The sequence below is a fragment of the Eptesicus fuscus genome, chromosome 3 (genome assembly GCF_027574615.1).
Source record: "Eptesicus fuscus isolate TK198812 chromosome 3, DD_ASM_mEF_20220401, whole genome shotgun sequence".
Lineage (NCBI taxonomy): Eukaryota > Metazoa > Chordata > Mammalia > Chiroptera > Vespertilionidae > Eptesicus > Eptesicus fuscus.
Genome location: NC_072475.1, coordinates 9,441,547 through 9,512,358, shown reverse-complemented (window position 1 = coordinate 9,512,358; position 70,812 = coordinate 9,441,547). Strand labels below are relative to the sequence as shown.

Here is a 70,812-nt window from a genome sequence, read left to right as displayed (position 1 = left end):
AGGACGGGGGAAGGGAGGGCAGACCTTTCCCGTTGCAGACAGCTCGGCTCAGCAAATCCTGGATGCAAGCCGGCTAGGGGGTGGGAGACAAGTGCGGGGGTGGGCAGGCTGACTCCTGGGGACCCTCCGTTCTCTGACCTGCAGGGAGGGCTGGGGACGTGGGGACCCTGACACACAGCTGCAGGAACACAGAGCAGCTGGTGGGCGCAGGAGCCCGTCCAGCCGCCACGCCTCCCACGCCTCCCCTCCGAGGCCCCATTTCCTTCTGATTCAGACGAAATCCTCGTCCAGATGTGTTCTACTCCGCGTGTTTGTTTAATGTCAAGTGACAGTTTGACAGTTGCTGGGAAGGGCGGTGACTCCCACGATGAGCTCCCGAGCAGAGAGGCCTGGTGCTGGGGGAGAGCGACGTCCAGGCCCAGGGCTTATCCCAAGCTGGGCAGTGGGGGAATCACAGAGGGGCAGGGACCATCTCGCAGCAGGGACACCCCCCCCCTTCCCCCGCCACCACACACACACCCGGCTGGCCCAGTGCCTGGACCACGGTCACTTCTGGACCCAGCGGCAGTTGGCAGCTCCCACAGCGGACAAGCCCCGCACCTGTGCTGCCAGGATGTTTTAGCTGCTGTCCCCGCCGCTGTCCCCACGTGAGCCCTAAACCAGGTCCAATCATTAGCTGTCTCGCTCTGCTAGGGTGTCTGGCAGACGTGAGAGCCCCAGTGTCTTCGTGAGCCTGACTTGGCACGGGCCCTGAGGTGCAGAATGAGAACGTAAGAAACAAAAACTCATCGAGCCATTTTCAGCCTCTGCTATTTATGAGATGTTTGTTTCCCAGCCTCTCTGGCCCATGCAGGCCCCAAATCCCCAGCCAGAGAGGATGGCGGCACCTCCACGTTACCAACAGTTGTCGAATAAGGAGCCAGGATAGGGCTTTGCTTGGGGTTTGTAGACATTCCACTCTGTTTTCTGTTTCATGGGGTCTTGCTTCTCCACCAGGCAGAAAGCCCCCCCCCCTAAACCAAGACCCCCCACAGTGGGAGCCCTAGGGAGAATGGACACAGGTGGCTACCTCTTCACAACAACAGCTGGTGTCTGGCCAGGGTGACCCTTGCCCTATCCTCACCTGGGGACGTGAGCCGACTTTCCACCCCGGCTACTCTGGTTTTCCCTGCAGAGAGCAGAGCAGGCCACACCAAAACTCAGAAGAGGGGGCTGGATGACCCCACTCCTTGGACTGGCCCCTCAGGTGCTCACAGGCCCCAATCTTTTACCTGCTCAGGTGATGCAGCCACGAGTTCCCAGACTGCCACCCCACAGGGCCCTCCACCCCATGTGCTTAGGGTAAAGCTCAGGGCTGAGCCATCTAGCCTGGGCAGAGGCTGGAGCCACGCTCTCCTATAAAAGGACATGGAACTTTGTACTTTTGGGGCAAATCTCTGCTCTGGGAGGGGCACCTGGGGCAGCTCTGGAGCCCGAGTAGAGCCCTCTGTGCTTTAGAGAGGAGGGTTTCTCCATCCAGGGAGGACCACATCTTTTGTTCTCGGAGGTGGTGCTACAGCCATCTCTGGTCCCAGCCAGATATTTGGAAATAGTTCTGCGCAGGAGCTGAGAGAATGCATGGTTCCCAAAGCTCCAGGTTAAAGGGAGTGGACTACAAATTCCCTTCTGGACGGAAGAAGCTGGGAGACAAGGATTGGATCTTCTACAACCCCCTCTTCTTGTCCTCCTTTCTCTGGAGGACCTGGAAGCTTTGGCTGCGGAGGCCTCGGGCCACGGGTCAATCCCCTCCTGGGCCAATGGCCTCCAGCCTGCTTGCTTTTCCCGTAAAGCTGCCCCTACCTGTGTGCTTTCTGTGAGGAGGCGGGATTTCTCCTCCTCCATTTAAATATGCTCCTTTTCTTGGGGTCACCGTCTTTCCTGGACTGTGTGCAGAGTCAGATTTCAACTCTCCAACATCCCCACTGGGGTCTCTAAAAGATGGGTGCCAAGGCAACTTGTATGAGTCACCAGATGTAACAGGAAGCAGACCTGGTCACCACAGAGGGGGTACACAGCTCTAAAACCGAGGATTGCAACACAGTGGCTGCTTCTTTCTTGGGGTGAACTGTGCACTACTCCACGAATAGATTCCAAAGGCTGTGGGGAAACACCCAAAGAGAACTGAGAGGGCAAAGAAAGTGACCCACAGATACTTGAAATCACCTGAAAGCTTTTTCACTCACATGTCTGGTATCTGGGCTGGGGTGACTCCAAGGATGGGCTCAGCTGGAAATGTTGACTGGGGCACCTGCACATGCCTCTCTGTGTGGTTTGGGCTTCCTCACAAGATGGCAGCTTCAAGATGTAATTCCTGCATCAGAGTCCCCAGGGCCAGCATTTAGCTCAGATGCTGTGCAGCCTTTTATAAAGGTCCAGCCTTGGAGGTCAAATGGTGTCATTCCCGTTGTCCTCTATCCATAGAAGGAGTCACAGGCCCACTCAGATGTGGGAGAAAGGGTCATAGACTGCCACTTCTGCTTGAAGAAGTGTCAAAGAATTTGCATTCATGTTTTAAAACTGCTGTAGTCTCTCTAAACGAAAGTTATATTATATCCCTCCCCTAAGCAAAACATAGTCATTTCCTCCCAAGTCTTTCCCAAATAGCTTCATATTATTATGGTTTCAGGCTCATGCTCAAAGTCAGGGATCTTTTTCACTAATCAAGTCCAGGTGTGAATAAAACTCCTCAGGTTTGACTCCTTGGAAAAAGTTTTTCTTGTTCTGAAGACGTAAGGAATAAAGAGACACATTGCCTTCGCCCTGCACACTCAGCATGCACTGGTGCACAAAGACAGGATTTATCACGGTGAACCCTCCTATTCAAACAGGAACAAAATGGGAGGCACACAGCAATCACTGGTTCATAGAAAGTCTGAAGTGGGACGGGCATCTGCTGCCAGTCCCCTGGCCAGGGCTCTGCCCATTTCTTATAAAAGACTGCTCTCTAAGCTCTGTTCTCTTGTTGGCTCTGAGTCGACTTTCATCTTCCATAAGAAATGACCAATGTTTGTGGCTGACTATTCTTGGCTTGCTTCCTTTCTGTAGAAGTTCAGGAGCCCAATACCTCTTCTACCTTTGTACTACTCTGTTCCTTTAAAGCCAAGATGAGACATTCCCTTAAAAGCACTGTGGGATTCCATTTGTATAAACTGAATCAGAAGAAAGGCCACACCTAAAAACAGGTCCACCTGTACCTCAGGCCCCTGCCCGCTCCCCCCGCCCCCCCCCCCCACATGAAGCTGCTGTGGGACAAGTGACCTTACAATTCTTAGGATCCCTACTGGTAACATAGAAGGTCTGAGAGGCACATCTGTAAGGTCCTCAGAAAGCTGTTTGTTTGCTTGAAATGCTCTTTGAGACACGGCTTTAAATATTTCTGAGGCCTTAGCCAGGCATTTTACAGTCACACCCTTGGTTTTATCTTTCATCTTTACTCTGAGGCCATAGTTTCTGAACCGTGACCTGGATTTGATCTTTATTCTTAAGATCTGTATTGCTTTGAGTCATGTTCTTGCAGGAAAGACTGTCCTTCTATAATTTCTCTAAATTTTATATGAAAAATAAAACATTTTTTTCAGGCCATTTCTTTCCTGTTGCATTTTATTATAGGAAGCTAGAAGAACCCAGGTAGAACCTTCAACAGTCCCCTGTCCAGAAACCTCCTTAGCTAGCCATCAAGTTTATTAGGCACTTTTCCTATTTTCCAGGTTACTACAGGATAGTGTTGCCAAACTTTCCATGCTGTACAACAGCAGTTCCCTTTCTTTACGCCCTAACCAATAGTCTTCTCAGTGCCCATCAGGTTTCTATCTGCTATCTATTCCCCAAGTTAACAAACTCTTAGTTTTTGTTATAGCAACACTCAACTTCCAGCCACCAAAATCCTGAGTAGGCATTTTGTAGCCACGCCCTTTGTTCCATCCTTCCCCAGAGGCCCTGGGTTTTATCTTTGCTTCCAAGACCCTTTCTTGCTTTGAGAACTCTTTGCTATCTGGAAAGATTATCCTAAACCCTCTATATATTCTCTAAATTCTACTTGAAAACTGTTAATACTTTTAGTTTATGTCTCTACACTCAATTGTTTTTATTATACCCTTACTCTTAAATAAAAACTTAGCTGGGTATAAAATTCTAGATTGTTAGTTTGAGCTGTTTATCCATTATTTTCTTGATTCTATTAATCTTGATGAGAAGTCTGCTGTTAGTCTGTTCCTTTGTAGTTATTCTGTCTTTATCCCTGAGATACTGTAATTATATTATGTGTCTGGGTGTTAGACATTATTTTCTCTGCTTGAAATTTGGGCTCTGCTTTCTATCTGAGGCAAGGAAAGAAGTAAGTCCCTTGAGACCTCACAGAAGGTTGGCAACAGAGCCAAAATGGGAACTCAGGCCTCGGTGGATTCCCCAGTAAGTGCTTTTCCACACTCCTGCCTTCTTACCACGTGAGTGTGTTCTTCTCTCTGCTTCTGTGTCTCTCTTAGGTGGTGTGGAAGGGAAAGCAACCAGGGAGCTCACTTATGTGATAATGTCCTTTCTTTAATTGGATGTACGTTCATTGAGGGCAGGGATTCCGTCTTCCTTTTTCTTAACTTTATTGACAATGCAGTGTCACGGAGCATGTATGCCAGCTCATTTGAGAGAGAACAGACTCTGAAGCTGGGCAGACTTGGGAATCTAAATTGCCACTGATGGTTGTGTGGTCTTAAAAAAATTGTTTTTATCTCAGAAGCTCACTCTTCTCATTTGTAAATTGAAGGTATCACCATCTTCCTTATAGGACATATGGAGATGTTTGGCAAGTGCTCAGTACAAGCCTGCTGGACAGGTGTTTGAGGCGGGTGATGGGGGACTGTAAACAACTAACTGTAGAGTCCCCTGGGCACCATATGGTGTGAGGGCGGGAAGGGACTACAGATAGGACGAGAGAAATTTGTTCTTCCCTTGTCCCTATGAACATTTGCAGACTTGAGGGCACCTCTGGGTAGGCAATGTGTCAGGCTTCTGTTTGCAGCACCGGGTGGATGGTGCTGTTTTTGGCTACCACATCTTTATTTTTCTGAGAGTGGAGGAGATTTATGAAGGAAGAAAGCCAGATCCCCAGGCTCTGGCTTACTCTGTGAGTTCATTCCAAAGCCTCCCAGTAATGTTCCTCAGAAGTCTCTGAGCAAGGGCTGAAGAAGGGGGTGAGGTTTTAGTATTTGGTTGGAGATTGTGCGTTTGTTGGAGGTTGACTATTCTCCTCCAACACTAGGATGAATGTTAGTCTCCAACTGGATTTAGGTCGCTGCTATGAATAATGCTTGTTTGCTTCATAATTACTTAACAACAGGGTGATACCCAAGTGGATTTAAAAAAACAACATTTTGAATCTATTTTCTTCAGGACAAAGTCTGTACATTAAAGGGCTATGAAAAGACAAATTAATTCACTTAAAATACAATGACTTAACCCTTTTGATGTATGTACTTCATATACCCTGTTGGTCTATCCAGTTCTTTGTAACGCTGGTGCTGTGACCCACCTGAGGTTAGTGCCAGCACAGTTGAAGAAAGCATGTGGCTCAAGCCAAGGAAGAAATCAAATCTCTTCTTATGAAAAACTTGGCAGGTCAGATAGTCCTCCAACCAGCAGATTCCCCTAAAATGAAAGCTGTTTTAGAGGAGATGCCAGATCCTGGGTCATGCGTTGAGAATGTTCTCTGAGCTCTATGATAACCTCCCTGGGGTCACATCTGGCCAGGAGGCCATATGCCAAACACTTCATATTTAGGGCTCAATTTGAAAATTTACAACAGGAGGGAAAAATACAACAATAGCATGTGCCAGAAATACATTATTTGGAGGGAACCTAAGGACACAGAATTTGTTGATCATAAGCCTTGTTTATTTAATGGTATCATGGTTGGTTCATGCATGACCAACTCCTCTTGTCCTCACCAGTATTAGGTGTTGTCAGCCTTCTGAATTTTAGCCTTATAGTTAGTATGAAGTGGTGTCAGATTGTGGTTTTAATTGGCATATCTCCAATGACTAATGATGTTGATTACCTATTCGTGTGATTATTGGATATCTTTGTACTGTCTACCTTCTCTTTTCAGAAACAATTCTCCAAAGCTCTTTGTCTACTTTTAATCAGGTTGCCTTTTTATTATTATGGTTGAGGTTCTTTAGATGTTATAAATACAAGTATCCATTCTGTGGCTTGCCTATTTATTTTTTGATTATGGGTTTTGATAAGCAAAAGTTTTCAGTCTTCATAAAGTTAAATTGATCAATTCTTTTCTTTCATGGTTAGTACTTTCCGTGTACCTTGTCAGTCCAAAGGTTTCAAAGATATTCTCCATCTTTTATTTTAGAAGCTTCACAGTTTTAGCTTTTATAATTAGGCTTGTGATACATCATTAATTAACTTGTAAGCATGGTGTGAGATAGGAATCAAGATTAATATTTGTGTTTTATGTTCAAGCACAATTTGTTGAAAATATTCTTTCCCCATTGAGTTACTTAAGTGGCTTGGTTGAAAATAAATTGATTATATAAACTGCTGGTCTATTTTTGGACTATTCTACCTTTATATCAATACCACACTCTTATAATTACTAGACTTTACCAAGTCTTGAAATATGGTAGGAGGTATAAGGGCTATATTTTGCTGTTCTTTTCCCAAAAATGTTGGTCTTTTGGTATTTCTGTCTAAACTGTAGAATGAGCTTGTTTTTATTTTTTAAAAGTCTGCTGACATATTTGAGATTTATTGACTCTATATATCAACTGGCATCTTAACAATATTGACCTGTGCAATCCATGAGCATGGTAAGGATTTTCATTTACTTACGTTTTCTTGAAATTTTTCAACAATGTTTTGTAGTTTTCTGTGACTAGGTCTTGCACATCTTTCATTACATTTAATCTTAAGTATTTTTAATTTTGGTATTATTAATGGTATTTTTTATTAAAGCTTTCATTTTCCTATTGTTTGTTGCTAGAGTATAAAAATTCGATTATTACATATTGACTTTGTATTTCATGACTTTACTTAATTTGCCTATTAATTCTTATAAATTTTTATTGTTGATCTTAGGATTTTCTAGACCCACAATCAATTCCTCTACCAACAAAGACAGTTTTATATATTCCCTTCCTATGTTTATAATTTTATTTCTTTATTTTTGTCTTACTGAACTTAACTAAGAACTCCAGTACAATGTTGAACAGAAGTGGTAAAAATGGGCATTCTTACCTTGTTCTCACCCTGATTCAAGAATAAATAGAACATATTTTCTCTTAAGTACAGGTCACATTTTTCTGCTTATTTGCATGTTTTATCATTTTTTTTATTGTACTCAGCCCATTGTGTATAAAAGAATAATAAAGATGGATGAACTTTTGTCCTGTTTCTTCTTCTTAGAGATTACAGTCCCTTTCCTGTGAATGCAGTAAAAGTAAGGAGCTAATCCCTCAGCTTTCTCCTAGTGTCTAGTTGAGCCAGAGAAGTTGCCGTGTTCCTCCGCTGAGTGATCCCATGATTAGCCAACCTCAGATCCTGAGCTATAGCCTTTTGGATCTTGTTTGTGCTCGGCCTGGGGACAGGTTGATTGCCATTTCAACTCAGGCAGAGGATAGAATCTATTAACCAAAGGAGAGCATGAGACTTTGTGATTTTTCTGCTTTAGCAACCCCTCCTCCATTGCCATTTTCATGGCAAAACTTGGAGTGGGGGAGGAGGAAAATTGTTCCAGTCAATTGTTCTTGCCTTTGTGGCTCTTCTAGACTCTAATTTGTCCCATCAGCCCATACTACCATCCAAAGTCCAGCTGACAGCCCTTTGTCCCCACAAAGTTTTTCATCCACAGCAGGCCAACTCTACTCAGACTTCAGTATGGAAACAGGAGGCTGCCATGGCTCTGCTCACCCATGCTTGTTTTTTTCTGAAATTCAGTTCTCAAGGCTTCCTTCTGGCCTCTCCCCCTCTTACTCTTATAGAAAAGTCCAATTTTTCTTTTGTCTTGATTTTTCTTGTTCTTCCCATGGGAAGGTCTTTCTCATTTACTGAATCAGAAATTTCATGTACTTGGCATTTTGCTACATGTTTTTCCCAGTCAACAAAATGCCATGTGTATCTTTCCTTGTTTGTGAAGACAAACAGGTTTGCCTCATACTTTTAGAGCTTTAAGCACTTTTATTTCCCCCCACAAAAGTAACAACTTCCATTTATATGCTTGGTAAGGTATTGAAAGCACACACAAAATATAAACCATCTCTAAGTTAAATGTTGTTAACTTCTCTTGCCTTCCTTTTTATTGAGGAATAATTTGCATGCAGCGGAGTGCCTAAATCTTAAGTGTACAACCCAGTGAATTTTACATATATTTACACTTTGTGACCAACACTCAGATCAAGACATAGGACATTTCCAACATGACTCTTCCCACCCAGTAAATACTCCCTTACAGAGATAACCATTGTTTTGATTACTAGCGCAATGGATTGGTTTTGCCCCTTTTGCTCAAATAATGACTGTGAGAATCATCATAGTCTCATGTGTCTCTGTTGTTTTTTTAGTGCTGTGTAATATTCCACTCATGAATTTTACCACAATTTATTTATTCATTATTCAGTTGATAGACTACTGAGTTGCTTCTAGCTTTTGGTTTGTTATGAACAAAGCCAACATGATTGTTCTTATACATGTCTTTCATAGCATATACTGTAATATTTCTAATTTAACCTAGGGTGGAATTGTTGTATCATAGGGAGGTGTGTATATAGCTTTAGTAAAAACTGCCAGTTTTCCCAAGTAATGGAACCACTTTACATTCCAGCAACATTTGGTATTATTGGTCTTTTTGGATTTCTGCCATTCTCTTGGGTGTATAGTAGAGCCTCATCAAAATTTCACTTGTCCTTCTCCAATGCCCTCCCATCCTTTATTATTATTATTTTTTTAATCCTCACCCAAGGACACGCTTTTATTGATTTGAGACACACACACACACACACACACACACACACACACACACACACACACATCGATGTGAGAGTAAAACATCGATATGTTGCCTTCTGCACGCGCCCCAGGGCCAGGTGGGCAGAAGTGCAGCCTCAGGCTCTGGGCAGGTGGAGCACCATCAGCAACCGCAGGCAGACCTTCCTCCAGGAGCCCTGTTTAGGTTTCTGTGCTCCCATGTAAAGCGCCTCCTGCCCTGGGTGACAAACAAGAACATCCACCTCCAGGAATACCGACTGGGAGGCAGAGGTCACATTGCAAGTATTAGTATGTCCACTCCCCGGCCCACCACGAAGTAATCTTGGGCGCAGCCGGAGCGAGCAGCTCTCATCTTCCTCCAAGTTGCGTTTGGACAAAGTGTTTTGTTTGGTTCCGAAGCTCCCTGAGCACGTAAGGAATGCGGGGCCTTTTCTCCTCCAAGCAGTGGCTGCTCATTAAAATCACCTGGCTCCAATCCAGAGGCTGGGGGTCACTTAGGCCGGGCTGGGCCTGGTGTCGGAGAGTGTAAGGGCCCCCTCCCACCCCTGCCATCGTGTGAATGTGAAGCCAGCCGAGAACCTCTGCTCTGAATGGGTCAGGCTGGGACTGAGGGCCACCTGAGGGCCCATGGTGCCCACGTTCTGACTCCAGTTCCCTTCCCAACTTGTCTGCCTGACCCTCTGCTTCCCCAGTTAGTGGGTGTGGCCTGACACATGGAGAGTCCATTGTGTGTCTAGAACCTCTTGCTTAAATTGTGTCCTCTGGCCCAGCCGGCGTGGCTCAGTGGTTGAGTGTCGACCTACGAAGGAGGTTATGGTTGGATTCCCGGTCAGGGCACATGCCCAAGTTGTGGGCATGGTCCCCCAGTGTGGGGGATACAGGAGACAGCCGATCAATGATTATCTCTCATCATTGATGTTTCTGCCTCTCTTCCTCTCCCTTCCTCTCTGAAATCAATATATATATTTAAAAATTGTGTCCTCTGTCTCCTGGAGCAGCTCATACCTCACCATCCTCAGCCCAGCCATCTCTCTGCCATGGTGGGGAGTCCGAACAGCACCACTGCAGCTGCCCCGATAGCCGCTCCGGCCACATTTGGGGACCATCTGGGAGAAGTGGAGATCAAATGCAAGCCTGAGAGGAAACCTCATTAAATCCAACTGGCAAAAGATGAACAAACATGCAGAACACAGGGACAGAACCCACAGAAAAGCAGCATGCAGGCAAAGTAGTGGGAAAGCTAACCGAGGAGCCCTGTCCTGCAAAAGGCCAGGTGGTGGATGGCGGGGGCTCACTGCATCGAGCACTTTGGGAGTGCAAGCTGCAGCTATAATTCCCTTGTCCCTTCGTCTTACAGCCACGGGAGAGGCACTGTTATTGGCCTTTCAGATTTTATTTAAACACCTGGTGGGGAGCAGTTTGGCAACGTGTATAATTTCTTTCCCAGGAGGACCACAGTCCTCAGCTTGTGTGAGGATGGCTCTGTGGATTCCTCCTTCACTTGGGACATTTTAGGTGGCTCGGAGCATTCAGAAAACAATAGAAATGGAACTGCTATAAAAATACACACTGAAATGTGTTAGTTATATGTTTGTCAGAATTTCCCTTTACATGCCCCATTTTTCTTGCTCAGTGAAGCAGAATTAGTAAATTTATTCCAAATGGAAACTTCGCTGAAAGCATTTTAATTGTGTGGCCATTAGTATATTTGCAAAAGTTTGCTTATTAAAACTTCTAAACAAAAGCTAATTTCATCACTGAGTTTAATTGGTATTATTTTTATCCCTAAATACTTCAGTGTGTATTTCCTAAGACCAAGAGCATTGTCTTGCATAACCACAGTGCAATGATCACAGTTAGGAAATTTCACATTGATACGATGCCATCATCTAATCACAGACCATATTCAAATTTTGATGACTGTCCCAATAATGTCCCTTATTGCTCCTCTCATCCCTCTGGTTCATGATCCAATCCTGAATCACCTGTTGCATTTAGTTGTCATGACTTTAGTTAGTCTCTAATTTGAAGCAGTTTCTTAGGAAGAACATTATAAAACTAGAAATCAAAACAAAAATCTTTAATGTCCTTTTGCCTGTATATTTTAAAATTTTGTTTAAAAACTTGTGTCAAGCCTTGAAAAAAATGGCAGCGGAATAGACAGACGTGTCCTGAGCCTTGTCCCGGAGCAGATAGAAAGAACAGCTGAGGGTTACACGGGAAGTGTTTGTTGGTGAGTTGAGGGACAGCTATACTCCAGGAGACTGTGGGGGACTGCTGGACGGGGCTCCCCTGACCCGGCAGCCACCACTGTTGCTGGGTTCCCTCTGGGAGCAACTGGCTCAGATGAGAAGACCGCGCCATCTTGAAGGAGAAAGTGGTTGTTATCGGGAGCCTGAAAATCTACAACTGTGACACCCACCGAACAGCTGCGAACCCCAGAACCCCAGTCCCCAATTGGCACAAACACGCGGATTCAGAGGAGCTCTACACTCCACCATGGAAATGTCAGATTTCGCCTGGGATAAGCTTCTGATTACTAAGCCCAATACACAGGATCACCCAATTGGCGGCACCCTAAGAGACTGCAGGGGAAAGTTGTTTTTCTGGAACCTGGGGATCAGAGCGGGGAATAACCACCAGAGAACAAGCTGGGGCAACCCACTCCCACAAACCAGTATTGAATGCCACAGGGAAAGCAGGATCTTAACACTGACTAGAAAGGACCTGTAGACCCGAAGGTCAATCCAGAAACACTGCCACCCAGGGGTTGAATCACAAATTGACTCTTGTATAAACACAAATAAAGGAATACAAGAAAGTAAGACACACTGCCTGCTTAAAAATCAGGACTGGCTTACAACACTGAGGAGCAGTGGAATGCAGGGAACTGCAATACTGTCCTGACTAGGAAACAGGCGTGCCAAACAGAACAGTAGAGGAAGTGAGTGATCTTCACTACTGCACATTTTTTTTTTTTTTTCATCTTTTACCTAAGAAACTAATTTTTTTCTTTTTTCCTCACTTGATTTTACCTTTTTAATTATTATATTTTTATTTTCAATCAGTATTATTACTACTACTATTTTACTTTTTTTTAAGTATCATTTTATTTTATCTTTACTTTGGGATTCGTGTTCTACATTCTATTTTCATTTTCCTTTAGCATCATTTTACTCTATCTCAACTTTACCTTTATGCCATCACTCACTTCCTAACTTTTCCCCTTTTGTTGTCCTGTTTCTTTTACCCTTTCCCTGCTTTAGATTTTCCCTATTCTTTCTTTTTACCCCATTAAAATTTCACCCTACTTATATATCTAATTTCCAATCCCCTGCTCCAAGTCCATACACACCTCTCTCTTCTTTGTCTTCACTATCCAAAAAATTGTTTTTCTCTGTCCTTTTGTTGTTGTTTGCTTGATTGTTGATTATATTGATTTTTTATGCTTGTTTGTGAGATTGTTTTACTTATTCTTTTTTTGTTTGTTTGTTTTGTGTTTGTTTTTTTCCTTCTATTTTCCCTCACCTTGCTTGATATTAGTTGTTGTTTGTAGTTTGTATTCATCTCCAGGTACTTGTTGCTGGCATTTGTTGGGATTAGTGGCTGTTCTATTGGAGTTTTCTCCCCATATATATAGTTTGTTCCCCTCTTCTTTCGTATTCTCTTTCTTTTCTCTCTTACTTTTTTTTCCTCTTCCCAATTTCATTTTTGCACTCTTTTTTTTTCTCTCTTCTTCTTTCTCTCCTATCCTCTAATTTGCCTTTCTCTGGTGGTCACCTTTATTTGGGGTTATTAATATTGTGAATACATTTCTGTTCAGTGCCTTGTGTGTTGTACCTGGTTGTGTTGTATTTTGTGCCTTTAAATCAACGCAGGAGAGAGAGAACTACATAACCAGACACCCAGAGAAGAGAGACCATGGGGAGACAAAGAAACAGCCTGCATATGAAAGAAAAGCAGGCATCACCAGAAAAGGAAGTAAACGAAATGGAGGAAAGCAACCTGCCAGAGAAAGAATTCAGAGAAATGGTCATAAGATGGCTGAAAAGAATGGAAGACAAATTCGACAATATGTGTAAGAACCAAGAGGAAATGAAGAAGAACCAAAAAGAAATTAAAAATGACATCGCTGCTGTAAAGAACTCAATAGAAAGCATCAAGAGTAGACTAGAAGAAGCAGAGGACCGTATCAGTGAGCTAGAAGACAAGGTAGAAAAAAATACCCAAGTAGAGCAACTTCTAGAAAAAAAAAATTAAAAAGCAGGAGGAGAGCCTAAGGGAACTTTGGGACAACATGAAACAAAACAACATCCGCATAATAGGGGTTCCAGAAGGAGAGGAAACTGAGCAAGGAATAGAAAACCTGTTTGAAGAAATAATGACAGAAAACTTCCCTGATATAGGAAGAAAAAACCCACACAAATCCAAGAAGCTCACAGAGTCCCAAGCAAAATGAACCCCAAAAGACTGATGCCAAGGCACATTATAATTAAATTGGCAAACACCAATGACAAAGTAAGAATATTAAAAGTGGCCAGAGAGAGACAGAAAGTTACCTACAAAGGAACCTCCATCAGACTAGCGACTGATTTCTCAACAGAAACTCATCAGGCCAGAAGGGAATGGAATAAAATATACAAAGTCGTACAAAGGAAGGGTCTGGATCCAAGAATACTGTACCAAGCAAGCTATCAATCAAAATTGAAGGTGAAATCAGGAGCTTCACAGATAAAAAAGGACTGACTAAGGGAATTTATTACCACCAAAACAGCAATGCAAGACATGCTAAAGGGTCTGCTGTAAAAAAAAAAAAAAGAAACAGGAAGCAAAGAAGGAACACAGGGGTAAAGAATAAAAATGGCGACAAATAAGCACCAATCAATAATAACTTTAAATGTAAATGGATTAAATGCACCAATCAAAAGACATAGGGTAACAGAAAACACGACCCATATATCTGCTGTCTACAAGAAACCCACCTCAGAAAAAAAGACGCACACAGACCGAGGGTGAAGGGATGGAAAAAGGTTTTCCAGGTGAATGGAAATGAAAAAAAAAAAAAAAAAAGCTGGGGTAGCAATACTTATATCTGACAAATTAGATCTCAAAGTGAAGGACATAACAAGAGATAAGGAAGGCCACTTCATAATACTAAAGGGAGCAATCCAACAAGAAGAAGTAACTCTGGTAAACATATATGCACCCAATATAGGAGCACCCAAATACATAAAAAACTCCTTGAGGATATCAAGGGAGAGATTGACAGCAATACAATCATAGTAGGAGACTTTAATACCCCACTATCACCATTGGACAAATCCTCTAAACAGAAAATCAGCAAAGAAACATCAATCCTAAATGACTCACTAGACCAGATGGAATTAATTGACATCTTCAGAATATTTCACCCCAAAGCCACAGAAATTCTTCTCAAGTGCACATGGGTCATTTTGAAAGATAGATCATATGTTGGGACATAGGCAAAGTCTCTTCAAATTCAAGAAGATAGAAATCATATCAAGCATCTTCTCAGATCACAGTGGCATAAAACTGGAAATCAACTACAATAAAAACAATCCAAAAAATTCAAACACATGGAGACTAAACAGCATGCTGTTAAATAATGACTGGGTTACCAGAGAGATCAAAGAAGAAATAAAAAACATCATGGCAACAAATGACAATGAAAACACAACAATCCAAAATCTATGGGACACAGCGAAAGCAGTCTTGAGAGGGAAGTTCATAGCTCTACAAGCCTACTGCAAAAAACAAGAAACAGTGGTAATAAATTATCTAACCCTACAACTCAAAGAGCTAGAAAGAAACAATGGTAATAAATTACCTAACCCTACAACTCAAAGAGTTAGAAAAAGAGCAACAAGAAAAGCCCAGTGTAAGCAGAAGGAAGGAAATAATAAAGATCAGAGCAGAGGTAAACAGCATAGAGACCAAAAAAAAAAAAATACAAAAGATCAACAAAACCAAGAGCTGGTTCTTTGAAAAGATAAACAAGATTGATGAACCTCTAGCCAGGCTCACCAAGAAGCAAAGAGAGAGGATCCAAATAAACAAAATCAGAAATGAAAGAGGAGAAATAAGAACAGACCCCACCGAAATACAAAGGATTGTTACAAAATACTATGAACAACTCTATTCCAACAAACTGGACAACCTGGAGGAAATGGACATATTCCTAGAAAAATATAACCTTCCGAAACTCAATCAGGAAGAATCTAAACATCTCAATAGGCCAATAATTATGGAAGAAATTGAAGCAGTCATCAAAAAGCTTCCAGCAAACAAAAGCCTGGAGCCAGACGGCTTCACAGGGGAGTTTTACCAAACATTCAAGGAAGAACTAAAACACAGACTCCTCAGACTATTTCAAAAAATTCAAGAGGAAGGAACACTTCCAAGCTCCTTCTATGAAGCCAGCATCACCCTAATACCAAAACCAGATAAAGACAACACAATGGAAGAGAATTACAGGCCAATATTCCTCATGAACATAGATGCCAAAATCCTCAACAAAATTCTAGCAAATCGGCTCCAGCAGTACATCAGAAAGATCATACACCATGACCAAGTAGGATTTATCCCAGGAATGCAAGGATGGTACAATATCTGCAAATCAATAAACGTGATACATCACATAAACAAATTGAGAGAGAGAAATCACATAGTCATATCAATTGATGCAGAAAAAGCATTTGACAAAATCCAACACCCTTTCTTGATAAAAACTCTCAACAAGGTGGGAATAGAAGGATCATACCTCAACATAATAAAAGCTATATATGATAAACCCACAGCTAACATCATACTCAATGGGCAAAAACTAAAACCATTTCCCCTAAGAACAGGAACAAGACAGGGATGCCCACTCTCAACACTCCTGTTCGACATAGTATTGGAAGTATTAGCCATTGCAATTAGACAAAAAGAAGAAATAAAAGGCATCTAAATTGGAAAAGAAGAAGTAAAGCTGTCCTTATTTGCAGATGACATGATACTGTACATAAAAAACCCAAAAGACTCCATCAAAAAACTAATAGACTTAATAAATGAATTCAGCAATGTAGCAGGATACAAAATTAACTCCAAGAAATCTATGGCCTTTCTATACACAATAGTGAACTTACAGAAAGAGAGACTAAAAAAGTAATCCCATTTACCATCACACCAAAAAAATTAAGATACTTAGGAATAAACTTAACTAAGGAGGTAAAAGACCTATATGCAGAAAACTACAGGACACTGAAAAAAGAGATAGAGGAAGACGTAAACAGATGGAAGAACATACCATGTTCATGGATTGGTAGAATCAACATCATTAAAATGTCCGTACTACCCAAAGCAATCTATAGATTCAATGCACTCCCCATTAAAATACCAACGGCATATTTCACAGACCTAGAACGAACTGTCCAAAAATTCATCTGGAATAAAAGAAGACCCCAAATAGCCACAGCAATCCTGAGAAAGAAGAACAAAGTAGGTGGGATCTCAATACCAGATTTCAAGCTGTACTACAAAGCCACTGTTCTCAAAACAGCCTGGTACTGGCACAAGAATACACATATAGACCAATGGAATAGAATTGAGAACCCAGATATCGATCCAAACCACTTTGCTCAATTAATATTTGACAAAGGAGGCATGAACATACAATGGAGTCAAGACAGTCTCTTCAATAAATGGTGTTGGGAAAATTGGACAGATACATGCAAAAAAAAAAAATGAAACTAGACCACCAAATTACACCATAAACAAAAATAAACTCAAAATGGATAAAGGACTTAAACATATGATGGGAAACCATAAAAATACTAGAGGAATCCATAGGCAGAAAAATCTCTGACATATGCCAAAGCAATTTCTTCACTGATATGCTCCTAGGGTAATGGAAACTAAAGAAAAAATAAACAAATGAGACTACATCAAAATAAAAAGCTTTTGCACAGCAAAGGAAACCATCAGTAAAACAACAAGAAAGTCCACTGCATGGGAGAACATATTTGTGAATGATATCAACGATAAGGGTTTAATCTCCAATATTTACAGGGAACTTATGCAGCTTAACAAAAAGAAGATAAACAACCCAATCAAAAAATGGGCATCTGATCTAAATAGACACTTTTTGAAAGAAGACAGAAGGAAAGCCAAGAGACATATGAAAACCTGCTCAAAGTCACTAATCATCAGAGAGATGCAAATCAAAACAACAATGTGGTACCATCTCACACCTGTCAGAATGGCTACTATCAACAAATGACAAGTGCTGGCGAGGATGCAGAGAAAAAGGAACCCTTGTGCACTGCTGGTGGGAATGCAGACTGGTGCAGCCACTGTAGAGAACAGTATGGAGTTTCCTCAAAAAACTGAAAATGGAACTCCCATTGACCCAGTGATCCCACTTCTAGGAATATATCCCAAGAAATCAGAAACAGCAATCAGAAAGGATATATGCACCCCTATGTTCATAGCAGCACAATTCACCATAGCTAAGATTTGGAAACAGCCTAAGTGCCCATCAGCAGATGAGTGGATTAAAAAACTGTGGTACATCTACACAATGGAATACTACGCTGCGGTAAAAAAGGAGTTCTTACCATTTGCAACAACATGGATGGAGATGGAGAGCATTATGCTAAGTGAAATAAGCCAGGCAGAGAAAGATAAATATCACATGATCTCACTCATTTGTGGAATATAATGAACAACATAAACTGATGAACAAAAATAGATCCAGAGACAGAGAAACAATCAGAATGTCAAACCTCAGGGAAGGTAGGGGACAGTGGGGGTAAAGGGGAGAGATCAACCAAAGGACTTATATGCATGCATATAAGCCTAATCAATGGACACAGACAACTGGGGGGTGGGGGCATGAATGGGAGGTGGGGGGTAATGGGGGAATAAGGACACATATGTAATACCTTAATCAATAAAGAAATTTAAAAAAATCTTGTGTCAAAGGATAAATGCAAGCCATTTTCAGAATTGCTAGGAAGTAATGAAAAACATATCGGAATCTGCATGCATATCGGAATCTGGGGCGTGTAGCTCAGGCAGTGCTCAGGGACAATCTTATAGCTTATATTTATACCAAGAAAAATAAAAGAGAAACAGTAAGAAAACTTGAATAAACTGAAAGCCATTAATAAGGCAAAGTCAGAAAATAACTTGGAAAACAGGAAAAATGACAAATAAATTTTTTTAAATGACAAATAAAGTAGAATTGACAAATAAAAACCTGGCTCTTTGAAAACAGCTGACAAAATAGATAAATCCGTAGATAACTCATCCAGAAAAAAGTAAAAAATAAATACACATAACAAAAATCCTAAACAGAGGAGGAAATGGCCATTAGATAGAGAAAATTAAACAAATCCTAAGTGATTACTTATAACGAGGCCAAAACACTTGAAAGCCTGGATGAAAAGATAACTTTCCATAAGTTACCAAAATCGAGTACATAAATATAAAATGACTAAGCAGACATCTTCACATGCTCCTCGCCGCCTCCCTTCTTCAAATCACCAGACTTCAAAGGGAGCGAAAAAGAAAAGTATATGATCATCCCCATGTATGCAAAAGAAGATTTATTCCCTCATCTTTTATGGCTACATGTTAAAACTGTGTCTTAATGGAGGGCAATGAGGCATTCCTCTCAAGGTCAGGACCATGACCAGAATTCCTACTATCATCACGCCTATATTTGATATCCTATTAGAAACATCATCATATGCAGTTACACACACACACACACACACACACACACACACACACACACGCACCCGCACAGGCACAGGAATTGGCAAGGAAGAGCTAAAAGGATCCCTTGCAGATTGTAGTATTGTTATTTTGGTAACATCAAGGTAATCAACTGAGAAACTACTGAAATGATAGAATTCACTAATGTAGCAGGATATAAAGTTAATGCAGAAAATAAGTAGTCCTCATAGAAACAATGTCCAAACAACAGTAAAAATAGATAAAATGGGAATCACAAATGAATATGCAACACGTACATGAAGAAAGCTTTAATATGAAAGACACTAAAGTAGACGAGCAAATGAAAGTGCAAGGCGTGTTCTTGGACAAGAAGACTCAGTATCATGAAAAGGTCAAATTCCTTCATTTATAACTAAAAATACCAAAGGGTTCTCCCTCTCCTTCAGGGCCTAGAAAACTTGATTCTAAATTGCATATGAAAAAATAAAAAGGAAGAGTCAGGAAAATGCTGGAAAATATTAGCAATGGCAGGGGGATGAGGCTATCCCTAGCAGATGTTAAAAGCACTAGAAAGTGTCTATAATTAAAAGTGCGGCTTTGGTCTATAAATAGACTGATCTGTGGAACAGACTAGAAGATCCCAAAAGAGACCCACATACAGATGTGGAGTTGAAGTAAGATAAAGACAGCACCTCAAGTTGGGGGGACAATGGAATTTTTAATAAATGGTAGTGGGTGATTTGGATAGCCATTTGGAAAAATAAAATTGGGTCCATATGTTACACTATATGCTATAGGATAAACTTTAAATGGATCAGAGATCTAAATATAAAACATGAAATCATATAAGTACTAGAAGAAAACATGTGAATTGCTTTGTAATTGGGAATAGGGGAATATTTTCTAAATATTGTTTAAAATTCAGTATCCATAGGGGAAACAATCAATAAATTCAACTATATTAAAATATAAAGCATCCCTGATCAAAACAAAACAAAACAAAACAAAAAGCAAAAGACAACGAGTAAGTTGAGAACAAACACTTGCAAGTTGTCACTAAAGGCTAGTGTACTTAATGTGAAAAGAGTTCCCAGAAATGGAGACCAGAAGAACAATGGGCAAGAGCCACGGATACGCCTTTTCTCAGGAAAAATGGGTGCCAATGGCCCTCAACACATAAATAAGTGCTCAGCTTCATCTGCAGTGAGAGAAAGGCAGACCCGTGCTCTGAAATCCCGGTTCCCAGCCATCAGGCTGCCTAAACCCCAGAGGTCTGACAGCTTGTTTCATTGGCAAGGCTGTGCGGAGAGGCTGTTTACGTTGCTGGCCACAGTGCAAAACGGCACAGCCTATGGAGGGAATTGGCCGGATCTAACCAAGTTACAGATGTGTTTCCCTTGATCTGTCCTGGGATGCACACATGTGCAACAGCAGGAAATGACACATGCATGGGGGTTTTCTTTGCAGCCTTAGGATTGGAAGCCACCCAAATGTCTTACTCTTGAGATGCTGCTTGAAAGCATGGCGGATCCACAAGATGGAAAACCCAATTGCTGCAAGGAATGAAGAGGGAGCTGGAGCAATCTCCAGCTTATGCTGCTAAATGAAAATGTAGAGTGAGGATCTGAGAGCACAGTGCTCTCTCCTTTGTACAGGAATGACGTTGACAAGAGAAACACTGGAAAAACGAACCAGAAACCAGTGGAAATGGGTGCCTGTGGGGAGCTGACCGGAGTGGGGTGGAGGGACAGGCCGGAGAGCATAGCCTCTCTAGGCTACCCTTTAACCTTTGACTTTTGAATCAGGCCAATATTTTACATATTTGAACAATTAAATTACTAAGAAAGAATTCCCGACATTGAAAACAAACTGAGAAAAGGTAAACCCAACTGTGAATCTTATCTATAATAATAAAAGTGTAATATGCTAATTAGACCGGATGTCCTTCCAGATCGTTCCGGATGACCTTCTGGACGAAGCCGGGGCTGCCTGGGTCCCGGGTGCTTGCCGGTGGCCAGAGGAAAGCCCGTGTCCCAGGTGCCAGAGGGAAGCTGGTGCCGGCAGCCGGGGGAAGGAAAGCCTACTCTTTCTTGCACGAATTTCATGCATTGGGCCTCTAGTTGATAATACAACCTCCAAAGGAAAAAATCTTTTCAAGTACTTTCAGAACATCCTTAGTGTGATATAGGAGAGAAAGATACTATAAAGAAGCCTTAAACTTCAGTGTTTTTTGGAAAAAACAGCTTCTAAAAGGTAACTTTGGAGAATTGTGGAAAAATATGGCCAGGATGTTTAGGAGATATTTTTAGCTTGGTATATTACATTTTGAACTTGATTTAGTAGTGGTATTATGCTATGTAGAAAGCAGTCTTTTTTTTAGAGATGAATACAGAAGTATTTATGTGTGAAATGTCACAATGCCTGTAATATATTCTAAAATATTTCCACCATAAAGTCGTGAAAGCAAGTATGGCAAATGGTTAACGGGGGTCACCTAGGAAGTGGGTGCAGGGATGGTCCCTGCACTACTCGCTCCTCTTTTGTATGTTCGAAATGGTCCATGAATGAAAATCAAAATGATGTTTATAAAACGAACAGGAAGGATGTAATTTAGACAAGGGGATCGTGTGTGTTCGAGGCCATTTAATGTGATCCTTGAGAATGAAGAAGTGAGCGTGGAGAGAGTAGGGGGCTGGGTCTCAGCAGGAGCAGGGGTTTGGGGTCACAGGCAGTTGACAGAGTCACCCTACCCCTTATTTTGACTGTCTTTTCTTATCCTGAAAAAGCATTCCCTCAATAAACTAACCCATTATTCGGAGGCCTGTTTTCATAAGAAGCCATTCTTCTTTACAATCCAAGTTGAGCTCAGCCTTCTACATAAACCAGATGCTCTCAGCGTCAGCCAGCGGCTTCTCTGGAAACCGTGACGGGCGCCTGGGGGATGGTGCAGCTGCTCCTCTGGGCCCCCAGGAGGAAAGGGAACCTGTGTTTGCCTCTCTGACCCAGCGGAGCACCCATCTGTGGGGTTGCGAGCAGGGGGAGGGTGTAGGGGGCAGAGCAAGGGGAGAGAGATGTGAAGTCTCAGACGCAGACTGTGATGCTTCAGAAACCAGTCACTGGTGTATCGGTGGTCAAGTGGAGACCTCCTCCTCCCTTAGTGGGACATGACCTGCAGGCACCACACCGATGGGTCTCACACCCATGAAGCACCTGTCCGAGGGGACTGGCCCTGGATGATGGAGACTTTCCTCAGTTAGTCGTCCTGTCACGGAGCTGAGGCTGGGCTGGAGGCACAGAGCCTCCTCTCCGCTCACCCGTGGGGCCGAGGACACGCAATTCGTGTTCTTTCGGCCGAGTGTTTTCTGAAGAATCCAGAGTGTTTGGGGCCAAAGTGATATCATCCACGTTCAGGATTTGAGGAACAAAATCAATGAATAAGCTCATCAATTTATTATTTATTGGCCAAGCACAATTTTGCCCTCTGGGAGATTTTTAACAGGAAAAGAGTTTCGAGAGTGTCCAACTCCTGGCTTCATGGTGGGGGCAGGGCTGAAAGGACGCCGTACTTCAGTGAGAAAGTGTGTGGCCTACTGATGCTATCACAAAACACCACCAACGGGGTGGCCTGGAACAACGCACATTTATTTGTTCAGAATCATAAATTTTAGCTCTGGAAGTCAGAAGTCCAAAGCGGGTCAGCGGGGCTGGTTCCTGAATGGCCTCCAGGGAAGACTTGGTTTCCTGCCTTTTACAGCTTCTAGAAACTCCCGCATTCCTTGGCTCGTGGGCCCTTCCTGCATCTTTAACGCCAGCAGCCTCCCATCTTCCAGGCTCTCTGACTCTCTCCCCTTCTCCCATGATCACTCCTCCTGCCTCTGATAAGGACCCTGGTGATGACACTACCTGCCCCGCAGATAGTCCAGAGGATCCGAACTGCAAAGGGAGGGTGGGAACCAGCAGGAGGGCACTGCAGCCCAAGATGGAAGTGGCCCCTGCTCAGGGAACCTGGCCGCAGGGCGGCGCCCAGAGGGGGTAGTCTCAGGGCTGTGACCTGAGACCTTTGGAAGGAGGACGGCCCAATGCGCAACCCCAGGGGGAAGAAGCTGCCCACTCCCCTGGGAGGAAGGAAGAGTGTAGCCAGCAGGGGCTGGAGGGCCTGAATCCAGGAGTGTGGACAGGGGGAGGTCTCAAAATATGACAAGAGCTTACAGGATTGGGGATAAGAAGTAAAGACCGTTTTCTAACTAACACAACTGTGTAACAAGTGATCAGCATTTTGACAGCTTAAAACAATGCAAACGGACCATCTCCTGGTTCCTGTGGGTCAGAGGTCTGGGCACAGCCCAGCTGGGTCCTGCTCAGGGTCTCCCAGCCTGGAACCAAGCTACTCCCCATCTCATCTGGGGGTCAGGCCCCTTCTGGACTCACTGGTTGTTGGCGGGATTGTTTCTCAGGGTTGTGGGACTGGGATCCCGTTTTGCTGCTGGCCACCCTCAGGTTCTGGCTGCCTGGCCCCCTCCACGGGCACTTCATAGGAAGGCTAGCAGGAGAAAGCCCTTGGACGTCTTCTGACCCACCCAGGAGAATCATCCCAAAGTCAACTGATTAGGGACCTTAGTTACTCTGCAAACTCCCTGTGTCACGCAATGTAACATCCCATCCTGGTCACACTCATGGGAGGTGTGGGCAGTATGTGTACACTGGGGGAAGGGTCAAGGTAAACAACTAAATACCATGTTCCACCCACGAAAAGGCTGCATTCATAGAAGCCCAGAGGGAGGGGTGCTCACAGGATTCCCAACCCTGGGAGGTTGGACATGCTCTGGGGTGAGCGGACACATGGCCACAGGGAGCAAGAAGGAGAGTTCAAGCGCCTGCGGAGCTGATGCAGACGGGAGAACCAGTGGCAGCAATTTTGCCCCCATGCCTTTTTTTTTTAGAGTGGAGTGTCTGTACAAGGAGATGAGCAGATCTTCTAGGTACAGTCCTAAGAATTTTGACAAAATGCACACCCAAGTGACCTGCACACCATCAAGGTAGACAAGGTGCTCAGTTAGTTAGAGTGTCATCCCAACACACCAAGGTTTCAGGTTCGATCCCAGGGTAGGGCCCATACAAAAACCAGTCGATGAATGCATAATGAAGTGTAACAGCAAATCGATGTTATTCTCCCCTCTCTCTCTCATCAATAATTTAAAAATATTTATTTAAATTATTTTATTTAAATTATTATTTTAATTATTTATTTAAATTATTATTTAAATTATTATTTTTATATATATATATATATATATATATATATATATATATATATATATATTAGAGACCCAGTGCACGACATTCATGCACTTGTGGGGGGTGTCCCTCAGCCTGGCCTGTGCCCTCTTGCAGTCTGGGAGCCCTCAGGGGTTGTCCGACTGCGGCTTAGGCCTGCTCCCTGTGGAGTGGGCCTAAGCTGTCAGTCAGACATCCTTAGCGCTGCTGTGGAGGCAGGCCACTGCACTTGCCAGCTGTCAGCCATTAGCTGTCAGCCTGGCTTGTGGCTGAGTGGCGCTCCCTCTGTGGGAGTGCACTGACCACCAAGGGACGGCTCCTGCATTGAATGTCTGGCCCCTGGTGGTCAGGGCGTGTCATAGCGACTGGTTGTTCTGCCATTCGGTCAATTTGCATATTACCCTTTTATTATATAGGATTTTATTGTTGATGATATTACAGATGTCTCCCATTTCTCCTCCCCTCCTCCCAGCTCCTATCTACCCTGCTCTTCCCCCACCCCCACCCCATCTTCTAAATTAAGGTTGGGTCTTGGGCCAGGTGGCTCAGTTGGGTGGTGTCATTTCATACACACATACACACACACAAGGTTGTGGGTTCAATTCCCAGTTGGGGCACATACCTAGGTTTTGGGTTCAATCTCCCACTGGGGCATGTGCAGAAGGCCACTGATTGATGTTCCTCTCTCACATCGATATTTCTCTCTCTCTCTCCCCCCTTCCTCTCTCCCTAGACATCAATAACATATCCTCGGGTGAGGATTTAAAAACAAAAAAGGTTGCTATGAACTTCCACCTACAAGTCTTTGTTTGGACATAAGAGTTTGTTTTTTTTGTCGCTCTTGTCCAACACTCGGGAGGAGGTGGGGGAGTTGTAGGGTAGGTGCGTGTGTGGTTTAGGAACTGTTGAAGGTGCTGAAGTGGTTGTCCCGTTTCACAGAGCCACGGCAGCATGTGAGGCTCACAGCCTCCCGACCATCGCTGGTGTTGGTATAATTTCAGCCGTTCTGGTAGCCTCGTAGTGTTCACCTTGCATTGCCCCGAGGAGGCGTCCGGTCTTACCGGGGGAGGTGGACCTGTCCCTAGGGACTCTAAGTGTCCCCATCTCACAGCTAAGAGACAGAGGAGCCCCTGCGTGTAAGATCCTGCCCTGGGGAGGACGTCACTTCTAGAGCAACCACACCCTTAATGTCACCAGCTGTTTCTCTGGAAAGTAGCTGCAGACAGGGACTCTGGGCTGGGGACCCCTCCCGGCAGGACTGGCTGCCCCCTCACACGTGGAGAGATTACGGGGTGGGCTGCCTGTCCCCAGCACTGGCAGATGGATCCTGGGAGCTTCCAGGGTCAGCCTGTGGGGCTGACCTGATGGGGGAGAAGGTGGGGGCAGGGGGTCCTTCCCCATGGGTCCCCGTTTCCTCTGAAGAGCGACCTTCCAGGGAGAAGGAGGGAACTGCAGCCCCTGGGCCCTAAGTGGGGTGGCAGGGCCCGGGAGAGAGGCCTGGGCACTGCCCCTGCAATTCTGGGCTGGGAAAAAGTGGGCGCCATGATCTAAAATACAACCTAGGTATGTGCCCCAATTGGAAAGGACTTGGGCGTGATGGACCTGAGTTTTCCTTCATAACCTATTTTAAAAAGCCGACTTTAAAAAGCCGACTTCCGTAGAAGGCAGGGACCCTTATCTTTCCCTGTGGGGGCGGGAGCGAGGGGCTGGGAAGGAAGCGTGCAGGCGTGTTGCTGGTCTTGGACTTGTGTTCTCAGCCAGCTGGTTCCAGTTAGAGAGAGGATTCCGGTTAGAGATGAGTCACGGATGGATTACAGGAGCGCTTCCTTCTTAAAGGGGGAATGCCTATTTCTGAGTCTCACTTTCCTGCAGGAAGAGGTCCCTGGGTGGCCACCCCCACGCGGGCAGAAGAAACCCCAGACCCACCTGAAGGAGACTGTGCACTGCAGGCTGGGGAGAGGCAGGCGTCCCCCTCACCGTCCAGGCCCAGCCACCCTCCCCTACGCCACCCCCTCCAGGCTGCCCTCTGGCCTCCCTGCCCCTGGCACATCCAGGAGGCCCCAGCTGCCCTGGCTTGAAGCAGGGAGGTGCGTGATGCCTGCTCCGATGAGGGCGCAGGGCCCACCACAGCCCTCTCAGGCAGGCGCTAAGGTGTTATGAACCCATTTTGCAGTTGAGAAAACTGAGATGAAGGGCACAAGGTTACACAGCTGTGAGCAGTGGGGAAGTAACCAGCCCAGGGCAACCAATCCACACTGCGGGGACCCCCTCCAGCTGGGGGCTCACAGGGCTGGCTGGGCCCCATGAATGATGACCTAGCAGCTGTCTGGCTCCTAGCAGGTCTGCATGTGACGTGAATTCGGCTGCTGAGGTGAGGTGAACCCCTCAGGTGACTGGGCCTGACACCGGCTAATTCCATGTGGGGTGCTGCTCTTTGCAGGAATCAGAGCGCATTTGGGGCGTCGTCCCCTGCATCACCGATGGCTTTCCTGCAGCTCAGCTCTCAGGGCCACGTTTGTGAGGCATCTGATCGAGGGGCGTCCCCTCAGTCCCCTCAGACACCGGTGCCCCGCCACCCCCGAGGGACACTCATCAGGTTCCCTCCTGGTGAGGAGTGAGTGGAGGCCTTGCCGCCGTGGGCATCCTGTCCTGCACGCCTGCCCTCCTTTACCTGCTGGCCGAGCTTAGCCGGGACCCACATCCTCCCCGTGGCCCCTGCCAGCCCTGCCAGGGAGAGATGGGCATGGCATTCTAATGGCTGTGATTTCCTCCCGTGAGTGTGCACGGGCTCAGCTCCCCTACACTTCACCCTTCCTGAGGCAGAGGCCACTCCCCTGATGGGGGCAGGCGCATCCCATTGCTGTCTCCCTGGAATCCAGGGCCCAGTCTCCCAGGGTCTGCCTTCCCATGGGGCCTCCTGGGTCCCTACCACCCTCCTGAACTCCTGGGTGGTTTTGGTGTCAGCATGTGGCCCTTTGGGGGTTTTATCTTCTGGGTGGCCAGCTCTCTCAGCCCCCTGAGGCCGAAGCAACTTGTGATTCTGCAGCCCAGGGTGTCGGGGTCCCTCCCAGCTGCTCCCCTACTATAGATGGTCTTCATGCCACTGGGGTCGTGCCCTGGGCCCAGAAGAGGGGTGGATGGATGGTGTCTGGCCAAGGCAGCCACTCTCCTGGCTGGCACTGAGTCGGAGGTGGGCATCCCACCAGATGCCCTAACCTCCACGTCCCCCTGTTGGCACCACGTGCACACACGGTGGGGATTTTAACTCCTCGGAAGGACAACCACAAAGAGAAGAGTGAAACTTTTATTTGGAAACTTTGCTGAGAGGAACACAGTTGAGAAAAACACAGGAAGGAGTAAAAAATAAAACGAACCAATAAAGAGGGTCTTCAGTAAGATGCAGAACCACTCACTCCCCTGAGGAGAGAGCTTGGGCACATCACCGGGTGGCCCGGCTGCCAGGCCTCGCCGTACATGGGTGTGGCGGGGGGGGGTCGATGGGATAGCACCTTTGTTCTTGGGGTTTGCCAGGACACGGGGTCAAGGAGACACTACTGAATGCTGCTCCCTGGAGATGCTGGGCAGCGTTGGCGCGCTGCCCCGAGCCCTCGGGCTGAGACTCGGGAGCCGAGGCCCAGGCGACGAGTGACGCGACCCTCCGAGGACGGGTTTAAGAAGTCCTCTCAACCCTGGCTGCCCAGGCGAAACGCAGTCCGTCATCTCCCGAGAACTGAGTAGTGGCTTTGACTTTAGTGTAAATGAGATGTTACGTGGAGGGATGTGTAGGGTTACTGAAGGGATTGGGGGCAGCGGGCAACTGACACCCCAGAGAAGTGAGGTCTCGGGGTCCTGACGGGCTGGGGCGGGAGCCTGCGGGAGGTCTGGGATGTTAACTCGGGTTCAGGTGCGGGGGGGAGGTGGCAGGACCCCGCTCGCATGGCAGCTTTTCAAGCTTTTCCTTTAAAAAGACCTAGCTAATCGGGTCGGTCAGGAAGATCTACGTCACATTTCACTTTGTTTCAGTTTGGGGGGGCCGGCTAGCCCTGGGCCACCTTCCTGGACACCGTCTGGTAGAAGACGCCCCGCAGCAGGGCCTGGTAGCTGGGCACGCGGAACAGGTGGCGCTCGCCGAAGGCCACGTCGTACTCGGCCGTCTTGCCGGTGACCAGGACGCGGACGTGCGGCTCGTTCACCTGCTGGCCCACCACCACCACGAAGACCTCGATGCCCGCCCGCTGGGCCTCCTGCACGGCCTTCTCGATGGCGGCCGCCGTGGCCCCCTGCGAGTTGCCGTCGGAGAAGAGCAGCAGCCTCTTCTTGGCGGCGCCCGGCGAGGCCTCGCGGTAGAAGCGGGTCACGTAGCGGAGGGCGTCGTTGACGTCGGTGGCGTCGTTGAAGAAGTCCATGGCGTCCACGGTGCTGGCCAGCACGGTGTAGTTCTGCAGGAACTGCAGGGCGGCGCGCTCCGGCTGCTGCTGCCCGGTGCCGCTGTACTGCACCACGGCCACGCGCACGTCGTGGGCCGCGGCCGCCTGGCCCGCCGTCAGGAAGCGCTCGGCCAGCCGCTTGGCGAAGCGCTTGGTGGTCTCGAAGTTGTGGCTGCCCACGCTGGCCGAGCCGTCCAGCAGGATGGTGATGTCGGCGGGGGAGGAGAACGTGACTGCGGGCGGGTAGGGGATGGGCGGGTCGTTAGCACATGGCAGGGCCTCAACATGGCCAGGGGTGGGGGGACCGGCCAGAGGCACCGAGCCTGGGAGAGCCAGAGCCCAGCAGACTGTTGTTATTTCCAGACCCTCCCCACCGGGCACCCCCTCCCCTACAACGCCCTGCCCACACCCAGGTACTCACTCGGGCAGGTGTAGTCTGGGCATTTCTTGTCTGTAAGAGAAAAACCCCACGCGGCATGAACCCAGCGATCACAGGGACCACTGGTCGGTCTGTACCCCCCTCCCCCAGATGACACCAGCGCATCTCCGTGGACGGCACGGTGTGGCCATGCAAACAGGAGGCGCCCCTGAATGCCTCGCCAGCACCCCACCTGGCCCCTCCACCCCACCAGGAAGGGGTGTCCCCTTATTCAAGGGCGGATCTTTGAGGGGATGGAGTGGCCCCCAGGCATTATTTCATGATCCTCACACCAAGCCAGTGAGGGGTGAGGCAGAGTCTTGACCCTCTGAGAATGGGGAAACCGAGGCTCAGAGAGGGTTGCAGGGCAGATGCCCCGTGATGGGCTGCCCCTGTGCCACACTAGCCCCAGGCATACGGATCACAAGCCCAAGTCTGACCCCGACAGCTCTGGCTGCGGCCAGCACTGTGATGCCCTTCCAGCCCAGCTGGGTGGGGCCCCGTGCCCGCTGGCCCCGCCCGCGCCCACCTATGCAGATCTGGGTGGTGATGTTCTTCAGGAAGGCGTCCTCCAGCAGCTCGGCGTAGTTCTCTTTGACCAGCGAGAGCCCCGGCCGGCCCTGGGAGACCAGGCCTTGGCAGGAAATCACGTTGAGCTGGTCAGAGCCCGCGACGAAGCCGAACACGTCCTTGATGCCCACGGAGACCACCTGTGGGGAGGGACCGCATCAGCCAGCCCCAGGGGGGAGAGTGCCCACACTGCAGGGAGCAAAGGTGGCCGTGTGCGGCGTGGCCGTGGCCCCACCTGAATGTCAGGGCCGCAGAGCACGCTGAGGGGTGTGGTGTCCCTCTGGGTGTCCGAGCGGCCGTCTGTGATGACCAGGGCGATCCGGTTGTTCTGAGTGGGTGGCAGGAGTCGATCCCGGGTGTACTGCAGGGCCTCGCCAGTGAACGTGCCGCCCGCCATCCACTTCAGCTTCTTGATGGCTCTGTGGGGCCACAGCAGGGTCAGCACCGGGGCCATGGCTGGGCCAGGGCCCGGGCCAGGTACAGGGTCAGAACTGGGGTCGGGGGTGAGCCTGGGCCTGCTGCAGGGGCTGGGTCAGCACCGGGGTCAGGGGTGAGCCTGGGCCTGCTGCAGGGGCTGGATCAGCACTGGGGTCGGGGGTGAGCCTGGGCCTACTGCAGGGGCTGGGTCAGCACCGGGGTCAGGGGTGAGCCTGGGCCTGCTGCAGGGGCTGGGTCAGCACCGGGGTCGGGGGTGAGCCTGAGCTTACTGCAGGGGCTGGGTCAGCACCAGGGCCAGGGTGAGCAGGGGCTGGGTGGGCTCTTGGAACTGCACATATGGCTGCATTGCACTCACTCCTTGAGCTCCTGGGCGTTCCTGATGTTGGGGTTCCTCAGGTCCACGTGCTCCTGCATCTGGTTGTGGCTGTACTGCACCACGCCCGCATGCGACTGTCCGGGCTCGAACTGCACAGGGACAGGCACCGAGGTCAGGTGTGCCCCGGCTGCCCCTCACCCTCCGTCCACCCCAGGCCAGGCCTGGCAGTGGCTCTCACATGCTGGTGGTTGGGGTTTTGGCTTTGAGAAACACAATGCCCTGTCTCCCAGAGCCCCCGGGACCTGGCCCCTCTCCAGCTCGGTGTCAGGGAAGATTTCTGCCTCCTGGGAACCACCTTCCCCAGTGCGTGGAGTCCAGGGAGGGACACACCTTGACCAGCTCGTCCCGGCTCAGCCGGTCGATGACCTTGATGATGAAGTCCTTGGCGATCTCGAAGTTCTGCAGCCCGATGCTCTCGGAGCTGTCCAGCACGAACAGGATGTCGATGGGGCCGCACTTGCACTCTGCAGGGGGCGGGGGCAGGGACAGCTGCTGCACTATGCCATGCAGAGGAGGTATGGGGGCGCCCCACCACCCACAGGGCCGTCTACCCCAGAGCTAAGACCACACGAGTTAGAGAGTGACACTCACCACAGCAAGCTGGGGAAGAGGAGAAAGAGGAGATTAGGTGACGTAAGACCCCGAGTCTTATGTGAACCCCCCACTCGCTCCCCACCTCCTGGGCCTCCCTCACCAGGGTTCCTGGTGCCTCTCAGTGGGAGGGGAAGGGAGGCCAGCAGTGGGGTTGAGAGTGGCCCAGCCCCCAGGGACATTCTCGCAGGTGGGACACACACCTACCCCCCCCCCCCCCATGCTCTTTCTAATAGTTATTCAAAGTGGAGATACTCACAGCACATTTTCATGATGATGTCCAAAATCTCGCATTCCTGGGGAGGAGAAGACACTTGCATGATGGGCCGACTGGCCATCCAGCCAGCCAGGGCTGCCCGGGCGCTGGGTGAGGTTTACCCTCTGGGTCACCTTCCCAGGGACCTCAGCGAGGCTGGGGGTGGGCAGGGGCTCTCAATGTCCAGGGTGTGCCCTGCTCTGACCTAGGCCCCTGCTTCCAGGGCACGGGCACCTGAGGGGGTCACTGACATGTGGCCATCATGTGCCCCCCGTGGCCGTGTTCCCCTGTGCCCGTCATGTCCCCGGTGGCTGTCACATGTCCCTCCAGTGGCCGTCGCATGTCCCCCTGTTGCTGCCAAGGGTTTCCACCCCCATGGGATCCTGAGTGGTTGGCCCCTGAGGATGTTCACAGACACCCACTTACATCCGGTCCCGGCGGTCCCGTGTGTCCCGGGGGTCCCTGTCAGGGAGAAGATGGGAGGAGGGCTGCAGGGTCTGCCCTGGGGCCCCGCTCGCCAGGTTCCTGAACTGTGGGTCTGACAGGAGCTCTTGGCCAGCCACCCTGGCCCTCGGGACCCCCCCTCCCAGCAGGAGCCCCCTGAATGCCAGGGACAGCGGCGGCTTCCGCACATGGAGGGCTGGGGAGAACCGGTAACTGCCGTCTATTATGCGACCACGTCAGCACAGTCTCTTCTTGGTGCCAGCGGGTGTGCTGGCCGTGACCCTGCGTGCAGCCCGCTCACGCTCACGGCCCATCCAGTGCAATGGCACCTCCTCCGTGGGCAGGGGCCCCAGGCCTGGGTGCCAGACCTCACCTGGGCCCTGCCTGGGCTTTGCTGTGCTTCTGTCTCTGTCACCTGGTGACTGGCCCCCTTCTCTCTCCCCATTCAGCACCCCCAATGTGCCCCTCAGAACTGTCCCCTCTGATGCCACCTGTCAAAGTCCCAACTTCCCCAGAGACCTGCTCCCCAAATTCCCACCTCCTCTCCCCAGACCCCTCTCTACCCATTGTAGCCTCAGAGTCACAGGTGCGTCCGCCCCCCACCAGCCCCCCCTGGGCCAGCCACGCCTCCACTCACCTGGGGGCCTTCGGGGCCCCGGTACCCCTTTGCGCCTTTGACACCTCGGGGTGAAACGTCGTTGTTCTGGAAGAAAAGAGCTTGTGTCACAGACACAGCCACCGTCCCCCCAGAGTCCTCCCTCGGGATTTCACAATGTGTGGGGGCGGGGGAGGTGGCTGCACTCACGTCCTCTCCGGGGTCTCCAGCTTCTCCCTCGTCCCCCTTGAGGCCAGGGTAGCCTTTAGTGCCCTGCAAGGGGACAAGGAACCACACAGTTATTGGGATGCAGAGTCCCTGAGCAGGCATATGTGCTGGGCTGGGGTCCAGCCCACGGTTAGGGGGTGCAGAGTCCCTGAGCAGGCATATGTGCTGGGCTGGGGTCCGGCCCAGGGTTAGGGGGTGCAGAGTCCCTGAGCAGGCATATGTGCTGGGCTGGGGTCCGGCCCAGGGTTAGTGGGGTGCAGAGTCCCTGAGCAGGCATATGTGCTGGGCTGGGGTCCGGCCCAGGGTTAGGGGGTGCAGAGTCCCTGAGCAGGCATATGTGCTGGGCTGGGACACAGCCCAGGGTCTCCAGGAGGCAGCAGCTGGCCCATGTCTCCCGTGGGCGCTTAGCCGAGCTCCTTGGATGGCAAGGCAACTCGTCCACCAGAGGCGTCCTGGCTGTTCCTTTTCTTCACCAACTTTTCTATTTTAAATCAGCTTCACGAAGGCACAGTTTATATTTGCTTCATTTCATTTTTAAGAATAAGTTTCAAAAGGAAAAAGACAAAGGAGATATTGTCTGCCCCACATGTGTGTTTGTCCATGTGAGAGTGTCTGTCCGTGTGTACAGGTTTGTCTGTATGCATGCATGTGTGTGTACATGTGTGTGCACATACCAGTAGCCTGGGGATGGGCATGTACTTACGTTTATCCCGGGAGGGCCCCTGCTGCCCGGATAGCCCTGCAGGGGAAGGCAGGACAGTCACACCGGCTCTGACACGGGCCCCATGGACAATCCCAGCTACCAATCCCTGGTACAACCCACAGGCCCAAGTTGTCCAGCTGGCCAAGGGGTGGGGGTGGGGCACTTACAGGGAAGCCGGGGAAGCCTTCAGTGCCATTTCCGGGGGGGCCATCTTCACCCTGGGGGAGAGACCAGTCCTGTCACTGTGGGAACCACGTAGGCCTGGACATCTCCAGACAGCGTGGGCACAGGGGTGGCGCTTTTGAGTCCCTCGTCAGCCTGGAAGGCCTCTCCCTGCCCGGACTGCCCTGGGGGTCCCAGGCCCACCGCTCCCCGGCCCAGGAGCAGGCGGCAGGCAAAGCGTTCAGCAGAAATCACAGTGACTGTGATCTCATCCACCTGCGGAGGATGCCCCCATCCAGTTACCAGACCAGGACCTTCATTTAGACCTTATGAGCCTGGGGCTCGAACCCAGGGCTTCCCAGGGTCTCAGGCAACCAACCAGGTGTCAGCCCCTCCAGGACTCTGTGCCCCTCGGGCCCATCACTCACCCTTTCACCCATCAGTCCGGGGTCTCCGGGGGGTCCTGCAGGCCCTGGGGCACCTCTGGGACCCTAAGGAGGAGGGGAGGAGGTTTGGCAAGAGTAAGTGGCACCTGAGGAGGAGCGAGGCAGGTCTGGGGCACGAGGTCTTGCAGAGGAAAACCAGAGGGAGAATGAAATAAAACAGCAGACAGATGCATAGCCCATGGACGCAGACAACAGGGTGGGGAAGACCCGGGGGTGGGTGGGTAGGGGCTGGGTGGAGGCGGGGAAAGAAGGTGAAAATGGGAGATATCTATAATACTGTCAGCAATAAATAATATGTTAAAAATAGATAAAATAGCAGCTGGGCAGTGATTAAAAGAAGGATTCTAAACCTATGGTCCTGGGGCTCAGAGTCCAACCTCCCGCCTGTGACCCACCCAGGGGCACCTGGGACATGACAGGAAATGGACAGGGGCCCACGGGGAATCCGGAGCAGCCCATCAGCCCAACAAGGGCGTTCGGAGAAACCAAAGGACCCAAACATGGCTCCAAGCATGTGTCAACAGTTAGGGTTTTAGGGAAATGCTGACAATAAAAATTAATAAAAACAGACCTGGTGAAGTCTGTAAGGCATAACATGCAAAGAAAGAAAAAGGACTTGGAAAGAGATAAGCCAAAATGCTCATGTTACTCATCTCTGGGTGGCTCTATTGTATTTATTTAGTGTTGTTGGTCTATCATGGTTGGTAAAATTTACTATTTTAAATTTCAATTCTCTTTTTTATTTTTTACGCGTTTTCCAAATATTCTAAAAGTACTAAAGTGAAATGAAACATTCATATGTGCTAATGGCTCAGGGGGCTCTCCCAGGGAAGTGCTGGTGGAGGGGAGGGGGTCTGGGGTCAGGGTCGGCCCCTCCTGGGGCCAAGGCTACTCACCTCAAGCCCCGGGGGCCCCTCGTCTCCTCGGTACCCTTTAGGTCCAACAGGGCCTGCGTCACCCTGCAGAGAGATGGACATGCCCGCTGGACCCTCTCTCTGCCCACACCAGCCCTCCTGGCTTCACCGGCTGGCCTGCTCCACATGCCCTCCCTGGAGCGGAGGCACATCACCTGCCCTTCTGGGCCCAAGGTTGGGGTCCCCTGAGCACTTCACAGACATCCTGGCCAGGCCGGAGGAAGGAGGACAAGCGCACATTCAGAGCTGCTGGCCCCCATGCGCCCCGCTGAGACCCTGCACTGAGGCCCTGTTGTCAGGTGGGTGTGTCCAGAAGAGGTCCTTCTCGGACAAGGTCCTTGCACAACTGTGTGCAGCCCCCCATTACCCAGCCTGTTCCCTGAACCATGGGCAGCCAGGAGGCAGCGGGCATACTGCTGCCCTTGCCACAGCTACGCACGCGTCCAGCTGCGGCCCGAGGTCCTGGCCTCGGCGCATGGAGGCACGTTGGGCTGTGTCAGCAGAAATAGGAAGACCAGGGGCATGATACAGCAGTTCCAGAAGGACACATGGACAAGGGATGGAAATAGAGGAAGGAAGTGCATTGTAATGCGAAAAACTGTGTTGTAACAACGGGCTTGCTTCTAACCATACAATATCCAGGGGTGGGCAAAAGTAGGTTCTCTTTTTCATTAGTTGTGATACAAATAATGCAATGATAATTAATAGTGCAAGAATAAATTCTGTGTTTCGTGTCCTCACAGTTGTAAACCTACTTTTGCTAACTCCTCTATGCTCCAAAGGAATCAAAGATATACGCAAAAAATACAGTAAGAGGAGTGGGCGTATTTGGAATCCTGTAAATGGGCAGGACGTCCTGAACAACACCACACCACGGATCTGAAAAGTGCCTGCAGGCTCGTCACAGCAACCTGCGACACAGGCTCCAGCGGGGAAGGAACAACCTTGTGAACCGCCAGGTGCGGCGACACCCGGGACCAGGCTCAGCTTTCCCATGAAGAGAGGACACGGTTTTCACCTGAGGAGCTAAAACGCACACTCAGAGTCTGAGATCCCATGGCAAAGGTGTAGGTACAGTCTCCACTGTACACTCCCGAGGGGAATGTAAGCTGGGGCTAGACTGACAGACAGGTAGAAGTATTTGGCAACTCTCTCTCTCTCTCTCTCTCTCTCTCTCTCTCTCTCACACACACACACACACACACACACACATTATATGGCCAAGAAATTCTCCAGAGAGTTGACATTCTGGGTATAGTCTTGCATGTATTTCAAGATGGATGAAAGATGGATGGATGGATGGATGAATGAGTGGATGGAGAGATGGATGGATGGATGGATAAATTATAGGCATAGATAGATGATAAATTAATGATGAATAGGTGATAGATAATAGATAATGGACAGAGATGGGCAAACAGATAACTGATGGATAGGTAGATGGGTGGCTGGCTGGGTGAATGGATAGATAGGTAATAGATAATGGATGGATGATATATCTTAGATAAATGTCAAAGTAGATAGATCATGGATGGATGGATGGATGGATGGATGGGCAAACAGACAGATGGAGAGACAGAGGAGCTGACAGTGCGAAGACGGGTGTGGATATTTATGACAGTATCCTATCTAATAAAGAGGGAATATGCTAATTAACCATCACTCCGTCACAAAGATGGCTGCACCCATAGCTGAGGCCAAGTTCCCATAAGGAGCCACTAGTTTTCCTATAAAGCCAAATACTGGGGAAAACCCGTGTGTTCACTGAAGGAGAGACGGGCCACTCAGTGAGTTTACACGTGGGCAAGTGAGAGGTGCAGGGCAGGTCTGCACCCCTTCCCGACTCCTCTCCGGCCCAGCACAAGGGCAGGCCAGACCTCCGCTTCCTCAGGTCCCACTCTCCTCCCCTTCCCCAGCATGGCCATGGAAGGCTGCACCCAGGAATTCTGGAACCTTCTATGCCCTACACGCCCAAATTGATGCTTAGCTTTTGGATCTCACACCTGGGCTCCAAAAGCTGAGTGAGTCTCCCCCTCCCCCGCCGCCTGTGTGTCCTGGGGCTCTAATGTGGGGCACCTCCATCCAGGGCTCCGTCCCCAGTGACCCAGCCTTGCCAGGCAAGGGCGGGGGTTGTGCCCAGGGCCCTGGGCTCCCTCTGCTGCCAGCCCTGCCACCCCCTTCCATGTAATTACTGGCATCCACCCCCCACGTCCCTCCTCTAGCACCATCCAAGCCAGGGTGCCCCTCCCCACGCATTCTGAGGGCAGAGCTTGGGGGCGAAGTGGGAGTCTGCTCACTCGGCTCTGTGTCCTGCCAAATGCCCACCAAATGGCAAAGGGGTCCCTCTGTGAGTACTGGGCATCTGGGGCCACAGGGGCTGGGCCCGCCCTCATCAGTCCCCATTCTGCTGCTCCAGCTGCCCCAGCCTCCTGCAGCTGGCTCCAGACCCCCATATCCCGAGGTCTCCCAGGTCATCCTCCCTGGGAGAGAGACCTCCCCACAGATTCCTCACACATGGACACCCCCTCACATCGCCGGGTTTCCTACCGGGTCTCCGGAGACACCGACAGGGCCTTCTCGTCCCTGGTCACCTGGGGGTCCAGCTTCACCCTGGGGAGGAATAAGGCAGTGAGGCGGAGGTCGGGAAGTGCGAGGCCTGGGGGGCTGGAGCTGTCCACGTGCGCCCGGGCTGCAACCTTCTCACCCTTCCCACGTTTTTACCACGCTGTGGCCACGTGCTCAGCTGGGCAGTGACGTGTTGGTTTCGGGAGGCCCAGCAAGGGGGCCTGCAGCTCCTCCTGGGGCCCAAGGCCGTCCCTACGCTGCTCACTAGTGGGGTCCTGGGAGTGGGGCCCCATCCCAGGTGCTCTGACCCTGTCTGCCAGGGGTGCTTCCTGGGAATGGAGGCCAGGCCTGGATTCGGTCCCATTTCCTGATCTCAAGGGGATGGGTTTGGAAGGGGGTCAAAGCCAAGTTACCCCTGCTTTGATGTCCCCCCCGAGCCCTGCCTGGGGCCTCACAGTGAACTCACTCTCCCCACTGGGCACCCGAACACACACCTGCCCCTCAGCCTCACACGGGGAGGAGGGGGAGGACGGCCCAGCCCACATCTGAGGCTGGGAGCTCAGCACCCTTTCCCCTAACTCCGGATGTGGGGTGGGGCCTGTCCCCCACAAATCAGGCAGAGTCTGCCTGGTGCCCGCCCTCTAGGTCTAGCAAAGCCATGCCACTCAACCACGGGGCCACCAGCAGCCTCGGCCACAGGCTTGTACAGTACCGCTTCCCACGGTTCCTGCTCTTGAAGGTTTAACAAAGAAAAGTTGTTCCTAAGAAGAACGCAAGCTCTGTCTGCAGAAATGTTCAGGGGGTTGTTGTGGGAGGCTGCAGGGATTTAGAAAAGCCCTGGCGAGTGGGGCAGGGCTCGGGGCTAAGGGAACCATGTCCCATGGAAGATAAGTGACAGCTAGGTGAGTGACAGACAGGTAGCCTGAGGGGAAGACACGGAGCTGGAAACGCAGAACGTGCTGCTGTGGAACATTCCAGACCCCACAGTCAGCGTCCTGAAGCAAACGCCTGTGCACCCGACAAAACCTCAGGGAGCGAACCACTGTGTCTCCCTGTGATTTTAGGTGGCCGTCTCCGTAGGAGCTGGTCCTGGGTGATGAGGGCGAGACCCTGCCCTTTGCCCTGCTTGCCTCCTCCCAGGCCTGGCTCCCTGAGGTCTGGGTGGGGCCGAGGGCAGGAGCTGAAACAGAAATCTAGGGGCCAAGGGGATGTGTCCTGCGATTCTGACAGCCTGTCCTCAGTCTGTCCCCTCAGCGGAGTGGGGTCCCAGCTTAATGCACGGTGACTCACTGGGTCTCCTCGCGGGCCGCGCACGCCTGGGGTCCCCCGTGGTCCTCTCTCCCCAGGGCCGCCCTGTGTGGAGAGAAGCAGAAGGGGGTGAGGTTGCAGCTCCAGACTCCTCAATGTGGGAGGGACCCAAAGGCTGGGCACGGGACCGATCCCCATGCCCCAGCGGGCCCCCAGCTGGCCATGTGGCCACGTCTGGCACAAAGCACTGAGGCCCAGAGCCCAGAGCCCACCCCGCTGGACTCACCCTATCTCCGGGGGGGCCGTCTGGGCCTGCGTTGCCCTGGGACGAAGAGGAATGAACAGAAGAGTTAGTTTGAGATGGGAACTCAGCCTGAGTCTCAGGAACAGGGAGCAGAGGCCAAACGTGGGTGCTCACCTCGTCGCCGGCCTCGCCCTTCTCTCCTGGGGGACCAGGCTCTCCGGGGTTTCCCTGGGGAGAACAATGCACACTCGTCCATCTCTGGCCTGGCCAGTGCCCGGACTGCGGCTGGTCCGGTCCTGGCGGCCCCTCCCAGGGCCTGGGCCCCACCCTGGCTGTGGTGGGGTGGGTGCCCCGTGAATGCTCACCTCATCTCCGGGGCTCCCTGTGCTCCCTGGCCTCCCAGGCTCCCCATCGGCTCCAGGCTCACCCTGGAAAGATCAGAAGGGTCAGCCCCGCCTGTCCTTGCTGGGGGGACCAGAGACCCCATGCCAGCCCTGCTCTCCCAGACGTCAGGCTGCTGCCCGGCCAGCCCCACGGTCCTCCCGTGCCTCTGCACAACTCCGCCCGGTCGCTTCCCCTGCTGCCCACTCCTCGAAGGGACAACCCAGGTTCTCATTAGTGAGGCCCAGTTTCCGGGAACTCGGCTGGGGGCCCTGTCGGTAATCCGTGAGCTGGAAGGTGATACCCGAAAATGCATTCCCAGAAACCCATGCGGTTAGAGGGCAGGTGCGTGGCGGCGGAGGGTCCGAGGCTCAGTGATGCGTGGCAGGGAGCCGCCCTTTGGGCAAACTCACCTGCCCATCAGTTGAGTTGTGATGTTTAACCCATAACCTTTGTTTTCTGCCATTCCCAGCCCCAGCCTCCCCGCCTGCCCACTGAGCAGAGCAGCCAATGAAGCCGAGACCCAGCCCCCAGGGGGCTCACGGCACCCACCTTTTCTCCCTTCAGTCCGAATGCGCCCGCGTCACCCTTGGGCCCCGGGGGTCCTTGGACACCCTGGTGAGAAGATGGCAGAGGTCAGTCCAGGGTCTTAACCAAGCCCGCTGGTGACTTCTTAAGAGACAGAAGGGTATGAGCCAGTGCTCACACCCGAGAACTTAGAGTCTTAAAGCATCGGCGAGAGAAAGTGACTTACATCGAATCCAGGCGAGCCCTTGCAGCCTGGCAGGCCAGGGTACCCCATCTCCCCCTGGAAGGAGGAAGGCAGGTTTGGTGGTCCAGTCTTTTGATTCTGGCTCACCCACCCCCTCCCAGGAAAGCCCCACTCCAGAGGACACCCTGAGCTTGGCCAGGTGGCTTGGGGTCCACTGGGACCGTGGGCTCGGCAGGAAACATCTCCTACCTTCCCCACTACCTCCAGATTGCCCGGAAGTGCCCACATGGGGTCCCTACCTGCCGATGTCTGGAGAGATACCTGGCTTTGCCCACCGTCCCTTGTCTGACCTGTGGCCCTGGCCACCAGCCCTTTCCCCTGCCTGGGGGTTACCTTCATGCCGTCCACACCGTCGATGCCGCGCTTGCCCTTCTCGCCCTGTGAGGTGCAAAGGCCAAAGGGTCAGATGAAGGTCAGACAGCACCCACCCACGCGCAGAACACACGTCCCCACCGCCGAACTCACCTTGTAACCTTTGGGTCCCCTGGAGCCCTGTAGAGACAGGAAGGAAGGGTGAGGGCCGTGGTCCCCCTTGTCATGGGGAAAGTTCCCCAGAAATTGGCCAGAGAGGCGGAGGAGGACAGCAAGGAGGGGGTGGGCCTCCCAGATCCCCGGGGAGGGCAGCACCAGCCAACCCCCCACCAGCCACACTGGGGACGGGCAATGTCGTCCTTGTCCAGGTGAGGGGGGCTGCACAACCCAAGTTGTGCCTCACTCACCTTCTCCCCTCGGCTTCCCTTTTCTCCCTACACAGCAAACAGAGGAGGAGAGGGGGCTGTTACTGGGTGCCACGCCCGATGCCCTGGGGGAGCTCGGATGCCCTTTGGCTCAGCCCCAGAAGAGGCCGCTGGGGAGGGAGGGGAGACATACCTTCATCCCCTGGTAGCCAACGGGCCCCAGGTCGCCGGGCCTTCCCTGAAACACAAAGGAGGGTGCACGTTAGACACCCCGGGGGGCAGGGCAGCCCCCACCCAGCCTCCTGTAGCCCACTCCACGCAGGCCCCGTCCGTCATAGAGACTGGGCTGTCGGACTGCCGGCCCGCTGGCCCCTGGCCCCCTGCTGGCTGGCACCTGAGGGAGCAGCCCTGCTGTGAAGGCCCCACCTCCACTCCTGGGGGCTCCTCAGGGAGTTCCAGGGAGGGGAGGGGGAGGTCACGGGCCCCCAGGAGGAGCTAGGGGTGGGCTGTGGGGAGACTGGCCATGGCTGAGGCAGAGGGCAAGGGACATTGCTGTCCCCCCCGCCCCCCACGGAGCACAGGCTGGGCCTGTGGGGAGGCCTGAGGGCATGGGGCCCCGCCCGGGGGATATGCTGGACGGGGTGTCCGTGCAGTGCACCCTCCGGCCCTGGCTGCCCGTGTGGCCATGTCCTCTGAGGACCGTGACCATGACACTCAGACACCAGCCATCCTTCTGGAAGTTTCCGCAGCCTGGTCCCCCAGCCTCAGGCTCCCAGCGCTCCCACCCCAGGGTCAGGCGTTTGGCACTCACGGGGTCTCCGGCTTCTCCTTTCTCTCCTGGGAGACCTGGCTTCCCTCGTTCTCCCTGGAACACAAAGCAGATCAAGGTTAGGGGCAGTTTCCCGTGTGTTTCTGCAAAGCTGCGGAAAGGGCCCTGCTTGCTTGCATGGTCTTCAGGCACCTTCCCCACCGCCCGTGGCCCGTCTTGGGACATGCGAGGTCAGTTCCACGTGTCCCCTCCCTCACACCCCACCAGGCTGTGGGGCTGCCCTGCTGGCTGGACAGAGGCCCCCGAATCTTTCCTCCCTACCATCCTATGCCCCGTTCCTGCTGCTGTGCTGGCCTCCCAGGCGGGCCGCCGCATGGGCACAAAGGACCCCCCCCTCGTCCCCCGCTCCGGGAGCCTGGCTGGTGTGGCTCAGTGGTTGAGCGTCAACTCATGAACCAGGAGGTCACAGTTCGATTCCAGGTCAGAGCACATGCCTGGGTGTCGGGCTTGATCCCCAGTAGGGGGCGTGCAGGAGGCAGCTGACCAATGATTCTCTCTCATCATTGATGCTTCTCTCTCTCTCTCTCTCTCTTCCTCTCTCTGAAGTCAATAAAAACATATTTTTAAAAAAGACCCCCCTGGGAGAGGCTGACTCAGCTCCCGTGGCCAGTGGCCACATGGCTCCATGCCACGGAAGCTGACATTTTTTAGGAGACACCAGAAATCTGGACTTTCCTGAGCAACGTCCCAATTTGTAAATACCAGCAACGCATCTTGATTTTCCAAACCTCCCTGCGTAAGCCACCCTGGCGGGGGCCCAAGGGCATGCCCATCCCCCATCGAGGCCCATCTCCAGGAGCCAAGCACTCAGGCGACACTCAGAAAGGGCCAGCTCCTCCACCACAGGAGGGGGCAGGGGTGCTGTCAACCCCCCGCCCCCCACGCCAGCCCTGGGCCACCCCTTCGGCCTGGGGGTCCCTGTGCCTGGACTCTCTCCCCATGGCTGGGGCACCGCTCTGGTAGGGATACTTTCACCATCCCCACACCCAGCCCAGTGGCAGGTGCATGGTGGGTGCTCAGGACGGCTGCCTGGGGACCACCGTGTCCTTCACACCTGGGCACCAGGCTGCAGGGACACGTCTCCCACGCTTACTCAACACCTCCCTCCTGGACGTAAGTAAGGGTGGGGCGCAGACACTCACCTCGTACCCTGGGTCACCCCGTGGTCCGGGAGGTCCTCTGGCGGGCTGCACGGCAGAGAGAACTGTCAGCCCAAGACAGACCCTCCCAGGAGGCCCCAGGGCTGGGCGGGGGGCCCACACTCACCTGGCACTCGAAGGAGCAGCACTGCCGGAGAAGGGACAGAGTGACACATCAGAAAGCCGAGGCGCAGCTGCCGCGCCCCCGATGCCTGCGGGTGCTCAGAGGGCTCGGCTTGGGCGCCCAGCTGGGAGGGAGGGACCAGTGGTGACCCCCTGGGCAGTGGGGGAGGGTAGGAATGGGGGGAGGGGCTCTTACCACTTGTTCCACATTATTTTTCTGAAAATGAAATGAAAAAGTCAAATTAATTTACATTTGCGGCCACAGGATTTCCCGGCACCCGGACACGGGAGGTGACAGTGCGGGGCCACTCACAATCATGTCGGTGATGGTGTCGATGGTCTGGCTGATGACCTCCTCCGCGTCGCGGCTCTGCCCCCAGTCCGCCGCCGTGAAGTTGCGCCGGTACGTGTGGTCTGTGGCGATGATGCTCAGCCGTGGCTCCTGGGGTGGGCACAGCAAGCACAAGGGGGATGGCAGGAACCAGGGTGACGATGGTGGCTGGGAGTGCAGACCCCTCCCCATCTCTGCTCCTCCCCACGCCCTGGCTGCAGCTTAGTGCCTGGTCTCTGCACCCACAGGCTGTGTCCTATGCCCCCTCCCAGGCCATAGGCCCAGGACGGGGCTCCTACCAGGTGGTCGGGCGTGATGGCCACTGAGAAGACTTTGATGCCCAGGTGCTTGGCCTCGTTCACAGCATCCTCCAGGCCCCCGCATGGCTCCTTGTAGCCCTCCAGGGGGTGCCCATCGGTCACCACAATCAGGTACTTGTTCTCCTTCAGGTGGGAGCCCCTGCAGGGGGGGCGGGGCAGCGTGAGACTCAGCCTGGCTCCCTCCGGCCACCTCTCACCCTGACAGCACAGGGCCCCTTTGGAGAGCTGAGACCTGGTGCTGGGAAGTGATGGGGGGGGGGGGGGCAGACACCCTGAGGGAGACCCAGACCCAGCTCTGCAAAGCCGTGTTATCTGTTACACTGAATAATGTTTTTCTTTGTTGATCCTGCTATAAAGTAGGATCATAAAAACAGACATTAAGCAGAAAACAGAGTTTTGTGGGGTCACATTTCCCTCGAAGACTATTTTGGCAAATGCACATACAGCCAGGGGAGAGCCACGGGTCCTCACGCACCCTGAGGCGTCCTGACCTGGAGCCTCAATCACAGGCAGTGGGGGGTGGGGGTCGGCTCCAGGTATGCCCTCTGTGAGTGGGGGCACCGGGGGCTGTGGCTGGGCTGAGCCGCAGCCAGGAACCAGCCCTCTCTCTGGACATGGTGGCTGCTGCCTGCTCACCGCTGCCAAGATTCCACGTAGTGTGCACAGCCAGCGAAGGGATGCTCTTACAGGGACCCCTCCCCTCTGTGTCGCCCTCTCTGTCCCTGTCTTTTGTTGTTGTTGTTAAATATATTTTTTTATTGATTCAGAGAGGAAGGGAGAGGGAGAGAGAGATAGAAACATCGATGATGAGAGAGAATCATTGATTGGCTGCCTCCTGCACACCCCATCCTGGGGATTGAGCCTGCAACCCTGGGCATGTGCCCTGACCGGGAATTGAACCGTGACCTCCTAGTTCAGGTCGATGCTCAGCCACTGAGCCTCACCGCTGGGCTCTCTGTCCCTGTCTTCTAACGTCTCTCTGTTTCTCTGTCTCCGTGTCCCTGACTGCAGACAGCACCTCTGCTTGGCCCAAGGGTGGCAGTGATGGGGCATTCCAGGCCCTTCTGCTTTCACTGGCTGAGAGAGAGGACAGCTCCGGGGGGGATGAATGGACTCAGTGACCCTTGGTGGCCATGACGGCAGGCTGGGCAGCGGTCATTGGCACGATCCCTTTGGCCACTGGGACTGGTCCTGGGGGATCTTGGGCACCAGAGCTTGGTTTGCCAGTGGGCAGCCCAGGCACCCGCCGAGTTTGGGTGCAGTGACCATACGTGGGTCAGGGAGATGGAACCCTCCAGGGACAGGGGCCTGGGCGGCTCCCAGAGGCAGGAGCCATGCCTGGGATGAGGCCCACATGTGCACGGGCCCGGGGGTGTGTGTGGTCCTCACCCCACCAGCAGCTCCTCCAGCCCCTTCTTGATGGCGCAGTCCGTGTAGGTGCCCTTGCCGAAGTACTTGACCGCATCCACGCTGGCCTTGAGCGCGTCGCGGCCGCTGGGCATGCGCGTGAGCCCGCGGATGATCTCCACCTCGTCGCTGTAGTGCAGCGCACCTGCGTTCCACACCAGGTTGCGGTCGCAGCGGTAGTACCTGCGGGCGCGAGGGGTGAGCATGAGCCTCCGGCCACGCCCGTGTTCACCGGCACCCGGGCGGCCTCCCGCTCCCGGGCTGTCCATCCAGCGCAAGGTGACCGCCTTTCACAGGTGGAGCAGCACCCCGGCCCATTCCGCCCCAGAGGACGGAGCCGTGGGCTGGACTTCACATGGGCCCTGAGACGCCTGCTCCCTGGCCTGGTGGCCAAGCCTGGGAAGGCCCGCGAGGTCAGGAGGCACCGGCTCCAGCCAGCCAACAGCAGCCTCGGCGCCTGATCTCCAGGGGCTTCGGCTGAGAAGCTGTGTGGGCCTGGACGGTGATGGGTGGGGCGATGGGGGCAGACCCCACAATGGGGAGGGCAGAGGTGGTGTAGGTTAGGGGGACTGGGCAAGACCAGCTCTATGCAGGACACTGGTGAGGGGTCCCCATGATCTGACTGGGCGCCTCTTCCGCTGAGTGCACCTGGACCCTGACGCTCTCAGTTTTGTTCTGCCCAGGCTGGGGGTGGCCTGCCAGGCAGCCCATTAAGCAGATGGAGTGACTGAGGCTCCTGTGGTCATGCTAACAGTAACAACTGCAAGAGGAGCCTATTCCAGTTCACAGGTGGGGAAACTGAGTCACAGGAGGTTGAGTAGGGGGCCAAGGCACCTGGAGGGAGATGGCGGCCCACACGGCTGCCCCAGCGTTCCTCCCCAGGCACCGTCCACACGGCCCCCAGCACCTGGGGATTTGGGGAAAGTGCGGGGTTTCAGGTATCATAATGCTCTGCATTGGGCAGCCACGCCCTCTGTCCCTGCAGCCCCTTTTGGTATGGGAGGCTCGGGCCTGGCCAGCAGGTCAGCAGGGACAGAGAGGGTCTAGGGATGGGGCCCTGCACAGATGGGTGGGGAAGAGTTGGGTTCTGACCTGTGCCCCTCCCAGCTCTTCTCCGTCCTTCACTGTGGGCGTGTCCTGTCCTTGGCCACACCCATTGCTCCAGGCTCTCCCCACCCCACCTTCCCAGTGCTGTTGATTGGTCACACCCATGAGGGAGGGAGGGAGGGAGCGAATGAATGAAGTGTGCCATGCCCAAACCCAGACAACTGAGCTGGCAGCCCTCCCGGGCCCCTCTGTCTGCAGCACTGGGTACCCTGGGACACTGCGTCTGGACACAGGCTCTGACCAGTCATGTGGGCAGCGGCCAGTGTCCAGATGGTTGGCAAGGTGCGCCCCCTGCAGGCTCGGTCAGGGCCTCAGGCCAACTCCCTAAACCTGCTCAGTTTGGTGTGGGAGGCAGTTCCCTGTATGTATTGGGGTGACAGGAGCCCCACATCACAGCTCTGGCCCTTTGGCCCTCCCTGCTGACCAGTGCCCTCCCCGTAGCCTGGTCCACCTCAAGCTCTTCTTTGGCCCATCTGAACCACCGAGGACATTGGGAAGGGACTCGAGTGGCCAGACCAGCACTTCCCTGCTTAGGTAGGGAAGTTGAGGCTGGCTCTGCCTGCTGGGCTGTGGCAGGCCTGGCACCAGGCCGGCCGGTGCCCTGGGCCCACTGGCCTTTCCTCTGAGCGGCTGTAGAAATGCAGGAGAGAGCTCAAGGCGTGCCCTCCTACCTGTCTTTCAGGTTGTCGATGAAGCGCTTGGTGAAGGCCTTGACCTTGTCCACCAGGGCCCCATAGGGCTTTAGCCGCAAGGCCACGCTCTCGGAGGTGTCCAGCACGAAGAAGAGGTCCACGGGGCAGTCTGGGCCAGGGAGAGGAGACCGTCAGCTCATGCCCTGTGCCCTGAGGCCACACTGAGGCCACCGGTACCCACTTTCCCTCCCAGCCCCTCTCACCCCACCAGCCACCTCCCCAGGCAGCCACTCCCACTGCACCCAGTGGCCTCATCAAGGAAAGCTGGCACCCAGCGAGGGGGTGGGGTGACCGTGAGAACCCCCACATTCGGTCCTGAGAATCCTGCCAGGCCTCCGGAAGGCAGGGAGCCCCGCCCTGGACAGCGAAGGCTGCTTTCTTACTCGGTGTCCGAGTCGAATTTAAAAGTCCCAGGGGCATGAGCTTCAGAAAAAGGTGCGTGGGAACAGGTAACCGTGTTTCCTGACTGACTGCCAGGCAAGGAAACAAATGGGCTTGACTGAGAGGGAGCAAAACCGGCACTCGACGGCCAGGACAGCCGCTCACGGGGTGCTGGAGGCTGGGACCCAAATGAAGTTCATTCTCCCACCGGGCCCTCTGGACTCGCCCGTGGTGCCCATAGCCCAGGGGCCGTGCTGGAGGAGCCCGGGGAACTGGACACCGAGCTGGGGAGTTTCAAGCATCGACAGCTCTCACGTCAAGGGAGGAAGCCAGGCCCCAGCCCTGTCTCAGCAGCTGCCGAAGCACAGTGGGAGAGGCGGCAAGTCCACTCACCTTGGAAGGCAATGGCCCTCTCGGCTGCCGGGAGGTCCTGCGCGGTGGCCCAGCAGGCCTGCAGCAGCAGGGGAAGCAGAGCGTGGGCCAGCCTCATGTCCCCGGCCTGCGTGTCACCATCGAGCGAGGGCAGGGGTCAGGGTGGGCTGAAGACAGCCAGAGAGAGAGAGAGAGAGAGAGAGAGAGAGAGAGAGAGAAAAGTTGCCTCTGCTCTTGCAGGAGTTACTGCCCGGGAAGGAGGGAGGGAGGGGCCGAGGGAGGAGGAGCGGCTGGAGGAGGAGGCTGGGGCGGGCCCAGGGCTGGAGTGGAGGTTGGGGTCTCCTCCAGCTCTGGAGTGAGTCACTGAGAGAGAGAGTCTGGTCTGAAGCAGCTTTGAGGCCAGGACACTGCTCAGCTGAAGGAGGTAGTGCAGCTGAGTTTAAGATGTCTGAAAAAGAACCGTCACCCCAAATGAATTCCCTTGCAACGTGTTTTGGTTGCTTCCAATCCAGAATCTTCTTGTGGAACTGCTCTGCATGTTTACCAATCCCCACACTAACTCTTCCTCAAATGAGATGCCGTTGGTTTCAAATCCTTTGCTTTGTCGAATTTCTGAGTTATTTTTCACGTACATATTTCTTCAGTTTAGTCAAATACATATTTGGAAAAGACATTTCAATTTTTACCATGAGGAAACAAAGTCAACAAATACATGTATTCGAGACCCTGTGGGGGTGGGCTCCAGATGTGGTCAGATCACCCCTGCCTCAGAGAAGGTTCCAGAAGATCTTTGCTGGAGCTGGAGCTGTTGACACTTGTCTAAAATCAGCCTAAATGGTTTGTCGTTTAAAAACATACAAACGGGTATAACCATCGTAAGGAAGCGTTTAAGAAAAACTTCAGAAATTATACTTCTCAGGGATTGTTCTAGGGTTTCTTCCAATATTTTCTTCGTTTCCCCCAGCTACGTTATAGGATTTTTATAAACTAATTGACGGGTAATCTTGCTGCGGCTGATTTCCTCCGGATTGTGCCGAGGGCATTTCTCCCTGTGCCCTGGGGCTTGGTGCTGCGGTGTCCAGCTTATGGGCGCCCCGTTCACACGGGGTCAGATCCACGTGCAAGGCTGTGACCTGCTCACTCGGCCTCTCCAAGTCTGAGCTGTTTTGTTTGCAAAGAGCGACAACCCTGCAGGTTGTGTGTCACACTAACACAGTCGAGGCCCAGCCAGGCCATGCATGATTCCGAGATGGCAGCTGGGCACTGGGCTCAGCCACGTGGTTGAGTGATTTGTTACCCAGCAGGCGAGAGCACACTGTCTATACAATGGAAAGAAACGTCCACCTTGCTCACACCGGGGCAGCTTTGTGTGGCCTGAACTTCTCTAGGGCAGCGCCGTGTGGGTCTGCCGAGCGGAAGGCTGCTCTCGCTCAGGGGCCACCCGCCCCAGATGGGCTGGAGGTGCCTTCAGAAAATTTTATTTTTCCTTAAACAAAAAAGATACATGCTCATCATAAAGAGATTACAAATACAGAAAAACACCATTTTGTCTCACTACCCAGAGGCAACCAGAGCTAACACTTCCCTTTCTCTTATCGTCTTTCTGTTTAAACATGTTTACCGACATATGGTCACCTGCTATATACCTGTTTAGACACCTGGTCTTTTCTGATTATAAAAGTGACATGTAGGCACTAAAGAAAAGATGCAAAAATACAGAAAATATGAAAAGGAAACTAAAAACCACCCTGCACCCTACGTCCAGATGTGCACAGCTGGCTTGCTGTGTTTTTCACATGGTGGTGGTGGGGGGGATGGGGGGAGGCTGTCTTTGACTCCTCACTCTCCAGATCCTTCTCTCTCTGGGAGCGCTGCCGGGTCCTCGCATGGTGGGGTTGCCTCTGAAAGTGTCAACATGGACCCCCCCAATCCAGGCCAGTCAGTAGTCAATGTTCATGCACAAAACCTGTCCCAGCTCCTCCTGAGAGCTGGTGAGAGATGAGCTGGTAGGGGTAGGGGTGGGGGTGGGGTGGGTGTATCTGCAGGGACTGGGCTGAGGGTGCAGGAATCTTTTGTGGGGGTAGCAGCAGGGCTACTGCAGGTTTGAAGGACCTTCTGGAGCAGCTGGTGGCACACTGGCAGGTGACCGGGGAAGGGCCTGGCCGGGGAGGTGAGCCTCTCTGTGTTCTTGTGTCTGGGTAGCCCCTCTCTGGGCCAGTTCCACCATGAGGAGCCTAGGACAGGGCGGTCCCATTTCAGGTGAGAGGAATCAAGGCCCGGGGGCAGAATGAGGACATGGGCTGGGTGTCCAGGAGGCTTGTGGGACAGGCCTGTCCCTGAGGAACTGAGGGAAGAATGGGGTTGGTGACAGGAAGAAACCCCCGCTCATATCCGGGTGGCTGTTTCAAGGAAGGATTGGGTGCCGTGTGTGTGTGTGTGTGTGTGTGTGTGTGTGTGTGTGTGTGGCAGTCTGAGGCACCCAGAGAGTGCAAGGCACAGAGCCTCTGTGTGTGTGTGTGTGTGTGTGTGTGTGTGTGTGTGTGTGTGTGTCCGATGGTGCCCAGGAGGTGATCTGAACCCTGGAGCCCCAGCCAGTCCCCTGCTCACCCCCTGGGCTAGACTGGGACCCTGGAGTCAGTCCCCCTGACAGGAGCCTCCACGAGCCCCTGGGAAGGCCCCTGCTTTCTCCCCCTCGTTCCCATGTCCCGCGGCTCTTGGTGCCTGGAAAAGTCAGTGGGGCCGAGGGTGGGGTGGGGGGTTGGGGGTTGGGGGTGGGGGAAGGACCCACAGCTCTGCTGTCAGGGTGGTGGGAGCAGGAAGGAGAGGCATCCTGATGGAAACCTCCTGTGTCCCCAGGAAAGTGACAAAGGAGACTGGTGCTGCCAGGCCTGCTCCCTACGGAGGGGGGTGCGGAGGGGGGAGTGGCGGGCGGGGGGAGGGCGGTGCCTGCTGGGCCAGGCTGGAGCCCCTGCCCCTCCTTCCCCGCTCCCACCTTCCCTCCCTCCCGCCCCGTCCTCTCTCCGTGGAGCAACAGCGCCCCCTGTGACATGCAGACCCCAGCCTAGGGCAGGGCCTTCCTCCTTTAAGAAAAAAATCCTTGTCCTCCCCCCTCCTCCCTCCCTCCACCCTTTTACTTTTGCTCCAAGGAAACCTCCCAGCACTAGAGGGTGGTCCGGCCTTCTGCCGGCTCCTCCAGCCCCAATCGGGACCTGGGTGTGCCTGGACCCCTGGGCCACATCCACCCCATGTTCAGCCAGAGTTGACCCCGTTATCCAGGCGGGGAGACTGAGGGAGGTTATCTTCCCCGGAGCCACAGGGCAGGTGAGTGGCTGTGGCGACAGACCCAGACCAGAGGCCCTGGCTGACCCTCCCTGAGCTGAGCCCACCTCCCTGCCCTGCCCAGGGCAGCTTGGACATAGGCAAGTCGTCCTCCTTGGGCTCCAAACACTCAGACTCCACCTGACAGAATTTTCTAGAAAAGGAAGACAAACACAGCTGGGGCAATGTCGGGACAAACCCTCTTAGCATCTGCTGAATGAAACTCTTTTTTATTTCTTTTTAATGCCTCAACTATTGAGTGAATTTTCCTCCCAACTTAGAACATGATTCATCAAGGAAAACGGTATTTCCCACAGGTTACACATGTGGTTTCCATGGCAATGTGATTGCGGACCTTGGAGCTGGCAGATGCCAGCCTGGTCCTCACCCCCCCAATACCTCCCGGGCACAGACCCCGAATGGCAGGCTCTGTCCTGGGTGCCGTCCCTGCCCTCAGCGTGGACAGCCTCTGTCTGTTCTTGTGTCTGGGTAGCCCCTCTCCAGGCCAGCTCCACCATGAGGGCCCGGCGTTCTGGCCTGAGCACCCAGGACAGGGCAGTCCGTTCCCCAGCCTATGTTTGCCGACGGCACAATGAGTCAACTGGACAGGAGCCGCCAGTGGTCACGTCCGCGCTGCGGTCGGTGGGTTGGTGGGGCAGGGCTGAGAGGTGTGGGAAGGACCTGGGTGGACTGGCTACGGCCAGACTGGCCGCCCAGGAGGAAGAGCTGGGCCCGAGGGGGCATCTGAATCACCAGGCCTGCAGGCAGGTCCCTCCGGAGAGGGCTCAGGCAGCCAAAGCCAACAGCAGAGAGGCAGGATGGGGAGGCAGCCTCTGGCGGAGCCCACGTGTGCCAGCGCCCGGAGGAGATGCTGAGGCTGCTGCTCGGAGGGAGGGTGCCTGGCTGCTAGCCTGCTGCTGGCCGGGACAGGGATGGGCCTCACACGCGTAGGGTGTGGGTGAGACCAAGCTCTTCACTGGAACGCAGCCTCCAGACTTACTTGCAAAAATCGCACCAAATCGCATGTTTGTTTGTTTTTACTGAAAAAGTGCGGTAACACCCCACACACTCAACAAGGGGATTGTTCAGTAGATTAGGGGCTGCAGGGAGGAGCAGGAGTGGGACGGGGAGGCGCAGGATAGCGCTCAGATGGCTCCAGGACGTCCCCTGAGACCGCAGGGTCCCCTGTGCAGAGCCCCGCCCCTGGGTGTCTGGGACATCTCTGGACACCCGCCTCTGGTTATGGGGCAGGTGGGACCGGGCCCAGAGGGAGACGTCGACTGTGACCCTGGCACCGCGTTGCTGGCCTGCTGCTTGTTTTTCTGCTATGACTGCCTGCATTCGTTTAGTGTAAACGGCACTGAAGCTCAGTCCTCGCACCCCTCCCCTGCCCTCCCTCCTGGGACACTGGCCAGGGCAGCCATCGTCAGCTGCACTTTAGAAACTCAGTGAGTCCCTCTGGCCCCCTTCCCAGGGCCACGTGCATCGGCTGACTTTATCCTCGTTCTATTGCTGGGAGCTGAGAATTGTATTTTCTGGTCAGAATCAGACATAGAGGTTGTGGTTTTGAGCACCATCATCTGAAAGAAACATTAAAAAAGGAGAGAGGGAGGGAGGAGGGTGGAGGGGGGAGGGGTGTTGTCCAGATGAGACGATCTGGGACAGACTGACACCAAGCAGGTGGCCGATTCGAGTGTCCTGGTGGTGGGCGGCCACTGCTGGTCTAATTGCAAAAGGGGAACCTGGGCCCAAGGGCCACTGTGCCCTCTCAGGTCACACAGAACGGACCTGGCATGTGGGCATGGGCTGGTAGCAATGGCAGCCCTCGTCAGGGGCCAGTCAGACCCCAACCCTCCACAGCTGTCGTTGCACAAAGTTCCCATCGTCCTGGGCAGCATCTTATGTCAGGGAAGGTGTTCACTCACCTCTTTGATGAGCAGGTATTTCTGCTGAGTGAGCTGGGGGAGGGGTGGGCCCAGTTGGACTGGTTGAGGGTGGCAGAGCTCACCGGGCACCCTGAAGTGCCCAGTGGGTTGCAGCACAGGCCTCAGGCCTGATGCAGAGGGAGAGAGGCACCCTCCAGAGAAGCCCGCCCTGAGGCCATCATGTGTGGGGGTGGGTAGTGGCTTGTGAGCTGCAGGCCGGGCCCCAGGAGAACCCAGGCCCTCGCAGCACCCTGGCTGGCACCTGACTCCTCACTGGGGCCACCGGGCAGGGACCTGCCCCACACGCCCCAGCCGTGGTGACTCCGCAGTGGGTCTGGACGGGTTAATCTTTTCCCGTTACCTCACGATGGCCTCTGGTTCTATGGAAAAAGCAGAGCATCTGGCACTGATCTTTCCTAACGGCCGTCTGAGCCTGCGGGGGAAGTTTGGCTGCTCTCCTCAGAGCCTAGCCGACTTCCACAGAGATGGGATGGGGAGCCGGGGGGCGGGGGGGTGGGGGGGAGCCGAGTGGTTGCAGGGAGGAGGCTTCCTAGGCAGCGCCAGCCACTGGGTCCGCCTTCTGCGGCCCAGAGCCACCCAGCAGGGTCCCACAGGCAGCCCAGCATTCCTGGGAACAAGCGTCACTTCCTGTGCTGCTGACGGGGCCTGGGTCCTGCAGACAGTGGGGGTGCAGTTGGCACAGCTGGCCCTGGGTGCTCCCTGCCCCCCATGCAGTACAGTGAGGCGCCTGAAGGGACTGGTGAGGGTCCCGGCCCCCTGAGAGCCTTTAGGGTGGGGCTCTCACTTTTATCCAATAGGTGATACCGTGGGGGCCAGGACCCCAGCCCCACAGGCTGCCCTCCTCAGCAGAAGACCTCAGGGTCCCCTCCTCTCCCCTCCGCTTCCTCCAGGGAGGGGCACTGGGGCTGAGGGCCTGGGGCCTGGCCAGGGATCACTTGCGTTAACCCCATACTGGTCCTCTGGGGGTGTGGACCCAGGGCCGCCATGGCCGGGTCCATGGCCTGTCCCCTCTGAGTCACTCAGCAGTTCTGAGGCCCCATTCACAGGGAAGAGGGAGACGGGCCAGGGCCCCTCAGACCAGCAGCCCCTCCATGCCTGGGCTCCTCCAGACCCTGGACCTGGAGAGAAGCACTGCTCCTCCTCCTGGGCCCCATCCCAGCAAGCCCCGCCCCCTTCCTTCCCTGACAGCATCCCCGGCCACTCAGACACTCCACAGTTCAGGGAAGCCACTGCATCTCTGCCTCTTCTCTGGTGTTCCTGCGGCCTGGCACCCAGTGAAGCGGGGCGGTCACACTGGGCCTGTTCCAGCTTTGTCACCTACTGACTGTGTGACCAGCTCCCAGAAGAAATTGTCCAGAGAAATCCTGACCCGTGCTCAGGGGGTGGAGGCTGGTGGAGGGGACGGGGTGGCTGCCCGGGGTCCAGGCTGGGCTCCCATAAGGCAGAGGAGGGCGTGGACATCAGAGCTGAGCCCCTCCTCCCTCTGTGGCTCCTGCTTCTCCATGTGAGCCCACGTCAGGGAGGAGCTGTGGCCCTGGGAGTTCTCAGGAACACGCCTGGGCCTGCGAGGCCTCGACGTCCAGTCAAACCCCAGAGCTGCTGTCCCATGGAAGAGAGGTGGCACCCTGCTCCGAGGCCTCCAGGGTCCCCCACTGTCAATCACCTGGGCAGCAGGCAGGGGCTGGGGTGGCCCAGGGGCACAGGGCAGATGAGCAGAGACTGTGCAGAGGGTGTGAGGGGCTGGGGTTGCCGTCGTCTGTTCTCCACCCGGAGGGCTCAGCCCAGACTGGGGCCCACAGCGCCTGATGCTCACACAGCCACACAGCCCTCCTCCCCCTTCCCCCAAACCTGCCCTGAACATCCTGGAGGAGAAAAAACAGGAGGACCGGGCGCCCTCTGCTGCCGGCCCGGGCATTCGCACTGACCAGTCGGAGCAGCTCTGGGACCACCTCATGCCTGGAGATACACCAGGAGATGCAGAGGCGGGGCCGGCTTCCACGGGGGACAGGGACTTATGTGACCCCCGACGACCCCAGTTCTGCCAGAGATGCAGTGAGGCTGGGTCAGGCATTGCCCCAAAGTCCCACACAGTCCTCAGGATTGAATCTTTTGATCCCACCCCACCCCACCCCACCCAGGGTCAGTCACCAGCAGGCCCAGCCCAGGATGCAGAGGTCATCCTCAGCTCTGGTCAGCCTGGCGGCCCTGTTCCCAGCCTCCAGCCAGCTGCCCCAGGAGCTGCCCTGGTCCTGAGCTGGCCAGGCCAAGCGTCCCTGGACCACAGGGACACTCCCAGCCCAGGTGCCCAGAGCCTCGCCCAGTGCTCTGAGCCCAGAGGCTGTGGGGGGCAGGATGTTAGAGGTGAGCCCCCTCCAGCCCCAGGACCAGAGTCAGAGCAGGGGTGTGGTGGGGGGTGTTTCTGGGAGTTCTCTGTGTTCATCCAGGCCTCTGTGCTCATTTATTAATATCTATCTTTCATCTATCATCTAACATCAACTATGTATCTATCATCTTTCTAGTTATCATCTATCACCTATCTATCATCTCTATTATCAGTCATCTGCCTACCTACCTGCCTACCTACATACCCATCAGCCATCCATCACAGTGTTATTCTGACCTCCTCATTTCCATAATGGTAACTCATCTCTGACGTGGGAACCTGGCACCCCTTAGACGCAATATATGTATCTACTTGGTCAATCCTAAAACACACATGAAGTAGCTTCTGAGTTGCTAATCCCTTCCTATGAGAAAAGCAAACCTATTAACTAGAGTTTAATATTTGTTTGTTTGTTGTGTGTTTTTTTTTTGGTCTTTAGCCTGAGAATACATAGACAAAATACTCTGTTCAAAACATTCTCAGGTCAGTTCTCACACTTTCCCTCATTATCAGTGTGTTTATATTAATTTGAAATACAATTAGGTGTTTATTCCATTTGGCTCCCCTTCCTTTTTTATTTCAGTTGTTCATGTTCCCGAGTACGTGAAACACTAACACAGTCTGACATCTAGAACTTCTGAAGACTGCAGCCAACAGGGCTGCCTGCCCCATCCCCTTCCCAACTCCATCCAGAGACCCCTCATTCTCTGTGTGGAGGGTGGAAGTGGGACACTCCACAGAGGCTCTGGAGGGTGGAAGTGGGACACTCCCATCAAACGTCCGAAGGCGGCAGTGAGCTGGGCCCTGCCTCTCTACTCATCCGGCCTTCCACTCAGCATGCTGAAGCCAGAAACACCCACCTGAAACTGCCCGACACCACGCGTCCCATATCCTCTGAACCCAAACTGCTTCCCTACGTCACATATGAGAGGAGGGGACCGCACTTCGGATGGGGTGTGGGCAGGTGGCTGCGGGTCCTAAAAGTGGCTCCTTGTCTGGGCCTGTTTGTCGCTTTTAGAGTAACATTCACTGCCGTCTTTCCTGGTGGCAGAGAATAATATATAGTTATTGCACAAAATTTGGCAGATGGGAGAGGAACATAACGTCTGTAATTGCCCCATCCAGATGGAACGTGTTGAAGTTTATGCTTCTGACCTTGATTTACGTAAAAAGTAGGTGAGTGACAGAAAAGCCAAGCGATGGACACCAGTCAAATTTAGATTCTGACCTGAATCACAGGCTCTGGAAGAGCTATGACTAAGGCCAACTGTCCTTAAAATATGCACACGGTTTAGACAAAAGTGAAGTCACGTTGTATCACCTCCTTTGAAGCTTGTGTTTCCCAAAGAACAAATCATTGGTGTTTTCCTCTATTATTGGAGAAGGCGGTTTCCAGGGAGAGCGGGCTGTCCCACTGTGTCAGCATTTTCTCAGAGTCCTGTTGTTTTCACTGCTATGAAAATAATTCATCACTATCTTTGCACATAAATATTCGAGTCCATTAGTGATTGTTTTCTCATGATAGGCTCCCACCAGAGGAATTGCTGTTCCGCCTCTTCAGTGGATGTTGGCATGAGACAGTGTAATGGAGAATCACAAAGGAAGTAGTTCGTGGACATTAACTGCTGGAGACAAGAGAGGACAAGACGCACCCGCTTCGCTGGCCTGCGCCCAGGTCAGGAGGCCCTGGCTCTCAGCGCAGCTGCGGATCCGCGGGAGACAGTGAGCAGCATTGCGTTTGCTCTCTAGGCCAGTTGGATGGACAGGACACTTCCTCCATTAAACACGTGTGCAAATCATAGTTTCCCAGATCCTGAAAGTTAGCTCAGCTAGAACCTGTTGATATCCTACATACGCAACCCCAATTTCCCACCATGTTTTATTCTTAAGAGGTTAACATCTCTGGAAAGAGTAAGTTATCTGGTTGGCAGGAATTGGGGCCAGAAAGACAAGGGGGATCCCCCAGTCCCGGTCCTCTGTGGTGACCCTGGCCCTCCGGGCCATAGGTGGCCTGTGACCGCCTTGCTGGCCACTCCCAGCCTTAAGTCCCTGCATCTGCACTCCTGCTGCTTTGTGTGGCATCCACATTGTCACTATGGTCCAGGGGCAAATGCTCTTTGGGTAAGAAAGGAATTTATTAAACAAGACTCAAAAGTTCACAAGCCATAAAGAAGAGATGGCTAAACTTGGTTTGGGTATAATTATCAAAGTCACTGAAGATTTTCCTAGAGCAAGCTGAAAACTGGGGCTATAATTGCAACTCAGCTAACAAATGATCAGCACCCAACATATAGAAAGTGCGCCTAAAACACAATGAGAAAGACAACCCAACAGGAAAATGGCAAGATCCATGAACAGGCCTTTCACTAAGAGGAAATGAGGCTGATGTTCAAATGTAGGTGAAGAGATCAACCATATTGGGAATTGGGGAAATGCAAATTAAAATTACAGTAGGTATTTTATACCCACCAGAGAAGAAATAGTAAAAAGCCACCTAATCCTAAGGACCCCTCAAACCCAGCGATGGGAGCACACTGGCACAGCCACGCACCCTCCCTGAGGCACACACCTGGGCTCTTCCCACCTTGTGGCAATGATAAATAATGCTGAATGAACATTTTTGCTCACATGTTTGAGTGGACATGTTTTCATTTCACTTGGCTAGACCTAGGAGTGGAATTGCTGGGTCATGTGGAAACACCACATTTAATCTCTTGAGGAACTGCGATCTGCCTTTCCCAGTGATGGCACCATTTTACATCCCCACCAGCAGCATACAAGAATCCCATTTCTCCACGCCTTCACCACACTTGTTATTGTCTGTCTTTTTTAATTCTAGCCGTCTTCGTGATTTGAAGTGGTCTCATTGTGGTCTTGATTTGCATTTCCCTGATGACCAATGATGTTGAGTGCTTTCCTGCGCTTATTGACCATTGGTTTATCTTCACTTGGCTAAATGTGTATTCAAATCACTCGCCCCTTTTTGTTATTTTTTTAATTGTTGAGTTGTAAGAGTTCTTTATATATTTTGGATACAAATCCCTCATTATACATGTGATTTGCAAATATTTTCTCCCAGTCTATGGGTATTCTTTCTTGTTGGTGTCCTTTGAAGCACAAAAGTTTTAAATTTTGTTGAAGTCCAACTTATTTTTTTTATAACATGCTTTTTGTTTCATATCTAAGAAATCATTGCCTAACCCAAGGCCACACAAATTTGCTCCTATATTTTCTGCTAAGGGTTTTAGTCTTTAGTTCTAACATTCAGGTCTACTATCTAGAGTTAATTTTTGTGTTTGGTGTGAGGCAGGGGTCAAATTCATGGGAATACCTAGTTGACCAACACCATTGGTTGAAAAGACTGTCCTTTCACCCATTTCATCATCTCAGCAGCTTTACTGAAGATCAATAGACCATAAATGTAAGGGATTATTTCTGGACTGTTAGTTCTACTGCATTATCTGTGTGTCTACCCTGATGTCACTGCCACATGTCTTAATTACTATAGTTCTGTAGTAAGTTTTGAAATCAGTACGTGTGGAGTCTTCCAAATTTGTTCTTTTTGAAGGTTGCTTTTCATATAAATTTTAGGAGCTGTTGATTAATTTTTTAAATAAAATAAAAAATCCAACTGGGATTTTGATAGGTATTTAGTTGAATCTGGACATAAGATTCTTGGTTGATAGATTTTTACTTTCAGTACTTTGAACATGTCATACAACTGCCTTCTGCTTTTCTTTCTTTCTTTCTTAGTTTATAAACAACAGGTGTTTATTTCTCACATTTCTGGAGACTGGAAGTCCAAGATCAAGGTGCTAGTAGGATTGAGTGAAGGCCCTCTTCTGGGTTGCAGAACTCTCATTGCAGCCTCACATGGTGGAAGGGCTGCCCCTGTTTCTGATGAGAAGTCAGCTATTAATATTATTTAGGTTCTCTTGAATGTGGTGAATCATTTTTCTCTTACTGCATTCAAAATTTTCTAATTATGTTTGCATTTCTATATTTTCACTTTGATGCACCTGGGTGTGGATGTGTTTATGTTTATACTATTAGGAGTTTGTTAAGCTTCTTAGATATGTAGATTATTGTTTTTCATCAAATTTGAGACCTTTTCAGCCATTGTTTCTTTGAATTTTTTCTACTACTTTCTCTCTCACCTCTGGTACTCCCATTATGCACATTGTTTAATGGATTTAATGGTGTCCCACATTTTCCCCGAGGCTCTGTTCATTCTCCATTCTTTTTTTTTCTTTCAGTTCTTCAGGTTAAATCATTTCTATTGATCTATTTTAGGTTCACTCATTTTGTTCTTCTGTCAGCTCAAATCTACTTTTGAATCCCTCTAGTGACTTTTTTATTTTATTTTAGTTATGTATTATACTTTTCAACTCCAGAGTTTCCACTTGGTTCTTTCTTATCATTTCTATGTATATTCACTATCTGATGAGTTAGTGCCATTATGTTTTCCTTTACTTCTTTAAGCATGGTCTCATTCTGTTCTTTGGAAATATAATTCAAATCTTTGTCTGCTAAATTCATCATCTGCACTCCCTCAATGACAGTTTCTGTTGCCTGATTAGTCACATTTTTCTGTTTCTGTGCATGTCTCAATTTTTGTTGTTGTTGGAAATTGGGCATTTTAGTCACTGAATTAGTCCAATCACATCACTAAACAAACAAAAGAACAAGAAGTTGAGTTGGGGAGATGTTTGCAGCTTGCAATGACTGCCTTCCTCCACAGAATCTATGTCCTTTGGCATGAGTGGAAACTGAGGAGGGCACTCACCTTTCACCAGTTTTCTAGCTATGGGGGTGGGAGAGATGGGCACCCCCCAACCTGGCTGCAACCACCCACACAGTATAGTTCTCCCACAGCGCATACTGCAGAAATGGGATGTGCTGATGTCCACTGGCTGCCATGATGGTTCTTCCACCCTGGGGCCCTGGGAGATAGGCTTTGCTACTTTCCTGCTGAACCATCTAGAATGGCTTCTACACAACCCAGAGCAGGGTGGTTGTGTCCATAGCTCAAATGCCATTGCCTTCCACTGCTCCTACTGAGTTTCCATAAATTTTATGGCATAAATGCCTCTAAATTTGCCAGTTGGGCCCTTTGCTTAATCCCCAAAGACTTTAAATGATTGCCTTTTTTAATTTTGACTAACATATTGGATATTTTTTTGGGGAGAGGTTTTGATGAGCTCCTCACATTGCTGTTTCAGGAGTTCTCTCTCTCCCAGTTCATGTATGTACTTTTAAAAGGAAAACAATAACAACAAAGAATGGGTTATCTCCGAGTGAGGGATAATATTTAACTCATTTCTTTCCTTTTGGCTTATCTCTATTTTCTGATCTTCCAAATGAACATATATTGCTTAGATAATAAAATCTTACTTATAAATGTTAGAACACATGGTGCTGAAGCAGTCAGCCCTATCCCCACCTCCCCCTGCATGTAATTCCATGTGACTGCTCCCCCTTCCTGCTGACATAGATTCTCACCTGACAACCTTTACCTTTCCAGTCCCACTTATTTTGGGACTGGTAGCATTTTCTCATAATTTTAAAAATGTTTTTATTGATTTTTAGAGAGAGGAGAAGGGAGAGGGAAACATTGATGTGAAACACTGATTGGTTGTCTCCTGCACATATCCTGACCAGAGATCGAGCCTGCAACCTGGGCATGTGCCCTGACCAGTATTCAAACTGGCAACCTTTTGGTACACAGGACAACACTCAACCAACTGAGCCACACCAGCCAGAGCTCTTCATAATTTTTATCCTCCAAGTTCCTGGGATCTCTTTGTGTCAAAAGATGGGTCTCTCAGACGTCTTTCTTCCCCCTGGTGGACCTGAAATCAGGTTGATACATCTTTATAGCTTGGGGGATTAGTTGTGGTGCATTTTCAGCTGTGTGGTTTGTGCTGGGACACAAGGCCCCCTGTAAGAAAGAGGCTCCCCCGCCTTTCTGGGGCTCCACTTAGGCACCAACAATGCAGCCTTCTGCCCCAGGCTGGGACCCTAGGAGTGAAGTGATTTCTCTGACTGGGTTGGTGGACGTGCCTGACAGTCACCAGGAGTCCTTATTCTCTCCCTCCAGGAGAACAAAGGCAACTCCCTATCATGTCCTCAATTAACAGGGTCTGGCTGGCTGGGAGCCACCGGGAAGTAGAAACCAGCCCCATCTGGAGGAAGCTGTAGTGTTTGGACAAGGTCAGTGCCGAGGAGGGAGGGATAGGCTCAGGCGGAATCTGAACTGGGTCCAGCAGCCACGCCTGCCTGCCCTGATCCGTCTTCAATTCACCCTTTCACTTGGGTTATTTGTATCAGCAGTATTGTGTCTCCTGGTCCTCACTGCATGCATTTTAGACCTTGTTTATTTGAAGATCAAAAATATGCTCAGGGAGACTGGGAATGTGGGCACCTCCCTTCCTCTGTCAGCTCACAAAATCCCATTGTGAGCTAGTGCAGCTGAAAGGGGGAGGCTGGGTTGTTGCCAAATTTTCAAACAAAGTCAGACCCAAATTTACACATTGGCTGGATCCCATTTGGGGTAATTCTTAAGGAATAAATAGAAACAGAGCTTGTGAATATATATGATCCTGGGATTAAATGACTTGTGAATTTTTGTTGTGACTGTGGTAAATTAACCAGAAACACATGACCAGGATTTATGTAAAAATTATGATGCTACAGCCAGGCTCTTGCAGGGCGCCAGTGATGGGCCTGGAAAGCAGACACAGGCTGAATCCTCGCAGGAGCCCCACACACTCTCTGCTTGGTCCTGACCAATTGCAGTGTTCTTTCTTTCCCGTGTGTGTGTGTGTGTGTGTTTGTGTGTGCATGCGTGTGCACACACGTGCATGTGTGTAGTTGGCTCTGCCCCCAGCTGAAGAGCAGAGTTCCTCAGGGGGAGAGATATGACTTGAGCTGCACCCTAAAATAGAGAATGTCTCCACCTCATCAGCAAGTGCAGTGCCCCTCAGGGAAAGAACAGAGAAACCACACCCACTACACAGGCGGCTCCCCATCCCCACCTGGTCACCAGGATCATGGTTCTGGGGTCTCCATCCTCCTTGTTGGTGGCCTCCTGCCTCCTGGTGCTCGGCACACGTTTCCTGGAAATTCTGGTCATTTCCTGGGTTCTGTATGTTCTGGGTGGCCACATGCCCTCGAATGGACCAGGATTCCTGTCTGTCCCCAGGTGGCTGTGGTAGGAATCTAGATGGAGTGATCAGTCCCCTCGGGGCTTGGCCTTTGAATCTGCACTCTCGTCCTGGTGAGCTCAGAGTGATGTTCGACTCCTGCTGTTGATTCTCCATGCAGCCCAGGCCTCCTCCTATCCTTTTGCTGCCCTCAAACATGGTGGACACCAGTGATTGGGTCTGGACAGGACAGGGTCAGGACTCAAGGGTGCCTGCTCCACACGCCTGGTGCAGCTCCTGAGGGGGCCTCCATAAGGCTCTGTTTCCTCCTGAGGTCAAGAGGTAGAGGGTCCGGAAATGTGGCCCGAGGCCCCGGGCCAAGGGACTGTGTGGACAGAAGGGTCTGGAATGCTGCAGACGAGAGTGTGTGCTGTATGAAAGGCTCAGGGACAGAACACTGGTGGGACCCTGAGAGGCTGCCACCCAAATAGGCAATGCCTGGCCCACACCCAGGACCAGAGCTGTGGATGCTGCCCCTGAGTCACCAAGTTGCTCTCTGAGGTCCCTGCCCTCTTGACATTGAAGCCCATTTGTCTGGGGTTGAGGTTCTCCTGCCATGTGGAGTGTGGCCTGCCCATCTGTAAAGTGCGTAAATTGATGGCTTCTCAGGCCTGAGTGTGTATGTGTGTGCATGTGTATGCTCTCAGGTGTGTCTGAAGGGGTCAGCACACATTGCACCTGAAAGGGTGGGATGCAGGGGTTAGTACTGAAGGCACTTGGCCAGCCTGGCTCCTATGCTCCTTCCTGATGCTATGAGTGCAGATGTCACTCAAATCCTGTCTGTAACCTGTTGTGAGGAGAGGAAGCCCCTGCATATGATCAAGATCAGACAAGGCCAGGGAGGCAGGGAAGGGCTGCCCGTGCAGGACTACAAGGGCCCTTGGGTGTGTCTGAGTGGCCCCCAAGTGTGTGGAGACAGCAGCCAGGAGATGGGGGTACGTGGGTGGTGTGGCTGACCACTGTGGCTGTTCCTGGAGGTGGCAAGACCACAGGAGACCTGAATCAGCGAGGTCTCTGCAGAGCCCACCACAGGGCCTTGCCTCCATCAGAACCCCCTAAACTGGGCCTCACTGGGAGCAGTTGGGTGGCTTGCCAGGCCTGGGCATGCTGCCCCAACTGCTTGGATTGGACCCCTGTCTGCCCAGACAGCAGTGGGGGCTGCATCCCAGCCGTCTTGCCCACCCGGGCGGGGCTTCCCCCAGCCTCGGCGCCAGCCCCACCCACCCGTTGCTATTTGGGAAGGGAGGACACAGATTTTCCTTTTACTGGGTCTCCTTCTCCTCCTCCAGCCCTTTGCCGGCAGCGCTGGCTGGGCGGTCATTTCCGGACTCAGACTTAGGCCAGAACTCAGTGTTCTCCAGAGGCCCCGCTGGGTAGGGGGCTGGCTGAAGCTCAGGGCCTTCTTCTGGACAACACCCAAACTCCCTCATGATAATCCCAGAGGGACTCTGTGCCCTCCAGCCACACACGCGGCACTGCCCCTTCCCACCCACTCATCTCCCCTGCTGCTGTGAGACCCGAGTGGCATGGGGCCCAGGCCTTGCCTGTGTGTGGGTGGGGCCACCTCCACACTCTCCGGTGAGCTGCTAGCTGGGCCCAGCACACTTCAGGACCCAGTCTAGAGGTGGTATGTGAAATTCTTTGGTACAGATGTCGCCCAGAGGTGTCCCAGCCTGCCGGTAAAAATAGTCAATTAGGTGCCAACATGAGTTTTCACATAAAAATTCCTGACTCCACAAATCAGCACTATATGTCCTCTGCCATGAATAAGTGTGTTCTGAACACATCCTGGACTATTCCTGCTGTGCACACACCTCAGCCCAGGTCCCAACTGCTGTGTTCACACCTGAGCTCAGGTCCCACCTGCTGTGTTCACACCTGAACCCAGGTCCCACCTTCTGTGCACACACCTGAGCCCAGATCCCACCTGCTGTGTTCACACCGGAGCCCAGGCTGTGAAGGAGCAGCCTCGTTATCTAACAGAGAATTCCTCACCCAGAGAGAAAGAAGACGTTTTCCGTCTAAGTGTTTACGGAGACAAAGAAAACCTCAGTACACTTAGAGACCACATTCTGTAGTTGAAGTGCAAAACTTTTCAAAAGCAATAGTAATGAAATAGGGGAAAGAATGTGACCAGGAAAGTCCCTCCTCCCCCACCTAAACTTTTCAACAGTCACTGGTTCTAAAAAGAAAGAAAGCCCCTGAGAGTGAGCACTGCAGCCATAGGATGTATTAAAACAGCAGAAAATGCACATCCTAAGAAAGCTACATTACTAAAGGAGAAAACAAATGGATATCACCAACATTGGGTTTTAATGTGATAAAACAAATTTTAAAAGAGAACAAAATCAGAAGTAATTAATAAATTGATCATGAATGACGGAAGCAGAAAAATAATAGAACTAATGAATAAACCTATGAACTGAAGTTCTGGACCGACCCCCGAGTTGCACATTTGCTGGGAAGACTCAAATAGCAGAGCACAGGCTTTGAAAACTGAACTGAGTTAGGACCACTACACACAGTAGGTCTGAACCTAACCTGGTTGACTGTCTGCTAAGAACAGCAGCAGATTCAACATTCTCCAGAGGCCTTTATAGGCCCAGACTCTCAAACATAATCCAATGTCCAGACACAGTCCAAACGACTCAACAATTAGAGAATCAGGCAAATATGAGCAACCCTGAAGAGACAATGAGCAGGTGAAACCCCAGTCAAACCGGATGCTGGTTAACCCAACAGTGAAGACTATCTTCCATCAGGTACAAGTGAATACTGGAAATGAGTGGAAAGATGGAAATTCTCAGCAGAGAAAAAAAATTATAAAGAGAACCTGATGGAAATTTTAGAACTCAAAAGTAAATAGTCAGAAAAAGACTTGCAAATCACATTTCTAACAAAGGGCTTATATGCAGAATACAGAAAAAACTCTTAAAACTCAGCAATTAGAAAATAAACAACCCAATAAAAATGGGCAAAATATTCTAATACGCACTTCACCAAAGAAGATATATATATGACAAATAAGCACAGGACAAGATGTCATCATTTACTAATGATGGGGAAATAACATGAAAACTGCAGTAAGATACCATGTGTATCTATCAGAATAGCTAAACACAAAACCGGCAAGTGAGCACACTGCGGGCTGGAGCTCTCCTCACAGCGGTGGGAATGTGAAATAGCACAGCGCTCTGAAGATTGGTCTGCCAATTTCTTTTAAAATTACATTATACTTACCACAACTCAGACATCGCACTCCTGGGCATTTCTCCTAAAGAAATGAAAACTTATGTACACAGAAAACCTGTATACGATGTTCACAGCAACTTTATTATACAGCCTAAAGCTGGAAGCAACCCAAATGTCCTTCAGGGGTGAGTGCTGAACCAACTGTGCTATGAATATGCCCCAGGAGAAGAGCGGATGACTGAGAGGCACAATAACTTGGATGAATCTCAAAAGTATCAGGAGAGAAAGAAACCAGCCTCAAAGGTCAAGGCAGGGAGCAGCCAGGATGTGCCACTTCGTGTGTGGGCTGTTGTGAGTAGAAGGCAATCAAGACCCAGCCAATTCCAGAAAAAACTTCACCTCTCCCCCTAACTCCCTAGAAGAATTGATAGGGGGCCTGTACCAGGAGGAGGAGAGCTAACTTTCTCATGTGAAAGACTCACCTGCATGGCAGGGCAGACATGTGATTACCAAACATCTGCTCTTATCGTCCTATGACTTACCCTCCTCCCCTCTGAAGCCACAGATACCTCCTTCTCCTAACCTATGGATGGCTATAGACCTCAGCTGCCTGGCTATCTTTGGTCTCATATTTTTATGGGGCTCTCATACATATAAAGTTAATCTATGTCAATTTAACTATTAGACCAGCCAAAGAACCTAGAAGGGAAAAGAGAAAATGTTTCTGTGCCTACAGTTACATGTTGTATGATTCCATCTAAATGACTTTTTGGCAAAGATGAAACTGTAGAGACAGAAAACAGATTTGCGGTTGCTGTGGACTAAGATTAGGAGGAGGCTTGGACTAGAGGGGGCAGCATGAGGACATTTTATAGGGCTAATGGAACTGACTTAAATCTGAGGGTGGTGGCTTTGTCCAAACTCACAGAACTGAACATAATGAAGACTGAATTTCAGAGTACGTAAGCTAAAATAAAAATGTAAAAAGTCCACATCCTGGGAGGAAAAGCTGGGAAAGCTGTTTTAAAGGAGAGTAAATAGACATAAAAATAATGCAATGTATGAACCTCGGTAGACCCCATTTCAGAAAATTACAGCTATACATGACGTCCTTGGCATAACTAGGTGAAGTTGAACATAGACTAGAAACTATTTGTTAGCTGTGATGATTCCATGTTTCTGTAAGAAAGTTCTCTTGTCCTCAGAAAAGGAGATCTACTCTGACCAATCAGGGGAGCAGTGTCAAGATGTCTGCAGATATTCAGAGACAAAGGCAGAACCCTGGCAAGCATTATATAATTTTTCAAATTTTCCATATGTTTTATTTATAATAAAGGTATATATTTTTAAATGCTGTGGGGAAAATAAACTCTAGACAGATCTTAACATCTGGGACTGAAATTAAATTCTCAATTCCTAAGCCAAGAGAATGCAACAGTATTTTCCAATCGCTTCTTCCAAGCTGGATGGATGCACTCCTTATTAATAGGCTCTGCATCTGTTTGGAAAGTTCTATAAACCAAACCAAGAATGTATTTTGCTCAGTCTTGCTTCTGTCCTTTGTACTGTACTGCAAGGCGCTGAGCAGGAAGCTTCTTCAGTTGCAGCTATGATCTGGACACCTGCTCTTCCACCTTCCCTGGGTGGAGAAGTATGGGGGGTAGCCTGAGACACAACACCCACAAGGAGAGGCATGGCAAGAAACCTGGGGGCCCATGGGGAAGGAAGCACAGTCGGAGCTGTTGGTTTTGGTTACCATATTGACTAGCAGCTGACCAGACTGCCATTTGTATTCAACTTCATTGGCTCTTACAAATTTAGGATAATTTTTTCTTAATTTCAAATGGCATGGAAAGACCAATGACTTTATTGTTTATTTAAATTTCACCAGTGCTTTCAAAACCTGTATAAACTCCTATTTTCAAGTGTGCAATTTGAAAGATTTCCTTTTTTTTCAAATCACAATTATCCAGAAGAAAACCTTTCTTTCAATGACCACCTTTAAATTTCTCTCTCTCTCTCTCTCTCTCTCTCTCTCTCTCTCTCTCTCTCTCTCTCACTCACACACACACACACACACACACGACTCCTGGAGGCATATTTATCCTGGAGGCCATATTTATAGATGGACACCATCTCTTAATTATAGTAAAAAGATAGAAGCCAGAGAAATTCCTAAATTGTAAGGAAGACAGGAAGACTCATGATGGCAGGACTGCCCTGGAAGCTGGGAGCCTTCTATTACTGGAGCTAACAAAGGCTAATATAAAAGGAAAGCACAGAGCCACTTTACTTACGAATATCAGTCCAAAAATCCCAAATAAAATATTGGAGAACAAAGACAGGCAGTACATCAAAAAGAAAAGAACATAATAACTAAGCTATCACAAAGACTGTTCATTATTAGAAAATCTATTAGTAGAATTCAATATGTTAATCAGAAGATCATATTTATAGATGAACAAAAAGCATTTGCCAAAATATAAGCGCTATTACTGATTACAGTAAGACTCCCAATAAAACAAGAACAAACAGATACTTTAAAACTATATACAACAACAACACCCCTGTCTCAGTCCACAGGCCAGCATCATGTTTGGGGGAAACAGCAGAAGCATTCCTGCTAAGGTGAAGACCACCCATATCCTCCACTAGAATGTGCTATTGTACTGGAGGTTCTAGTCAATGAAATCAGGAAAGAGAAGCAAATTAGAGATATAAAAATTGAAACGCGGTAGCTAAAACCCACACTACTTGCTGACCATTGGAACTATGTGTTTCATTGAACACAACATATGCTTGTGTCAGTCATTGTCTTAAGTGCTTTATGTGTAATTTACCTGATCCTAACCCAAATCCTACCTGGGAGGTATTGCGATATCACATTTTAAAGAAGAGGAAACTGAAGCACAGAGGTCAAATGGCTTCACACAGCCAGTATGTGGCAAAGCTGGGATGGAATCCTGGCAGCCTCCCCCCAGAGCTATAGATGATACAGTCTATACTGGGAAAATCCATGAGAATCACTTGAAAAACAATTACAAATGATAAATCAAGCAAGGTGGCCGGATATGAAATTGATATACAGGACAAGCAGTAATCAGGTAAAAGATATAATGAAATAAAAGACCGCATTACAACAGCAACAAAACCGAAAAAAATGTCTAGGAATACAATTAACAAGAAATATGTGCAATCTCTATGAAAAAAAAAAAAAAGAAGCACAAGAAACAAGTGAAAGATAGGCCATGTTCTTGGAAATGTAGACTCAACACATAAAACTGTCAATGCTTCCTAAGTTAATAAATTTAATAAACTTCCAATAAAAGTATCAACTGGTATTTTTAAAACTCTCAGAGAAAAAAGAATTAAAAAATAAAAATAACAGCAGTGAGGTGTGAGACAACTTTAAATGGTCTGATCCTACCTAATAATAGAGTAATATGCAAATTGACCGTACCTTCGCTACACCCACAAGCCACGCCCACCAGGAAACCGTCACAGGGACACTGGGGTGCGGCTGAGCCCAAGGCCGGGAATGCCTCGGGCGGAGGCTTTCCCGGCCTTGGGCACCAGTGGGGAGCCTGCAAGGATTGCAGGCAACCACTGGGGGTCGGCTCCTAAGATCTGTAGCAGGGGCTCTGGGTGCGGCTGAGCCCAAGGCCGGGAAAGCCTCGGGTGGAGCCTTTCCCGGCCTTGGGCACCAGCGGGAAGCCTGCACGGATCGCAGGCAACCACCTGGGGCTGGCTCCGAAGATCCGTAGCAGGAACACTGGGTGCGGCCGAGCCCAAGGCCGCCCGCCCGGGGCCAAGCCCCGACCCTGAAAGAAGGCAGAAGGCGGTGGCCACAGCCAAGGCCTGGGTCCCGGTGCTGGCAGAAAACTGGTGCAGGCAGCCAGGTGAATGAAGGTCTATTGCACAAATCTTCGTGCAAACGGGCTGCTAGTATATGTATAATTGGAGACCATAAAGCAGGCGTCCTCAAACTATGGCCCGCGGACCACATGCGGTTTTTTTTTTGCTGTTTTGTTTTTTTACTTCAAAATAAGATATGTGCAGTGTGCATAGGAATTTGTTCATAGTTTTTTTTTTAAACTATAGTCCGGCCCTCCAACAGTGTGAGGGACAGTGAACTGGCCCCCTGTTTAAAAAGTTTGAGGACCCCTGCCATAAAGGATAGAAAGGCATGGGGTTGGGAGCAGAAAGCATATTTTAAGAAATAATCACTGAAAAAATCCTCAACTTGATGAAAACTATCAATCCATGTAGGTCCCAGTAGTTCAAGAAATCACAAGCATGAGACACATGAGAAATTGTAGTTAAGGCACACCATAACTGAATGACAAAACCAGCAATAAAGAGAAAGATCTTAAAAGCAGTGAGTAAATGGTCTGCTAGATGATTCTATGTCTCTGGATATGTTTTTGTTCATCAGTTTATGTTGTTCATTATATTCCACAAGTAATACTTTCAACAATAAAGAATTTTTAAAAAAGCAGCGAGTAAAAAAGACATATTCTACATAGAAAAACCAAGATGAGATAACTGCAGACTTCTTGTTGAAAACAATACAGTGGAGCAACACCTTTAAAGTGTTAAACAAACAAACAAAACAAAACCCAAACAAACCTGTCACAATAGAATTCTAAACCCAGCAAAAATTCTTTCAAGAGCAAAAGTAAAAGATTTTTTCACACATATATTCCTGAAAGAATTCCTCACCAGCAGAGCAGCACTATAAGAAATGGTCAATATTTTCTTCATGCAGAAGGAAAAGAATACTAGGCAGAAATCTAGATTTATATAAAGATGTGAAAAGCACTGAAAATGGTAACTATATGGGTAAATATATAAGATTATTTTGTATGTAAATCTTTTAAAAATATGAGATGAATTTTTACACAAAAATAACAATGTAATGTGGAGTTGATAACATATATGTATAAGTAAAATGTAAGACAACAGTATAAAAAGCCAGGAGGGGAGAGGTGAAAGTTCTTATAGATATACTAGAGGCCTGGTGCACAAAATTCATGCATGGGTGGGGCCCTCAGCCCAGCCTGCTCCCTCTCCAATCCGGGACCCCTTGGGGGATGTCTGACTGCCTAAACAGGGGGATCAGACCTAAACCAGCAGTCGGACATCCCTCTCACAATCCTGAACCGCTGGCTCCTAATCGCTCACCTACCTGCCTGCCTGGTCGCCCCTAACTGCCCCCCCCGCCAGCCTGATTGCCCCTCACTGCCTCTGCATGCCGGCCTTATCGCCTCTAACTGCCCCTCCCCCCCACTGCTGGCCAGGTTGCCCCCAACTGCCCCCTCCCTGCTGGCCTGGTTGCTTCTAACTGCCCTCCCCCCCGCTGGCCTGGTCGCCCTTAACTGCCCCCCTGCCGGCCTGGTCGTCTCTTACTGCCCCCACCCCCCGTCGGCCTGGTCTCCCCCAACTGCACTCCCTGCCGGCCTGGTTGCCCCTCACAGCCCCCCGCTGGCCTGGTCACCCCACGCAGCCTGCTGTTCAGTCATCTGGTTGTCCCACACTACCCCCCCCCCCCCCCCCGCCTGGCCTGGTTG

The 70,812-nt window shown here is 51.0% G+C and overlaps 1 protein-coding gene across 1 annotated transcript; it reads right to left on the bottom strand.

The window, feature by feature from the left end:
• Positions 1–27,332: 27,332 nt before the first annotated feature.
• COL6A1 (collagen type VI alpha 1 chain) lies at positions 27,333–47,454 on the bottom strand. The gene is made up of 35 exons (XM_054713630.1): positions 47,220–47,454; positions 46,425–46,554; positions 44,629–44,829; positions 43,219–43,378; positions 42,902–43,030; positions 42,785–42,805; positions 42,593–42,613; positions 42,469–42,513; positions 41,309–41,362; positions 40,691–40,735; positions 40,540–40,566; positions 40,286–40,312; positions 40,154–40,198; positions 39,803–39,856; positions 39,601–39,663; positions 39,033–39,095; positions 38,842–38,895; positions 38,710–38,745; positions 38,466–38,528; positions 37,158–37,220; positions 34,593–34,655; positions 33,679–33,741; positions 33,256–33,306; positions 33,089–33,124; positions 32,368–32,430; positions 32,200–32,265; positions 31,545–31,580; positions 31,122–31,158; positions 30,863–30,871; positions 30,602–30,735; positions 30,251–30,360; positions 29,693–29,876; positions 29,417–29,597; positions 28,891–28,920; positions 27,333–28,702 (listed from the first exon to the last, which is right to left on the bottom strand). Exons 1-35 carry the CDS (start codon positions 47,314–47,316, stop codon positions 28,080–28,082), a joined length of 3,084 nt encoding a protein of 1,027 aa, XP_054569605.1. The 5' UTR covers positions 47,317–47,454; the 3' UTR covers positions 27,333–28,079.
• Positions 47,455–70,812: the final 23,358 nt, after the last annotated feature.

Coding starts and splice junctions, on each gene's coding strand:
- COL6A1 (XM_054713630.1), bottom strand. CDS start 47,316: ATGAGGCTGGCCCACGCTCTGCTTCCCCTGCTGCTGCAGGCCTGCTGG. Junction 40,199..40,285: donor GGGGACCCAAAGGTTACAAG/GTGAGTTCGGCG, acceptor TGCACCTCACAG/GGCGAGAAGGGCAAGCGCGG. Junction 33,742..34,592: donor AGGGGCCCCCGGGGCTTGAG/GTGAGTAGCCTT, acceptor CCTCCTCCTTAG/GGTCCCAGAGGTGCCCCAGG.